This window comes from Astyanax mexicanus, chromosome 16 (genome assembly GCF_023375975.1).
Source record: "Astyanax mexicanus isolate ESR-SI-001 chromosome 16, AstMex3_surface, whole genome shotgun sequence".
In the NCBI taxonomy this organism is placed as follows: domain Eukaryota; kingdom Metazoa; phylum Chordata; class Actinopteri; order Characiformes; family Acestrorhamphidae; genus Astyanax; species Astyanax mexicanus.
In genome coordinates, this window is record NC_064423.1 from 490,001 (window position 1) to 562,089 (window position 72,089).

A 72,089-nucleotide genomic window follows, 5' to 3' on the forward strand; every position below is an offset into this window, starting at 1 on the left:
CAAATAAAGGAAAGGGGAAAAAAAACACAGCATGTCACACTAGTAACAGTGTAAGCTACTCACATTTATACACTTGTGCTCTAGCCCTAATGTGCTTATTAACTTTTTATAACAGCTACTGTATTTTACTATGAACATAAATAAAGAAAAATAACCATTCAATATAAAGATACATTTATTAATGTATTTATTAAACAAATGTTCAACTAATTATTAACTGAGACTAGTTAGGACATTGTTAATCATAGCAACTTTTAAAAACAAATGTCTTAATTCATTATTATTTCCAACATTCATAAGCATTAAAATTAAGTAATGTTTTATAAGTTCTTCACTAGAGTCAAATAATAATTAGTTGAGACATTACCATTTTACATACTACATATTATTTGTGACACTTATTATAAATTGTTACCGGATTCTCTACAGGTCTCAGACAGAAAAATGGAAGTGGAAGAAATGGAAGAAATATTAAGTCTGAAACATAAATAAAAATGATTTTAAAAGAAGTTATTAAATAAAGTGAGCTGAAATAAAAGCTGTTTGTCCTTTTGGGATCCAGTCTGAATACCATTGACATCAATCTGTACTGTTGGAAATAAATGTGTGGATCAGTTTTCCTAAATTTGTGATCTTGTTTATGTGTGATGAAATATTGATGTGGTAACAGCCTTAACATTAATGCTAAACCTAAGGTCTGTTATTTTGTTGTATAGATTCTATATTCTTCAGTTTAGTTAGTTATGATCATGCAGAATATTGAAAAATCTGTATTTGTGGGCGGAGTTTAGTGAAAGCTGCTGTGCAGTGATCATCCATTCTCTGTAAACAGCACATAAACACACATTCTACATGTTTTTTTTATTAAAACGCCACATAGAGAGTTTTCAGAACAATAACATGTGATGTAAAATTCCTGTATTGTATGTTTATAACCCAGTATTCAGTGTGGGTCTGGGCAGAAACTGTTACTTTAACACTCATACATTTACATGTAAAATGTCTGTGCAAACAGTTGTGTGACTGAAATCACACCTGCTTTTTGTGCAGGAGACCCAGAAGAACTGCAAGACCTCGGGTGTGTCAGTGTATAATGAACTGTTTTGTCATTTAGCAGTTAAAAATCAAAGGTATAAAAAATACAGATGAGTTCTGCATCTGCAAAACCGCATCTGGCCAGTTCTGCTCCATCATCCCAAGTGGATGCGGACCACAAGTAAAGGCCAGCTGTAGGCCTGCCACAATAATTACATTATCGGCTTATCAATATTAAAAACACTGTGTTTATCTAGACAGAACAGGCCATTATTTGAATAGGTAGATCTATTGACTGTTTACTTAATATATATATATATATATATAATATAAACTGCACACTACTGCTACATTACTTAATACTGTTCTAATATGCACAATATCCTAATTCACCATGTGTAGCACAATCTTATTTAACACATACTGGGGAACCGTGCTTACTCATACTGGTTTTCTAGACTTTTTAGTATTTTGATGTTTTCATGTATTTTTGTATATATATATTTTATAGATTGTTTTTATCTTTTCTGAGACTTCCTATGTCATCTGTGCTGCACTAATATGGCAGATTTAACTGATGTAGGATTATATGTAGGATTTATATATATATATATATATGAATAATACATAATTAAGCTAAATAAATAATTAATCTATTATTATCTTGTCTTATCTTATGTTTCTTAACAGCCTATTGTTGTTTACAAGAGTGTATTTGTATTTTTATGCTATTATATAAGTTTAAAAGATCTCAAAATGACAAAAATATTGTTTATCTTGTTTTTTCAGTAGAAAATTAATCTTTATTTTTAGTTTTCTATTTTTGCATCTAATAACAAATGCAGTTTGGATTATCCTCTAAATTACACCTTATAAAATGTTTTATACAAAATATTGTACATATTCCTATTTTCATTTTTGTTTAAAATTCTGATTGTGAGGGGCAGAAACAAAAACAGGACAGTGAATAAAAATGCATTGCTTCTATTCTATATTATGAAAGAAATTATGTATTTGGATTTAGTCTCAAAAGGTCAGAAAATTACACTGACCCAGGAGCTTCCAGGTGGGGCAACTGTCTAACTGTTTACTCCGGCCTCCCTTATGCTGTCACAGCCGTGCTCAACCAGCCAGACCAGGACAGGGATCCACAGAGCCGAGACCAGACCATCCTCTTAACTCGCATTACATACCTGTGTGTGTGTGTGTGTGTGTGTGTGTGTGTGTAGCACATTTACACTTACAGAGACTGAGGCACATTTAATATTACTGCCATGTTTCAGTTTACATTCTAAAGCAGCCATATTTCCATTTGACTTTTCTCTTATCTCCTGAAAAATGTGTTTCCATCAACCCGCCAACGGCACAGTCTAAATATCACTCACCCAGAGACCACCACTCACACAGAGAGAGAGAGAGAGAGAGAGAGAGAGAGAGGAAGAGAGAGAGAAGGGGAGAGGAAGAATAAAGAAAAAGGGCATGAGAGAGAGTGTTTAAAAGAAGACTAGAGAGAAAGACTAAAAAGGAAAGCCAGTGAGAGGAAGTAGAAATAGAAAATTAAAAGAGAAAATATAGAAGAAGGGAGGGGGAAGAGAGATACAGTAGAGCGTAAAAGCTGCTGTATATTTAATGAGCTTCTATAAAAAGAGGATGAATGAGTGTATGGAAATGGAACAGATCGAGAGAGAGAGAGAGAAATTAGATTTTACTGCAGTGGGGGCTATTTACTGAACCTAGATCAGGCAGAGCAAACAGCATACACACATGAACTGTAAAATATTTGTATGTGTGTATGTGGTTTTGCATCGTCCCTTCACAATGTCAGTTTGAAGTCAGCATTTGTTGCATTCTCTATGTGCTGTTTAGTATTACTGCTGCCATAACAACAGTTTTTTTTGCTGAGAACTGAGATTCATCTGAACACAATACAATAATGTGTTTCCACTGTAATGGTCCATTATCCCAAATTCCCAGAGTCCAGTAGAGAAGAAAGGGCCAGATCTTCTGTACATAGTGAACCTAAGGATTGTATTGTGCACCAAATAGAGTAACTCTGTATTGTAGAGCTTGTTTGTGATAAAGGTTTATAAAGTAATCTCCTGTTTATGTGTTTAATGACAGTTCTTGATGCAGTTCTGAGGGAGATACAAGGCTTGTGCTATTTCTCTTTACACACTGAAACCTCTCTCCATTTATTAAATGTTTTATGATATTATGAGCAAAACTGGTAAAATTAATAATTTGCGTTTTTAAAAAATAGTTAAAATATCCAGATGAATCACTTGCATTAATGCCTTAACATGAATATTTAATGTATACATATATTTCTGCATTGTGAAATAATATTAAAATCACCAAACAAACTATAAAGTAAAACATCCAGAATTATTTATGAACAAAAAAGTGTTAAACAAACCAGAATATGTTTTATTTTTTTCATTTCTAATGTTAATTACTTGAATTTCTTGTCTCTTAATAAAGTGTTTGAGAGCATCAGTTGTAAAGTTGTGAAGAGGTAGAGTTGGCATACAGTGAATAGTGAATATTTAAAGGCTCTTTTTATGTTCTAATACAGATTATGGCAAGAACTATTTAACTAAGTAAAGAAAAAAAAACTTAAAAAATGAAAGACAGGCAATCCAAAGCATTTCTATAACCTGTAAGTATCCTCAATAGCAGTCACTAAGACCATAACAATGTTGATGAAACTGGCTCTCATCAGGACCGCCCCAGAAAAGGAGGAGCGAGAGTTTCCTCTGTTGTACAGGATTAGTTCATCAGAGTTACCAGCCTCAGAAACCACAGGTTAACAGCTCCACAGATAAGAGCACCTCAATGCTTTTTGGTTTGGTTGGTATTTTGGGTTGTTTAACACTTTTAAGTTACTACATGATTACTTATGTGTTCCTTCAGTACTTCAGTGGGTGACTTCAGTACTCATTTACAACGTAGGGTAAAAAAGAAAAACATTTAATGAGAATTTTTAGCCTTCTGGCCTCTTTCAGGCCCTGCCAAGTGTTTTACTTCAACCATAATATTTTTTTGTCATTTATTGCTTATGTACCTCATTATTTGTAAGTTGCTTTGGAAAAAAAGTGTACTATACATTTCATCCTCTTAGATTAATTTGCCTAAACTTATACATATATTAAAGGGTTTCCAATTATTTGTTTCTGTATATTTAGATCCAATATTTTTCTGTTTTATTTGGTATATTTGTTTCTTAATGACTGTATATTAAGTATATATTTAGTTTTGTTTATTATCAGTTCTGTATGTTTATGTAACTATGCTGTAGAGTTATTACCTTAGCCTCACCATACTCATTTTAATGCACATTTGCAATCCAAATGCAGAATAAACATGAAACTTGAAGTTTTCTGTTGGGAGAGTGTCCACTTCATGAGTTTTTTTCATGAACGAGACTGAAACCTGTAGAGAACGTCAGATTTATTATAGGTAACGGCATCTACAGAACACCACATCACACTTCCCACAAGGAGATTCTATTAGAAAACTCCACTCATGCTCACATGTAGGTAACCTTACTGCATCACATGTAATCCAATGAAGGAGAGCCTAACTAGGAACCATACTAATTTCTTAAATGTAGGAGAATCCTATACAAGCTAATTCATTAATCAGGCTGGTGAATCTTCCCAAACTCTAACAAATATCCTGACAACTGTACTAATGCCTCTCAATGTAGTTTCTAAAAGTAGGTCAGACTATCGTCAGCATAAACCTGACCAATTACATGACTCTGCCCTTTTTTCTAGTCTGAGCATCCTGGCATCCAGGGCGTTTTCACACCAGCACTATTTGGTCCAGTTAAAATGACCTCTGGTCCGTTTTTAGAGCTGTTCAATTGTTCAGGTGTGAAAACAGTAATCGCACTCAGGTGCAGATCAAAAGAGCCGGACTGAGACCAGCCAGAGGAGCTAGTCTCAGCCACAAACGACTCTGGAGCGGTTCTCTTGTGGTAAGAACGTAATCCAGTCTCGATCCGACCCAGCTTTACCAAATATACTACTTTTATTTGAGCTACATTGCTGATAAATTGCTGATAAAACTGACTCTAAAAGCAAGCAAGTCTAGCAGGGGAAGCTAACACCTTACACAGACTTAGATCACTATTTACATCAGAAAAATCTTCTTATTGTCATTATGTTGACTAAATTATTACGAGAAATAACAAATTGCATCCTAAAATAGATAAAACCATCATCTACACTAACGAATTCTGGTCATGCACAAGTCTTTTTTAAGATTATTAATATTTTCCATTTTTATTAAGTTTGTATTGGTCTCTAGTATGAATGTATGTGTGAACTGGGTTTTGTGCTCCTGTTTCAGGCATTTTTTATTCATGCATTGCAAAGTCTCACCTCTGATTGGGTAGCATTACTGTGACGCTCCCTCCATGGCTCTGCAACAGGCAGCCGCAAACCAAGGTGAGCAAGGCCATGAATTTACTGGTTGGCGTCAGTCCTGGGAATTTTCCTGATTCACTCGATTCTGACTGTTTTCTTTTATTGGCTAATGCAGGCCATGGGTACAGAAGAACAGTTTTATGTGCAGCATGCGTATACAATTTAGAGTGATCTACTGTATTTCAAACAGAGCACTACATGCTTTCCAGCCAAATGACACCTTTAAATCACATATTTTGCCTTTAAGACCACGTCTAGACCCTTTTCAGAGAGTCCTGATCATTACGTTTTGAGTTTTTTTTTGTCTGCTTTGTTATATAGTAATATAAGTAAAAATATATATCAAAATATGTTTTCAGGGGTTTTAACATTAATTTTAAATGAACATTTAATATAACTTTAAGTGGAGCTGAATCCATCCAGCTAACACTGCGTTCATCCAGAGAAACCAGAGAGAGTGTTTAAATGCAATTTTGCTGAATTTCATGAACGTCTGTGAATTTATGGAGACAGTTCCCTCTCGTCACTCTCAGTCTCTCTATGCTCATCAGTTAGCGCAATGAGGCTAATTGGAAAATGGAAATGCTGTGCTGAACAGCAGCTCACAATCATCCCTCTAATACAGCAGCAATTACTGCGAGTGGAGGAACACAGAGTGAGGTACATTATACACAGAGCAGAGCCGTGTGCTGATGGAGAATCTGGATCTAAATGAATTGAATTAAAATTTCATCGTCTTCAGAGGAACTGATGTCAGCAGCTGGTCTGATGGGTGCTGAAGTACTGAGAGTGTACACTCGCTCACTCTTCACACTAATGCACTCTTACTCTCTTCATTAATTCAAACCAAACACAGCGACAAGCTTTTTACCTGCACACTTCTTACAGTTAGAATGATGAGTATGTTCTTTATTGCTCTGTACTCTCTTTCTCTCTCTCTCTTTCTCTCTCTCTGAACTGTACTGATTCAGTGCATTATCATGGGAAGAAGCTGCAGCACCCCCTGATGGCATGAGTATGACTCGAAAACACATGTAACCTGTAAAAAAAATACAAAAACCAAAACCAAAATTATAAAAAAAGAAAATAATGATTTAAATAATTCTTGTTATTGATAATAATCTGTTTTGAAATTGTCTGGCTCATCTGCAGTGTGAAACCTCTTTTATTAATATTTTAGACTTTCAGTCCTGTTACAGGATTTGAAACAGGCTGTCCTCAAACCAGTGGTAAAAAGAGCTGGTGTTGAGCTGAAACCTGTCTCCCCATGGCAAACAGTCTCGCCAGTATGGGTACAAAAAATGTAAAACCCCTTAAGGACAAAATCTTAGGCAGCACACAGGGTCCTATAGTGCACTACCACCTTCCACCCCCCACAAAAAATACATTTATTGTCTCATTCCATATTTTTTCCTTCATTTTAAATAGTTTAGTTGTGGTCTCTAGTATGAATAAATACCATGTGAGCCGTTTTTTTGAGTTTCTGTATAGCCCTGCTCGATTTCGCTGAATTAGTGGTCTCTGAAGAAAGACAGAATTTTGCTTCTTGCTCATGAATATTCGTACATGCAAACAGATCACCTCTGATTGGCTAACAGCACTGCAGCAGAGAACGCCTACCTGCCTTCTCCCCACAGTCAATTTTACAGCTCTAAAATTCTAAGGACGAAAGGGGTGGACAGTGTTGCTCGCCTGCAGGGTAAGCAGCAGCTGCTCGCTGCGCTGCTCTCTCCACAGACAAGTGACGCTGCTCTCCCTGCGGCATTGATAACATTTCTTTCAGATAAACTAACGCTATTAGATTCTTACCTCAGACATGGTGATTCGGTGCTTGGGCAGTTTCACCACATCAAAGCCCCAGAGTCCGCTTTTTTGGAGATCCGATTTAAACCTATAGTTACTTACACAAGATAGCTAACGTTAACTAGCTGGTGTATACCAAGCTGTACGTTTTTTAGCTGACGGGACAGTGTCGGCTCTGCCGCAGCCCGGCTTCAGCTCTGCCTGTGGGCAGTCACAAGCCAAGGTGGCCGAGGCCCATGAATACTATTTAGGGTTTGTCTAAGTATTTTCTTTCCGTAGCTACTGTAGACAATGGAGGCTGAGGAAGAGTTTCATATGCAGCATGCATATACAACTCAGAGAGACCTACTGTATTTCACAAAGAACAAGAAAAGTAGATTTTAGCGGCGGGACGTGTGCAGGTGTGATGGATCATATAAATCAGTAGAGTGTCGGGAGGGTATATGTTTATACTTCTGTTCCAAGATATTTATTTGGAAAGGGTTTTATTGTACTTTGTTACTTAACACTTCTGTTCCAGACAGTCCCATTCTATTGGCTGTACTCTTTTATAGATGTTAGACAGGATGTGAGATGTGTGTGTGTGCATTTTCACATTTGTGTTAAAAATGTGTCCAATTTAAAGTACCTAAATGAAGAAAGTATAAGAAAGGGTGTACAAACATTTGGACATTTAGTGTATGTCTGAAATATGTCTCCAAAAAAGTGGTGTGTGTGTGTGTGTGTGTGTGTGTGTGTGTGTGTGTGAAAGAGAGCTAAGAAGCCATGACTCTCTCACTCAGTCTGTTTAACCCCACTGCCTCCCTCTAGTGTGTGTAAATTACAGGCTGCTGCTGAAGATAAAGCTGCATAATTTTCTTTTGTGACTTTCTTTCTGTGCTCAGACCTGAGTGTCCTCCGACCCGAGCCATGAAAGAACTGGGAGGATCTGCACAAACTCGAAAGGCTACCGTTCTTTAAGTCTTTTTTTTATTTTTAATAAAGGGGACTCTGTGTTCAGCACTGTGGAAGTCTTAGTCTCCCTGTTTTAAGGAAAGTCTGAGTGGCCTGGTGGACAGGAAGGTCCAGACTGTGGGAAAACAGTAAAACACAGAACACAGACTGTGCTGCGAAAGGTTATCGATAAGCAGCAAACTGTGTTAAAAACAACCCAGTCCAGCTCACACAACAAACCCTGGAGTAAACTCATTCAGCTTCCCCAAGATTTAGACGTGTTGGACCTGTTTTAGGGGGCAAAAGTCCCCCAAATGCTCTTTAAGTTCCCCCCAAAAACAGTGCATTGGCAATTTGTTGAAAAGAAGTCATATTAAAATGAGGAAATCATTTTTTTTTTCTAAAAATTCTGTCCTCCAGGTTATATAACAGGAATGCAGATACAGGGAGTTTTTCAGAGCTGCTACAGCTGGTATCACCGCACACGTACCAAACACAAACATCATGCTGACATCATTTTTTAATTTTTAAAAATGTTCATAATGTGGACCTTTTTATTATTCGCTCAGGTTTACTTCTAAACCCCCTATTCTCCCTTTAGCCACTACATTTATAAACCTCTCATGAAATCTGAGTGGTTTATAATCAGGCACTATATTCTTAATGGACCACCAGCCTAACATCTGGACAGATGCACACAGTGAGTATCAGGGTGGTAGTGAGTGTATATATGTTATAATATCACATATATTTAGGATGTTTTGACTGAATTTTAGCTCCTGTGTTTTGTCTCTTCATCTTGTTTTCTCACTGTTATAATGTTTGACTCTCCTGTGGCCTGTTTGTGTAATTAACTCAATTATAATTCCCAAATAAACTCAACATAAACCCTCCCTTCATACCTCTACGTTAGTTAAGAGCAGAAGAAGGAGAGAGAGAAGAAAGAAGTCCTCAGGGAGAACATGCTTTCTTTCTGCTGGTGATAATTTGCTTTTTAGCTGTTTATTTTTCACTTAAAGACAGAGAGAAGTCCTGACTGCAGAGAGAGAGAGAGAGAGAGAGGGAGGGAGATGTAATTCTCCTGACATTTTTCATTGTGTGTAATTGCCATTCATTCACTAATGGGCTGCAGTGTGTGAGTGTGTGTGTGTGTGTATGTGTTTGACAGAAAATGTCAAACCCTCGCCTGCAGTTTGGGGTCTGCTACAACTGTTGGCCCTCTGAGGTGTAAATACACGTTTGCCCAGAGGAGGTACTGAGGGACGTGGCCGTGTTAGTGCCGAGCGCTCCGGTGCCATTTCCAGCCGAGCGTTAGCAACCCAGTGCACACCAGCTAATTATACTATAGCCGTCTAAATCACAGCACAACAGCTAATTTACCCCCACTGTCTCACTGAAAGGTGAACAACTCCATTCAACCGCCAACACGACCCACCCCTTAACACTTACAGCCATTTACAGACTCACACTGAACACCAGCAGCTTCTCACCATCATCAGTCTTTACTACTGTATATATAACACATACTGAATATATAACATACTGAATATATAACATACTGAATATATAGCATACTGAATATATATCATACTTTTTTTTGGATACAGTTGGCACCTCAGGGTTAAAAACTCTATATAAATATGAGAAATAGAATCGTTCCTCTCCACAAAGATAAACTAAGCTGTAAGAAGATTCCCCCCTGAAACTGAGATACAGCACAATTGTCATGGTTATATAGGGGTTTTCCAAGATGGGTTTTACTCAGATAGTAAGGCTTTCCCGGGATCAACCAAAGAAGTTGAGTCCATGTTCAGCGTAATATTCAGAGGTTAACTTAAAAATAAATGCATGAGAAATGCTGCGGAGGTTGAGGAAGTAGGAGGTCAGCCTGCAGTGCTCAGGCCATACGCCACACACTACATCAGCTCTGTCTGCATTGAACCGTCCTAGATTGAAGCCTCTTCTGCAGCTGATGCACAAGAAAGCCTGCAAACAGTTTACTGCATGGGTTACTGAAACCATGTCTCATGATCTAACGAGATCAAGATAAACTTGTTTGACTCAGATGGTGCCCAGCACCATGGTGGTACTAAGACAACTAACTCTTGCCTACAGTCAAGCATGGTGGAGATAGCATCATGGTCTGAGGCTGTGTAAGTGCTGCCATCATTTGGGAGCTGAATTACAACATTGAATGTGACATTCTGAAGCAGAGCATGATCCTCTACCTTCTGCTCAGTTTTACAACATGATATCAACCCCTAACACACCTCCAAGAAGACAACTTTCCTTGCTGAGGAAGCTAAAGGTAAAGGTGCAGGACTGGCCTAGTATGTCCCCAGACCTAAACCCAGTTGAGCACCTGTGGGGCATCCTCACACAGAGGGCACAGAAGCCCAAGGTATCAAACATCCAGCATCTCTAGATGTCCCCAAGGAAAAGTGGATGAGGGGCACAATTTAGACATGTTCACTGTAAGGTGCACTCACTTGTGATGCAGCTATTTAAACAATAATGGCTGTGTGTGGAGTTATTTTCAGAAGCTGTACTCTGACTACATTAAATTATATCCAAGTTTCATCACTATAGTGTTGTCATATTAAATGATATTATAAAATTGTTGCAGAAATATGAGGCGTGTACTCAGTTTGGGGAGATACTATAGTACTTATTACACATCATTAACTACTGATCAAATATGAAATAAAAGTGTTACACTTTCATTTCCTTAATTTAATACTGCATCCTAAACACTGTCAAGATAATTCTCATTAAAATAGAATAATTAACAGAAATCGGAGGAAGTGTTATTTTGGTTTCCAGGGCAACAACACACAACGGTACAGCTCAAATCAAACCAGTCTAACACTGACAAGTGATCACTCTCATCATCCACGTCTGAATAAGAACATTTATGTTGTAAAATCATTTATGCTCTAATATAACTAACATAAAATCATCTGAAGCTGTGACAGTATCCAGAGGCAGTTTCAATACTGTATATTTATTTATTGTTTACTTTTTATTTACTTACAAATTTTATCCCTTTTTCTCACCAATTCGGCTAATTTGGCTCTGATACATGTGAAGTCAGACTGCGCCTCTTTTCTCCTCACTGTGTGCACTTAGAGAAAAGCACAGCTACCCGGCTCTGATACATCAGCTAACAGACGCCTGTGCTGACCAACATTAAACTAGCAGTGATGAGGAGAGAGAGCGCCCCCTAGAGAGAGAAAGAGAGATGCTAAAGAGCATATGAGACAAAACAGGCTGAGAAGACTCAGAAACAGACAAATAAGAACACAAGACTGGAACAGAAAGGACCAGGAAAAGAGGAGACAAGACCAACATGGGCTACGGTGCAGCATGAATGACTAACTACTGTCAATTAATAATCATTTGAGACATTACTTACCCATTTAACAGTGTTTATCACTGTTGTAAATACCTGTTAATTCATGTACCCTTGTTGTAAATTAATTTCACTAATGACAAGCTGATATGACAGCGGTGAAAACAAATTATATATTATTATATCTTACACTTCAACACACTAGCAATATGTTAACTTTCAATAAAGGATTTATATTAATCACGTACAAAATGCTGTAGAATCAGTCCGGTTTTAAACTACTGCAGTAAAAAAAGAGCTGCACACTGACACACACACACACGCACACACACACACATGCATGCACACACACACACACACACACACACACACACACACGCACACACACACACACACACACACACACACAAACACAAACACACATACACACACACACACACACACAAACACACAAACACACACACACAGAGCCCTAAGCTCTTTACACACTTTCTTTATTTTATTACTGAAGACTTTTGTCCTTATTCTTGTTGACCGTAGAGGTGATGGGGTGGAGGAACAGGCGATGGGGGGGTGGAGGATTGCGGGACGGGGGGTGGCGGGGGGGTCCGTCCTGTGTCCCTGATTACATTCAGACCAAAACTGAAGCCACGTCCACTCCGAACCCAGGGACACAAAAATCAATACAGTGCAATTAAGCACAGAACTCAGAGTGGAGAGCAGGATCTGTTATTTATTCAATTTAACCCACACACACAATCACACACAATCACACACACACACACACACACACACACACACACACACTGATCCAGCTCAGAGTGTGTGTGTGTGTGTGTGTGTTGTTCAGACGGGAATGCAGTTTGAGGTCACTGAGCTAAAATCCTGAGAAGCTGAAACAAATACAGAACCGAGTTTCTGCCTGTAATGATCAAACACAACACAACCTTCATAACCTGAAACATTTTATAATAGATATTTAAATATAAATAAAAGAATGTTGGATTTTACACTGCCTGTCCATAAAAAAGTCACCACCTACATTTAACTACCGTGTAATTTGCACTACAAGGCGCACTATCAATAAATGTCTATTTTCTGGACTGTTTTTATTCATAAAGTGCACCTGATTATAAGGTGCCTTATGCGACACCAGTAAGGAACAGGGGTGTCGCCATGTTTTCCTTCTAATTCAGCAGGTCTGGCCACAGACTACATGCCAATAATGCTTAATTCTGAATGGCAAAAGAACTAGTGCGGTTAGCGGTTAATGCCAATGCTGCTCCACAGTGCTAGTTGGGGTTAGCAGGAGGCTACAGTCCCATATACTCACCTCTGAACAGTGAAAAAGCTAGCATGGTTAACAGTTAATGCTAATGCTGCTCCAGCATTGCTGGCTGCAGTTAGCAGCAGGGTACAAGCTAATAATACTCACCTCTGAGCGTCGAAAAAGCTAGCATGGTTAGTGGGTAATGCTAATGCTGCTCCAGCAGGCTAGCCGTGGTTAGCAGCAAGCTACAGGTCGCTAATACCTCTGAACTGCGAAAGAGCTAGCGTGGTTAGCAGCTTATGCTAATACTGCTCCAGCAGTGCTAGCTGGGGTTAGCAGCAGGCTACATGCCAATAATATTCACCTCTGAACGGCAAAAGAGCTAGCGTAGTTAAATGGTAGTGCTAATGCTGCTCCAGCACTGCTAGCCTGGTTTAGCAGCAGGCTACATACCAATAATACTCAACTCTGAACGGCAAAAAAGCTAGTGCGGTTAACAGGTAATGCTAATGCTGCTCCAGCAGTGCTAGTCAGTGCTGCTAGCTGGGTTTAGCAGCAGGCTACATGCTGATAATACTCAACTCTAAACAGCAAAAGAGCTAGTGCGGTTAGTGGGTAATGCTAATACTGCTCCAGCAGTGCTGCTTGCGGTTAGCAGCAGGCTACAGGCTAATTTACTCACCTCTAATGGCAAAAGAGCTAAGCGCTTAGTGCGGCAAGAAGAGAGAGAGAGGAAGGGGATGTGGAGAGTATCCATAATAATGCATATAAAGTAAAAGCAGGAAATATTCAGGATATTCAGAGCTTCTCACAGATCTTAGCAGGTTTTTAAGCCTGTATTTGCTAAACAGTGCAGTGTTTAGTATTTCTGACTTACATTACCATTCATTCCATTCATTCATTCCACATGATAACCCCAGAACCCCAGACTACTGATTTTGAGAAGACCTAGAGATCAGTACTCTGTACCTTCAAATAAGCTCCAAAGCCGCTTTCACACTTGACCAAACGTACCGAAAAAAACACTAAATTACTCACAGTGTTTATTCTGCTCAGGCCACCACACGCACCCCCAGCCATCCTAGAACCTCCACAAGGACTAAAGAGCCGATTCTCACACTGGACACTTTTGTCCAAAGCACAATAGTCAAGTACAAAAGTAATAGAAGATTAAAGGTAAAAATATCTTTAGATAGGGCTTAAAGGAGGTCGAAGGGAAATAATGGAATAGAGAAGTGAAGGAGGGGAAGAAGGAAATGAGGTTTAAAGTAGTTAGTGTGTTAGAGGTGTTAGGAGAGTAAGTGTTCTTTGAAGAGCTCTGTCTTCAGGAGTTTATTAAAGATAGTGAGAGATTCTCCTGATCTGGTAGTAGAAGGTAGTTTGTTCCACCATTGGGGAACTCTGTATGAGAACAGTCTGGATTGCTTTGTGTGAATGTTTGTTTGGTAAAGCGAGGCGACGTTCATTGAAGGAGTGCAGCGGCTGATCAGTGGGGTGTCGTGCCCGTTTTGGTTGGTTGAAGACCAGACGTGCTGCTGCATTCTGGATCATTTGGAGTGGTTTTACTACGCAGGCCGGGAGGCCAGTTAGCAGGGCATTGCAGTAGTCGAGGCGTGAGATGACAACTGCTTGTACCAGGAGTTGGGTGGCCTGTTGCATCAGAAACGGTGGAATTTTTCTGATGTTATAAAGCACGAAGCGGCAGGATCGAGCAACTGAGGCCACATGGTGTGTGAAGGAGAGCTGGTCATCAACCAGAACACCCAGGTTCCTAGCAACCTTTGTCGAGGAGAGAGAGAGAGAGTCGATGGTTATGGTGAAGTTGTGTTGTGTACATCAGAATGTGAGGAATGGGTTTCAGATGTGTTGGTGTTTAATCTGACAGTCTTCAGTTCTACCTATGAATCCTAACTGATTGGAGCACTCATTTATCTGCACCTGCTCAGATACCCCTGAGTAAACATTTAAAGTAATGTTTCACAAATTAAACCCTTTTGTTTCCACCAGAAGCAAATATTGTAATTCGATTACTGCAGTTAGAGAGATGGATTTTTAATTTCCAGAAATCATTAGACCCTCGCCCGAGGGTTCTGCACAGCTTGTTACAGCACTGAGATCAGCCTTTCAGCACCCATCCAAACCCCCCACCCCCACCTGGCAGAGCTGGGGGTGTAAAGATGCTGAAGGTGTGGAGGGTGAGTGAGTGATGTGTGTTTGCCTGTGAGGGTCTAATGGGTCCTACTTTTTTCTCTTTGACTGTGGGGTGTAATGAATGACCATGGACACACACACACACACACACAAATCCTCCTGCCCCTACCTTCACCCAAAACCCCAAGGAAATTAGAGGCCTTGTGTCGTTGTTTTCATGGACCTTGTTTTGTTCACTCTTTTTTTCCTCTCTTGCTTTCTCTCTCTCTCTCTCTCTCTCCTCATGGCGGACTCTGAAGAATTTGATACAGGTCTGGGTGTGGAGCAGAGCGGGGCGAGTAAATTAAATATTGATCTGCTGCTCCGTGGCCTTGCCTTCACCTTGTCCCGCCGCCGTGAGTTACCGACTTCTCCTCCTCACTTCTAATAGGAATTATTACAGAGGGGCCGTAATTACTGCACACCATTCGTGCGACCTGGGCACGGCATGGGAAGTTATTTACCCCAACTGTCTTTCCTCCCACCTATCTTTATTTCTCTCTCTGTTATTTTTTTCTTTTCTCTCTTTCTTTAAAGTCACTATTTTTGTTATAATATATTTTATACTATGCATCAAAGAGGGTGATTGAAGGTGGGGGGGTGGCTGAGGGTGGAGATTAGGGGTGGGTGCTGAAGGAGGACAATAGCGATGGTGCTGATGGTAAAGGCTCAGGGAGGAGACTGAGGGTGGACACTAAAGGTGTGGGCTTGAGTAGTTGCTGAGAGTGGAGATTGGGGATGATGACTGAGGGTGGTGGTTGAGGGTGGAGACTAAAGGTATGGACTGGTAGTGGTTGAGGGTGGAGGCTAATGGTGTGGGCTGGGGTAGTTGCTGAGGGTGGAGATTGTGGGTGATGACTAAGTGTAGTGCAGACTTTAGTACACAATTATAGACTGTTAGGCAACGTATTACACTGCAAAAAACAATAGATAACATCTGCAAGTCCATATACCATATAGTTAACCTACTAGCCCAAGTACTACATATACGTTTATGACACAAATAAATGTATTTATTTACCTTGTTGTCATGATTTGACTTTGTGTCCCGGTGCTTTATATGCAGCACCAACCATGAAAGGAACAAATACAGCACCGGCATGGTTTTTTCTGCCGGGGTCCCACTCTTTGTGCTAAAGTGAACAAATGTATCCCTCATGTTTTTTCCACCTCTTCATGCAGTCTGTAACTTCCAGGCTGATGTTTTGGAGGGTGGAGATTGCAGTGGTGACTGAGGAGGAAGACAAAAGGTATGGGCTGGTGGTGGTTGATGAGGGTGGAGATTAAATGTCTAAGCTGGGGTAGTTGTTGAGTTTGGAGATTGGGGTTGGTGATTGAGGGTGGTGGATGAAGGTGGAGACTAAAGTGGTGGGGGTTGAGGGTGGAGAATAAAGGTGTGGGCTCAGGTAGTTGTTGAGTTTGGAGATTACGGGTGGTGACTGAGGGGGTAATTGAGGGCGGGGACTAAAGGTGTGGGCTGGCAGGGGTGGATGAGGGTGGAGATTAGGGGTGATAAATGAGGGGGGTGATTGAGGGTGGAGACTAAAGGTGTGGGCTGGCACTGGTGGAAGAGGGTGGAGATTAGGGGTGGTGACTGAGGGGGTAATTGAGGGTGGAGACTAAAGGTGTGGGCTGGCACTGGTGGATGAGGGTGGAGATTAGGGGTGGTGACTGAGGGGGGTGATTGAGGGTGGAGACTAAGGTGTGGGCTGGCAGGGGTGGATGATGGTGGAGATTAGGGGTGGTGACTGAGGGAGGTGATTGAGGGTGGAGACTAAAGGTGTGGGCTGGCACTGGTGGATGAGGGTGGAGATTAGTGGTGGTGACTGAGGGGGGTGATTGAGGGTGGAGACTAAGGTGTGGGCTGGCAGGGGTGGATGATGGTGCAGATTAGGGGTGATGAATGAGGGTGGTGATTGAGGGTGGAGACTAAAGGTGTGGGCTGGCACTGGTGGATGAGGGTGGAGATTAGGGGTGACGAATGAGGGGGGTAATTAAGGGTGGAGACTAAAGGTGTGGGCTGGCGGTGGTTATTCTCCTGACACCAGTTTTCCAGGATGTTAACCTCCTCTCTGTAGGCTGATTCGTTGTTGTTGGAGATCAGGACTACTATCGTTATACCGTCAGCACAGATGATGACACTGAAGCTGTGTTTAGCTGTGCAGTCATGGGTGTACAGGGAGTACAGGAGTGGGCTGAGCACACAGCCGTGAGGGGCTCCTGTGTTGAGGGTCAGTGAGGAGGATGTGATGCTGCTCATTCTAAGTTCAGGATGCACAGTGCGCTGTTCAGTTCAGCACAGCACTGGTGCTGATCAGAGTGTGAGAGTGTCTCTTGTAATCTGTGATGGTATTAAGCTCCTGCACAAGCTCCAGGTGTCGGCTGTGTTGAACTGTGCTTCTGCTTTCTCTCTGTACCCAAAATTGGCCATTTTTATGGTCCTACAGAGCATTCTACAAACCAACCAATGTGAAGTACAGGGAGAATCTGCACAGGTAGGTGATGACGACAGGATAGTAAAGATTTTGAGTGTGATCAACTGCAGTGTGAAACTAACTGGACTTAATGTACAGAAAACAATGTAACACACATCAGCCTTGGTGTAAAAAAAAAAAACCCTCAGCTTGGCGTACTGGAGTGTGTGTGTGTGTGTGAGTGTGTGTGTGTGTGTGTGGTGTATTTGAGCGTCACTCCTGGAGGAAGTGGCCGTTAGTTTGTATGATGGATCAGTGTAGCAGCGTCCTTCTGTGTGTATATGAGAGAGGAATAGGCCGTGCTCCTGAAGGTCACAGAGGGAAATCTATAGCAAGCAGTCTGAATACATTTTTTGGATACGTGTGTGTGTGTTTGTCTGTAGAATTTATTCAACAATTCAGCCTCCCTGTTGTAAACTGAAGAAGCAGATACCAAACATCAGAGAATCTGTAGAGAGGAGAATACACACTTAAATATTGGGTGATCAGAGAGCGCTCCTTAGTGCGTCCAAAATGAGTTTAAATGGAGCAATTGAACAAAATTACAGTTTCTAAATGTAATTTTACACTGAACAACGTATTTGTTTACTCAAACAAAACAGTATGTATTTTTCAGTACAGCAGACATTTAAAACTCCAGTTATAAACTTATTAAACATGCTCTGGCTGTATTTCCAGCATCAGCTCACCAACCAGTCAACACCAAATGTTTTGCACATTTTAATTCATTTTCAAAATGACTACATCAAATCTGCTATAAGTAACTTTCATTGCCATTCCAAAAAAAATTTTATAATTTAAAAAAGTGGCTATATAATGTGAGCCTATAGCTAAGCTAGATAGCTGGCTTGCAAGTTGCTTAGTGGCTATCAGACACCCACAAAACTTCTGTGACTTTAATTTAAACTTTAGCCTTTAGTCTGTGCTGGAGGAACATCCACAGCACAGATGGTATTTAAGTATAAACAGTATAACCTTTAATGTAAATGCAAACAGGAAATCAGGCAGAGTATTAAAATATCTCTGAATAAAATAATGTGTATTTTAAAGTTTTTATTAAATGAATTTTTATATAAGGTTACCTATTATTTTATCTAAAGTTAAATGTTACAGAGCGTTAGTTGCTTTAGAAGCTAAAGTTTAGACTATTATGAATAATAGTTGATAATTGATATAGTGATATATTCTTGTAAGAAATCAATACGTGTTCAGGTTATTTAAGTTTGGGATGGGATGTATAGTCAATTAGCCTATTGTCAACTCTAGTCATTATTTTTGATAGTAACTGACTGTTTTCTAATTAATTATGGAAATATTTAGTTTTATTTAAAATATTAGCAATATATTTAATAAAACAAGGTTTATGATTCTTCTTGGTTTCTTCTTAACTTAAGACAAGGAGTGTCTCAATTAGAATATATCATGCGCTGGTTAAACCTGTGCAAATGTTTTGATGTGTTTAGATTTAATGTAGCTAGTATTACAGTTTAGCTTAATTTATATTATAATTAAAGCACCTGATCAAATAGCTGGCAAAACAAGCCTGCGTGGTGCATGTGATTTAAATTAAAAAATCCTTACAAGCAAGATGAGATATTTACAAAAAAGTAAAAAAAGTTCCCTCTATCCAATTCATTATGAATTCTTTTTTCCATTCCCCCCACCGTGGCTTTACCTCCCCTCAAACATACAAGTGTCACGTCTTAGCCCTGTCTCATGTCTCTGTGTGTGTCCCACGTGACCTGTGCCCCTGTGTTCTGTCTCAGTACTTTTCCATGTGTTTCTCATTTGTAGCTCCGCCCCTGCCCCAGGTGTTTCCAATTCTAGTGTGTTTCCTGTTTGTTAAATAGGTCCCCTGTGCCACTTGTCCTCCGTCGGTCTTTGCACTAACCTCTGTTGTTTTGTCTCTCCGTGTTTCTCCGTGTCTGATAGCCCTAGTCATTGCTCCGTGTATATTTCTAGTTTCCTGTTTATTTCCATTGTTTTCTCCCTTGCCCTGCTTAGTTTAGTTCTCCTTATCTAGTTTAGCTTCTTGTTTATTTCCTTGTGTATATATTCCGTTTGTTTATCATTAGTACTTCTTGTTTGTTTAGGTTTATGTTATTTTGTTTCACTGTTTATTTTGGTTATTGGTTTTTGGTTTATCTTTGTTACGTGTTTACTTGTTCCTTGTTTCTTTGTTATTTATTTAATAAATCATTTATTTATTTCGCCCTGACCTGCATTTGCGTCCGTCTCCTCGTCTCCCTGCCTGGGTCATCCCCTTTTCTGACAGAAAGACCGACCAAACATGGACACAGCAGGTTCTGCGTGGACTGGCTCCAGAATGGCTCCTTGCGGGACCCCGGCGCAGGACACCTCGAGGCCTCAAGGACGCCGCAGGCCTCGGGGTAGGCGTTTTAAGGGGTTCCGCCAGCCGGATGAGGAGCCCTTTTCCGAGGAGGATTTTCTTGGGGGGGCGCTACAGGTTGGTGCGGTTAGCCTCGGGTCTCGTCCCAAGTTAGGCAGTGCCTACGAGTACCCGAGGCTCGTAAAGCGGGACCCGTGGGACTTTCACTTCCAGCAGCTCCGAAGAGGAGGAGGAGCTCTACCCCGTACCGGCCCATGCTCCTTTACCGTTCCCCCCAGGGGCGGTGCTCTACCCGGCTCTCGGCCGCACAGCTCCAGAGGCCGTCCTGACTCGCGTCCATCAGCCTCCCATGACACGCTCCGTTACTCTCGCGGCTGCAAAGCCGCACCCCGTGACTCTCCAGTCACTCCAGTCCGGGTTTTTGCGGCAACCGAAGCCTTGAGCCCCACAGCTGCAGCGCCAGCCCCTCAGGCTGAGGAGCTGGCTTTCATGGCGGCTGCAGAGCTGGATTCCGCCGCGGCAACCCAGCCGTGCTTTGGGACTATCTCCGCGGCCACTCAGCCGCGCTCTGGAACTGTCTCCGCGCCGGTCCCGCGCTTTCTGCCTCTACAGACTTTGCCGGCGAAGCTGCAGATCCAGTCCGGGTTTTTGATCTTCCCGCGGTCTCAAGCCCCGCTGCTGCTACGCTGGATCTCTACGTGCCCAGCTCCAAAATTCTCTCGGCTGCTGAGCCACGCCCCCGGACTCCTGCCATCCTGGAGCCTGCATGCGCTGCGGTGCGTGCTTTTCAAGCCTCCGTGTCTGCTGAAGCTGCTCAAGCCTCCGTGTCTGCTCCAGCTGTTCAAGCCTCCGTGTCTGCTCCAGCTGTTCAAGCCTCCGTGTCTGCTCCAGCTGTTCAAGCCTCCGTGTCAGCACCAGCTCCCGCCGCCAGAGTCACCGCGCCGCCGGCACCAGCTCCCGCCGCCAGAGTCGCCGCGCCGCCAGCACCAGCTCCCGCCACCAGAGTCGCCGCGCCGCCAGCACCAGCTCCCGCCGCCAGAGTCGCCGCGCCGCCAGCACCAGCTCCCGCTGCCAGAGTCGCCGCGCCGCCAGCACCAGCTCCCGCTGCCAGAGTCGCCGCGCCGCCAGCACCAGCTTCCGCTGCCCAAGTCGCCACCCCACCGGTTCCTGCTCCCAGAACTTTGTTTGGCTCCAGGGCCCCAGGACCCAGGCAGGCACCGAGGCCCCCAAACTTTGTCCCCAGAACTGTGCCCAGGCTGGCTCCTCAGACTTTTCCTCAGACATTTGCCAGTCCTGGGCACCCACCTGTGTTTCTGGTCCCCATGTCTCTACCTGTTTTGGTCCCTGTCTCTGTTTATGTCCCTGTACCCGTTTCTGTCTCTGTCTCCGTTCCTGTCCCAGTCACTGTGTTAGTTTCTGTCCCTGTTAATGTCCTCGTCCCTGTTCCCATGTCTAGTCCCGTCCAGTCTCACGTCCAGTCTCCGTCTCCTGTCCAGTTCCCCGTCCAGTCTCCGTCTCCTGTCCAGTTCCCCGTCCAGTCTCCGTCCCCTGTCCAGTTCACTGTTCAGTCTCCTTACCCTGCTCAGTTTCCTAGCCCTGTCCAGTCTCTGCCCTCTGTCCTGTCTCCGTTTCAGTCCCCGGTCTTGACTCCTGTTTTCCCCAGCCTTTCCCTGCCGCCAGCCCCCGGGGTTTGTTTTTACGCGCCTCGGGAGCTGAGCGTTTAGGGGGAGGCTTCTGTCACGTCTTAGCCCTGTCTCATGTCTCTGTGTGTGTCCCACGTGACCTGTGCCCCTGTGTTCTGTCTCAGTACTTTTCCATGTGTTTCTCATTTGTAGCTCCGCCCCTGCCCCAGGTGTTTCCAATTCTAGTGTGTTTCCTGTTTGTTAAATAGGTCCCCTGTGCCACTTGTCCTCCGTCGGTCTTTGCACTAACCTCTGTTGTTTTGTCTCCCCGTGTTTCTCCGTGTCTGATAGCCCTAGTCATTGCTCCTGTTTACCTCTGTTTATCTCTTGTATATATTTCTAGTTTCCTGTTTATTTCCATTGTTTTCTCCCTTGCCCTGCTTAGTTTAGTTCTCCTTGTCTAGTTTAGCTTCTTGTTTATTTCCTTGTGTATATATTCCATTTGTTTATCATTAGTACTTCTTGTTTGTTTAGGTTTATGTTATTTTGTTTCACTGTTTATTTTGGTTATTGGTTTTTGGTTTATCTTTGTTACGTGTTTACTTGTTCCTTGTTTCTTTGTTATTTATTTAATAAATTATTTATTTATTTCGCCCTTGCCTGCACTTGCGTCCGTCTCCTCGTCTCCCTGCCTGGGTCATCCCCTTTCCTGACAACAAGTATAAACTAGTATTTTAATTGATACCAATTATATAAATATAATTGTATTTTACATTTCTGACAATTATTCTTTTCTATTTCTATTTCTATTTAATAATCCACTATAAAAACTTACATCTTAAGAAGAAGTGCGATTAATCAGTTAATCACAAAATATATATTTTTTAACATACATACAAAAGTGGGGCTAATTTGATGCTCAGCACCTCTAAACCTCTGCTCCTACAGTAGTCCTTGGTGCTGTATAAATACATTTGATTTCGTAAATAACACGACTACACTGTTATAGCGTTTCTGTGTGGAGCTCGATATTCAGACGGTATAGAAGAGCTTTATTCTACAGTGCAGGAGAGACGTCAGAGAGCAGCTCTGTGGTTTGAGGCCTTTTGCCTCTCGGGTGATGAGAGGAGAGTGAATGAGGGAAGAGAAGAGATGATAGAGAGCAGGAGAAGAACCCCCCCACCCCAAACAACCCCTTTGATTTGTCCATCCCTTGTTGGCGGTGGTCCAGACTCTGCCCCGCTTAACAAGATCACGTCCGACGCTCACAGATTCCATTACCCTCCTCTCAATCAGATTACATCTACATCCGAGCGGGTTAAGCAGCAACGGAGTCTTCGACCTTGTCCAGGAGAGAGAGCCCCTCACCTGCCCCCACCCGCCCCACTGATAACACAGAGAGGAAAACAGGCTGGGAGTGAAGGGTGGGCGGGAGGGGAAATCAATAGAGCTGGAGGAGATGAAGATCGACGGGTTTGGGGGCGGAGCTTATCGTGATGTTGCTGCAGTGTGTGAAAGACAGGTGATGTGAGATTGGTGGGAGTGTATCGATGAAAGAGTGTGGGTGTTTTTGTGGAGGAGTGCAGGTGACTCAGCGGCAGTGTGTGTGTGTGTGTGTGTGTGTTGAGGAAGGCAGCAGTAGCAGACCTGTCTGAATCCACATGTGGAGGATTTTGATTCCTGTCTACTTTTAGTGATCCCCAAAGTGCTCTCAAGGCTCTGGACCCTATTTTATATTGAAGAACAGATGATATAACATGATATAACACTGTGCAGCTAGATTAAGAGTGTTACAGCATGAAACAATCAAAAGGCATGTAATTCTCTTAATTATTCAATTAATTAATTGGTCTTCAACCAGCCAAAACGGGCACATGTCACCCCACTGCTCATTGAGCTCCATTGGCTACCAGTTGCTGCTCGTATCAAATTCAAAGCTCTTACAATCGCCTACAAGGTGATACAGAACAGCTCCTTCCTACCTGCACTCACTCCTGAAGGCTTACGCTACCTCCCGGCCGATGCGCTCCTCCAATGAACGTCGCCTCGCTTTACCAAACAAACATTCACACAAAGCAATCCAGACTGTTCTCATACAGAGTTCCCAAATGCTGGAACAAACTACCTTCCACTACCAGATCAGGAGAATCTCTCACTATCTTTAATAAACTCCTGAAGACAGAGCTCTTCAAAGAGCACTTACTCTCATAACACCTCTAACTAACTACCTTCTACTACCAGATCAGGAGAATCTCTCACTATCTTTAATAAACTCCTGAAGACAGAGCTCTTCAAAGAGCTCTTACTCTCCTAACACCTCTAACTAACTACCTTCTACTACCAGATCAGGAGAATCTCTCACTATCTTTAGTAAACTCCTGAAGAATAAACTCCTGAATAATAGTACCTTGCACAGAGTGTAAGTGTAAGGGCTGGTGGCCGACCAAGGCACCCTCCGGGGCAACAGAGGGCACGCCAGGCCAGCGCCGAGGGTTAATCGGCTAATTGCCAACACCTGCTTTGAACACCTTATAAGCAACGCCAACCAGCCACTCGGCGCTGGATCTTTGAAGCTCGTGAGAGCGAATCTATGCCGGTTTTCTGAGCGAGCCCCGGCTCTCTATCTCTTCCCTTTGTTGTTTCCTTTCGAGTTTGGTGGAGCTGTGTAGAGCAGTGAGCTCCACAGCCGCCATCTACCTGTCTCTAGTCTGGTGGAGAAGAGCGGTGTGCTCTTTTCTGCCGGCCCCTCTCGAGTCTCTGTGTCTGTGTGTGTGTGTGTGTGTGTGTGTGTGTGTGTGTGTGTGTGTCTGTGTGTGTTTCTCACCGCGAGGCACGAGGTTTGTTTACCTTTTCTCTCCGGCGCTGTTCCTCCCCTCTCTGGTGGAGCAGCTTAAATCCACAAGCACCTCAGTTCCGTTTTGTTTTCTTTGGAAGCTCTTTTGTTCAGTTACTCCTTCACCTCGTTTTATAAGATGTAGCTGCACTTCCTCAGCGATCCTAGTTTATGTTCTCTTTCAAGCATTCATTCGGTATCTCACTATGGGATACGCCCCTCTCGCGTATTCCTCAGAAGCACTCTAACATTACGCCAGCCCTTACTGGCTGGCCAGGTCTGACGTCCGCGGGGGGAGGCACCCCCTATAAAAGCAGGTGCCCGAGCGGCAGAACGTCATTCAAACATCTCTTCTCGCTCAGAAGCGACTCAAGTCGACGCTGCCAAGGAATTACGCTACTGTCCACAGAGCAGAGCTAACCACTCGCTCGCCGGGCGCTAATTCCTAACTACGGCGACATTCGACACAATTAAGATAGGCTTGTCTCCAAACAACTATCTAACCAGTCTGTCTCCAAACAGTGGTCAACACTCAGTGCAACTCGCTAGTCACCAAACTAGAGTACGCTGAACCCTATATCCTGTGCTATCGGCTAGCTTGTCACCAAACATTAGCCTTAGCCAACTACACTTAGCCGGAAAGCTAAGAGTTACTTCAGCTGCAAAGCTAACTAGCAATGGCTTCTCTTTCTCCCTCAGAGAGAGATGAGAAGCTGGGGCGGTTATGCTCATGTGGGAACAATATTTCTGCAAGAGATACTCACCCCTGCTGCAATGAGTGCCTCGGGCTGCAACACGCCCAAGACGCACTAGCCCCCACGGGTTCTTGCATCCACTGCGCCCGCCTGCCCATGAAAAGTCTCCGTCGTCGACTAGCACGCCATGCTAGTTTGACCGATCGAGACCCCATGATGGCGGCGCCTCCAGCTCCCGAGGGTCAACCTCAGGTGTCTGCAGCCAGTACCAGTGCAAACTGGGCCGAGCACATGGATGAAGTATCTCCGTTGCTCGACGAGCTCGGCTGCATGCGCGAGGAGCGGGATGAACTCCTCGACGCGGAGCTGGATTCACTGGACGGTTCGGACAACATCCTCCCCTACGAGGACGATGACGATCCGTTCCTTCCACCGACGGAGGCAGCAATGCCTCAAGCCCCTCGCGAGTGTAGCTCAGGCGCGGAAGGCGAGGTCGGTGGTTCCCCAGCTGCTGGTGCGAGCCTGCACGACGTATGCAAGCGCGCCGCAGGAAAACTGGGCATTCCATGGCCCAGCGCTCTGCCCGAGAAGGCCGGTTCTCGGTATGAAGGCAAGCGCTTACCCAGGGTGAAAAGTATGGAGAGACAGGTTCTTCCGCTATTCCCCGAGTGCCTGGAAGAAATGACCCGCACCTGGCCGAAACCTTTCTCATCGAAAAACCCAGTCCTGGGCGGTGCTACGCTGGACTGCGCAGAAATGGAGGCGAATGGACTGTCCAATCTGCCGCAGGTGGAGCCGCTGGTCGCTCACCACCTCCATCCTGGCCAGAAAGCCTTCATGACCACATCCGCGCCTAGCTTCCCGTCAAAGGCGGACGGATTCCAGTCCTCCATGACCGACAAGGCATACAGATCCGTTGCCCTCGGTGTGCGAGCTCTGAACGCATCGTCTATGCTGATGGCGTATCAGGCTGAGCTTCAGGAGGAGATGGCCGGAACCACGGAGCACAAGCTCTGGGACGAGATGTGCGTGGTGACCGACTTATGCCTTCGCCTACATCGCTGTGCTGTCCAGGCTTCAGGAAGGGCGATGAGTATCATGGTCACGCAGGAGAGAGCGCGCTGGCTCAACTTGTCTAGCCTCTCACACCGCGAAAAAGTCCAGCTTCTGGATGTTGCTGTGGATCCAAAGGGCTTGTTCGGCCCCGCTATGGCTGCTATGCAACGCCGCTGTGAGGAAAAGAAGCGGGAGGGTGAGGCTCTGCAAACCTGTCTGCCCAGGAAAGTGCACCCACCTCCTGCCTCAGCGCCCCGCCCATCCTTTGCACAAGCGGTAGCGCGTGCTCCGCTTGGCTACAGGATTCCAAAGCGACCCACCCCACCACAGCCCAGACCACCAGCAAAACCCAAAGCTGAGAGTGGAGGAGCATGGGGTAACAAGCCAGCTGCACCAGTGGACCAGCACGGAAGCCGACAAGCGCCGCCTCGCGCCCGCCTGGGCAAGAGGGCCTCGCAGGCAACCTAACTCGCTGCCGGGGGAGGGAAAGCGTGTTTGCCAGACACACGCCCCTCTCCCACTGGGGGACCAGTCCCTAGAGCCTGCAGTTGCGGCTCACAGTTCAGAAGTGTGGGACTTTGTTCAGTTCAGAAAACCCCTGTCCACTGTCAAAAACACACTGTGTTCAACAAAAATAAAATTGTACCCCATTGTGCAACCAGGCCACGGGCCGAGGGCACTTCAAAACAAAAATGCCCTATTGTTGAAAAACATAAGGAACACTGTGCACTTAGCGGCGCAGGGCCACATAAGCTCTGTACCAGAGCCGGCCACGCGCGCATGCGCAGCTGCCAGAGCGAGGCAGTGCTGCCCTCCACTAGAGGGCAGCAGTGCTCCACTGGTGGCGCTGCAGCCAGCTGTAACACAGCGAATAGCGCGCTGGCGCGCGTGTATCGCGTCGCAATGGGTGCTCAGAACTGTGGAGAAAGGGTACAGGCTCCAATTTTCACACACCCCCCCTCGATTCTCAGACATAATATGGTCACAGGCGAGGGGAAATGCTGCCAGTTTTCTAGAAGCAGAGATAGCCTCTCTTTTAGAGAAAGGAGCGATTCAAGTAGTACCTCCAACGCAGAGCCGGAGCGGCTTCTACTCGAGGTATTTTATAGTTCCCAAAAAGGGAGGGGGCATGAGACCTATACTGGACCTGAGAGCGTTAAACAAACACCTCAGACAGTACAAATTCCGGATGCTGACTCACTCAGCACTGCTAAAGTTTGTACGCCCAGACGATTGGTTCACCACCATCGATCTAAAAGATGCATACTTTCACATTCCCGTTTACCCTCCCCACAGAAAGTTTCTCAGATTCGCCTTTCAGGGGAGGACATACGAGTATATGGTACTCCCGTTCGGCCTCTCTCTGAGCCCGCGCGTTTTTGTCAAATGCACAGAAGCAGCGATAGGGCCGCTCAGGGCGAATGGAATTCGTCTGGCAACGTATTTGGACGACTGGCTTTTGGCTGCAAAGTCAAAGGAAGAAGCCGTGACACACACCGAATACTTAATGAGACACCTCTCATGGCTGGGGTTTCAAATCAACTTGGCCAAAAGTGTGCTGAACCCCAGCCAGTCAGTAACTTTCATCGGACTGTCCCTAGACTCAGTGGCGATGAGAGCTCGGCTTTCCCCAGACAGAGTAGAGGCATTTCAGGCATGCCTCGCCCAGTTTCGAAGGGGAAATTATGTGGAGCTGAGGATGTGCTACAGACTTTTGGGTCTGATGGCGTCAGCATTGGCTGCTATTCCCCTAGGGAGGCTACATATGAGGGGGTTTCAGCGCTGGGTGGCGAAACTCGGTCTGGACCCGCGAATGTACGCACGCAGGAAAATTATTGTGTCAGCTCAGGGTGCGCGGACACTGCGACTGTGGAAGCATCCGCGCTTCCTGTCACAGGGCGCACCGTTAGGCACGATCAGTGCCAGAAAAGTAATCACTACCGATGCGTCTCTATGGGGATGGGGTGCCACCCACGAAGGGAGGTCGGTAAATGGACAGTGGAGTCCGAGCTTACGCTTGGCTCATGTAAATGTTCTGGAGCTCAGGGCAGTATGCCTGGCTCTACGTCATTTTCTTCCGTATGTGGAAAACTCTCATGTGTTGGTCCGTACGGACAACACGACTGTGGTGGCTTACATCAACAAGCAGGGGGGCTTACGCTCCCTACAACTTCACAGGCTAGCACACAGACTGATTATCTGGAGCAATGCCAACCTCCTCTCACTCAGAGCAACGCATGTGCCGGGAGTGTCAAATCGAGGGGCGGACCTACTCTCCAGGGGCCACCCTCGCTATGGGGAGTGGAAACTTCACCCAGACGTGGTGAATATGGTCTGGAAGCGGTACGGTCTCCCAGCAGTGGATCTGTTCGCATCCAGGGAGCTCTGATATCCCCTACTCTAATCAGAGTGAGAGAGGCGGGTCTATCAGTTATTCTGATAGCACCGAATTGGCCACAAAAGACTTGGTTAGCAGAGATAACGCAGATGCTTTACGCTCAACCATGGCCCCTCCCACTGCGCAGGGATCTGCTCTCGCAGGCGCGGGGAGAAATCTTTCACCCTCACCCAGAGCGCCTAGCTCTCTGGGCTTGGCCCGTGAAGGGTTAAATTTGACGTCATGTGGGCTGCCTCAGAATGTAGTAGCTACCATCCAAAGTGCTAGGGCACCGTCCACACGCACTTTGTATCATGCTAAGTGGCGTGTGTTTGAGGATTGGTGTACTGACACAGATGAAGTGCCATACCAATGCTCTGTAAGGAGTGTTTTGTTATTTTTACAAACACTTCTTGAAAATGGTAGAGCTTTTTCCACTATCAAAGTGTATCTAGCTGCTATTTCTGCGTGTCACGTAGGACTTAATGGCAAAACGTTGGGGCAACACCCCCTCATTTGTCGATTTATGCGCGGGGTGCGTCGCTTGCGCCCTGTATCAAAACCTTTATCTCCTAAGTGGGATTTGCCTCTGGTACTAGAGGCTTTATCCGGACCTCCATTCGAACCTTTACTGGAGGTGGATTCGAAGATGCTTTCACTTAAAACAGCACTGCTTATGGCGCTCGTGTCTGCCAAACGAGTTGGCGACTTACACGCCTTTTCAGTGCATTCTTCGTGTATGCAATTTGGTCCAGGTGACTCTAACGTTTCTCTGCGACCTAACCCAGCGTACATTCCTAAGGTTATGGACACGTCTTATTCGTGTCTTCCGTTGGAGCTCACTGCTTTTCACCCACCGCCGTTTTCGTCTCCGGAACAGCAGCGGTTACATATGCTATGTCCTGTGCGCGCTTTGAGAGCGTATCTGACCAGGACCATGTCATTCAGGAAATCAGATCAACTATTTATTTCCTGGTCCGGGTCTCATAAGGGCAAGCCCATTACAAAACAGCGTCTCTCACACTGGATTGTAAAAGCTATAGGCTTGGCCTATTCAGCAAAAGGGTTGAACCCCCCCGATGGTCTGTGTGCGCATTCTACGAGGGGTATTGCCACATCATGGGCTCTTTTTAAAGGGGTGTCCTTACAAGAGCTATGTGCGGCCGCTTGTTGGTCATCACCTACAACCTTTATGAGGTTCTACAGGCTTGACGTTACTTCATCACGTTTGGCTCATGCTGTTTTGAGCACTAGCTCAGCGCTGGCTCAAGACGCGCCAGTCTGATGTCAGGTCAAGCAGCGTCTAGGTTGGCTTGTCCGGCAATACGGGAGTAAGCATATCCCATAGTGAGATACCGAATGAATGCTTGAAAGAGAACTTTAGGTTACGACCGTAACCCCGGTTCTCTGATAGCATGAGTGAGGTATCTCACCGGACCACCCTTCTTGCAATGAGCGAGAAGAGATAGCTAACTTTGAATGACGTTCTGCCGCTCGGGCACCTGCTTTTATAGGGGGTGCCTCCCCCCGCGGACGTCAGACCTGGCCAGCCAGTAAGGGCTGGCGTAATGTTAGAGTGCTTCTGAGGAATACGCGAGAGGGGCGTATCCCATAGTGAGATACCTCACTCATGCTATCAGAGAACCGGGGTTACGGTCGTAACCTAAAGTTTTCTCCCTCTCTCTTTCACTCACGCTCGGCGCGAGGTTTGTTTTCCACCCGTTTTCACTCTCCACCCGTTTTCGTTGCTCCGCCCCTTTCGGGGGAGGCTCTTTAAAGGGTGATTAAAGCAACTGCATCCCAATCCGCTCGCTGGTGCAGCGGTTAGAGCACTGGGCTGCGACCGTGACAGCCTGGGTTCGATCCCCGCAGGGAGCGGGGTTTAATAAGGACTTATATACATATAATATTATATATCCTATTAATATATGTATTAAAGATTATATTTTTATTATCATTATTATTATTCTTTCTCTTGGGTTTACCTGCTTTGAGATCTACTGCTCTGCACCTGGGTTCTAAAATCCTTCTGGGCTGGAGAGCTACTGCTCCCAACCCATTACAGTAAGATCCCATGTGTATATAGAGCAACCAGTCATGTCCTGAGAGCGATTTGTAGGAGCAGTTTGGCCACAAACATTGTGACAATAAGTGTCAATTTGAGTTTTACTTAACTTCTTGTAAGTAAAACTGATCGACCAAACATTCTTCACAGGCAGAAGTCCCTAACTTCAGCTCAGTGAATATCTGAATTCGACCCAGGGATGGACTGGCCATAGGGAGCATCAGGACAATTCCCAGTGGGACATTCTGTGTGTGGGCCACTGAAAGAGCTTAAAGGTGATCTAATTATTCTAATATTAAGTAGGCATTGACTCATTGTTTTCTCTTTGATATGATGCATCTTTGCATAATTACAGGGGCAATTTGGAGAAACATTAAGCATGGATAAAAGTAGCAGATGGCTCAAAAACTACAGAAGCTTGCTAGATTAGCCACTGTACTCACCGCTTACACAGAAAAATTCCACCATGTGACTGCACGAACAGCCGTGTGAACTCAGGGTTAGTCCAAAACAGGAGAACACACATGGCTGTATAGAGCACTTTTAAAGGGGATTAAATAGCAGGGGGGAGTTTGTGCATATTACATTCACAGGACTGTGGACAGGAAAACTTTGCTACTGCCTGATGGCCTATGGGAAGAAGCTGTCCCAGAATCAGCTGGTCCTGGTAAAGAATGCTTTAAATGTTTCATTGAGTGAAGAATCAGTCCAGAAGATCAACTAAATTCAATTCACTACAGAAAACGTGATCTCTTTTTCAATGAGTTTTCTTTATTTTCATGATTATTTACATTGTAGATTCTCACTGAAGCATCAAAACTATGAATGAGCACATGTGGAGTTTTATGTACTTTTATGTACTGAAAACATGTTTTATATTCTAGTTTCTTCAAAATAGCCCCCTTTGCTCTGATTACTGTTTTACACCCTCTTGGCATCATTCTCTCAATGAGCTTCAAGAGGTGGTCACCTGAAAAGTTTTCCAACAGTCTTGAAGGAAGGAGTTCCCAGAGGTGTTTATTAGCACTTGTTGGCTCTTTGCTTTCTTCACTCTGTGCTCCAGCTCACCCTAAACCATCTGGATTGGGTTCAGGTCCGGTGACTGTGGAGGTTCAGCTCATTTTTTGTTAAGTACATAAAACTCCACGTGTTCATTCATAGTTTTGATGCTTCAGTGAGAATCTACAATGTAAATAGTCATATAAATAAAGAAAACGCATTGAATGAGAAGGTGTGTCCAAACTTTCGGCCTGTACTGTATTACTGTAACACACACCAGCTGTACTAAAGCACAACAGTAAGAAAGAAGAGGTGTGAAACAGAATAATGTAGTAAAGTCAACATTCACACATCCCCACACACTGCTGATATAAATAACCTGCAGCAAAAGCAGCTCAGTCACAATCACTATCATCTCCCTGCTGCAGCATTCAGAGCTTCAGCTGTCACACACACACACACACACACAAACGCACACACACACACACACACACACACACTCCATCACCTCCTGCTGTCTTCTCCCACTCCCCCTGCAACCTCACACAATTTGGAGGGAATCGATGGCGGGCTCCTCGTCTCCCTTTGCCGGAATTTTCCATTTCAGTGGAACGTCGTTCGGCTGAGCGCAGCTCCGGATGCAGCTGTCACTAATCTGACACGCTGAGGCTGCTGGGAATGAGACGCATGCGGAGAACACTGTTCTGCTGTAGGAGAGTGGAACCCCTATACCCCTTACTCCCCCCTCAAACTGTAACCTGTCTACGGTACCTCCTCAACCCCTCTCTCTCCTGACAGCACTGCTAATTATACTGAGACGTCACATGTCATGGGACAGGGACTAGTATAGTGTGCCATGACTTTTGCCCTGTCTAATGGAAGCTAAAGAACGCTGCACGGGTCTCCTGCGCTGAATGTGGGTGTAGACTGTTTGCACAAACAATCGCGGAGCCAAGTCACGATAATTACCACCCCTTGCTCTCACTGTGCACTGTATACAGTAATAACTTATATTTTCATTCCTATCACAGTGTACTTTATTATTACAGTACCCTCACTCCAGTCCTATCACAGTGCTCTTTATTATTACAGTACCCTCACTCCAGTCCTATCACAGTGTACTTTATTATTACAGTACCCTCACTCCAGTCCTATCACAGTACTCTTTATTATTACAGTACCCTCACTCCAGTCCTATCACAGTACTCTTTATTATTACAGTACCCTCACTCCAGTCCTATCACAGTGTACTTTATTATTACAGTACCCTCACTCCAGTCCTATCACAGTGCTCTTTATTATTACAGTACCCTCACTCCAGTCCTATCACAGTACTCTTTATTATTACAGTACCCTCACTCCAGTCCTATCACAGTGTACTTTATTATTACAGTACCCTCACTCCAGTTCTATCACAGTGCTCTTTATTATTACAGTACCCTCACTCCAGTCCTATCACAGTACTCTTTATTATTACAGTACCCTCACTCCAGTCCTATCACAGTGTACTTTATTATTACAGTACCCTCACTCCAGTCCTATCACAGTGTACTTTATTATTACAGTACCCTCACTCCAGTCCTATCACAGTACTCTTTATTATTACAGTACCCTCACTCCAGTCCTATCACAGTACTCTTTATTATTACAGTACCCTCACTCCAGTCCTATCACAGTGTACTTTATTATTACAGTACCCTCACTCCAGTCCTATCACAGTGTACTTTATTATTACAGTACCCTCACTCCAGTCCTATCACAGTACTCTTTATTATTACAGTACCCTCACTCCAGTTCTATCACAGTGCTCTTTATTATTACAGTACCCTCACTCCAGTTCTATCACAGTGCTCTTTATTATTACAGTACCCTCACTCCAGTCCTATCACAGTACTCTTTATTATTACAGTACCCTCGCTCCAGTCCTATCACAGTACTCTTTATTATTACAGTACCCTCACTCCAGTTCTATCACAGTGCTCTTTATTATTACAGTACCCTCACTCCAGTCCTATCACAGTGCTCTTTATTATTACAGTACCCTCACTCCAGTTCTATCACAGTGCTCTTTATTATTACAGTACCCTCACTCCAGTCCTATCACAGTGCTCTTTATTATTACAGTACCCTCACTCCAGTCCTTTCACAGTGCTCTTTATTATTACAGTACCCTCACTCCAGTCCTATCACAGTACTCTTTATTATTACAGTACCCTCACTCCAGTCCTATCACAGTGTACTTTATTATTACAGTACCCTCACTCCAGTCCTATCACAGTGCTCTTTATTATTACAGTACCCTCACTCCAGTCCTATCACAGTGTACTTTATTATTACAGTACCCTCACTCCAGTCCTATCACAGTGTACTTTATTATTACAGTACCCTCACTCCAGTTCTATCACAGTGCTCTTTATTATTACAGTACCCTCACTCCAGTCCTATCACAGTACTCTTTATTATTACAGTACCCTCACTCCAGTCCTATCACAGTGTACTTTATTATTACAGTACCCTCACTCCAGTTCTATCACAGTGCTCTTTATTATTACAGTACCCTCACTCCAGTCCTATCACAGTACTCTTTATTATTACAGTACCCTCACTCCAGTCCTATCACAGTGTACTTTATTATTACAGTACCCTCACTCCAGTTCTATCACAGTGCTCTTTATTATTACAGTACCCTCACTCCAGTCCTATCACAGTACTCTTTATTATTACAGTACCCTCGCTCCAGTCCTATCACAGTACTCTTTATTATTACAGTACCCTCACTCCAGTCCTATCACAGTACTCTTTATTATTACAGTACCCTCACTCCAGTCCTATCACAGTGTACTTTATTATTACAGTACCCTCACTCCAGTTCTATCACAGTACTCTTTATTATTACAGTACCCTCACTCCAGTCCTATCACAGTGCTCTTTATTATTACAGTACCCTCACTCCAGTCCTATCACAGTGCTCTTTATTATTACAGTACCCTCACTCCAGTCCTATCACAGTGCTCTTTATTATTACAGTACCCTCAATCCAGTCCTATCACAGTGTACTTTATTATTACAGTACCCTCACTCCAGTCCTATCACAGTGCTCTTTATTATTACAGTACCCTCACTCCAGTCCTATCACAGTACTCTTTATTATTACAGTACCCTCACTCCAGTCCTTTCACAGTGCTCTTTATTATTACAGTACCCTCACTCCAGTCCTATCACAGTGTACTTTATTATTACAGTACCCTCACTCCAGTCCTATCACAGTACTCTTTATTATTACAGTACCCTCACTCCAGTCCTTTCACAGTGCTCTTTATTATTACAGTACCCTCACTCCAGTCCTATCACAGTGTACTTTATTATTACAGTACCCTCGCTCCAGTCCTATCACAGTGCTCTTTATTATTACAGTACCCTCACTCCAGTCCTATCACAGTACTCTTTATTATTACAGTACCCTCACTCCAGTCCTATCACAGTACTCTTTATTATTACAGTACCCTCAATCCAGTCCTATCACAGTGTACTTTATTATTACAGTACCCTCACTCCAGTCCTATCACAGTGCTCTTTATTATTACAGTACCCTCACTCCAGTCCTATCACAGTACTCTTTATTATTACAGTACCCTCACTCCAGTCCTATCACAGTGTACTTTATTATTACAGTACCCTCACTCCAGTCCTATCACAGTGTACTTTATTATTACAGTACCCTCACTCCAGTTCTATCACAGTGCTCTTTATTATTACAGTACCCTCACTCCAGTCCTATCACAGTACTCTTTATTATTACAGTACCCTCACTCCAGTCCTATCACAGTGTACTTTATTATTACAGTACCCTCACTCCAGTTCTATCACAGTGCTCTTTATTATTACAGTACCCTCACTCCAGTCCTATCACAGTACTCTTTATTATTACAGTACCCTCACTCCAGTCCTATCACAGTGTACTTTATTATTACAGTACCCTCACTCCAGTTCTATCACAGTGCTCTTTATTATTACAGTACCCTCACTCCAGTCCTATCACAGTGCTCTTTATTATTACAGTACCCTCACTCCAGTCCTTTCACAGTGCTCTTTATTATTACAGTACCCTCACTCCAGTTCTATCACAGTGCTCTTTATTATTACAGTACCCTCAATCCAGTTCTATCACAGTGTACTTTATTATTACAGTACCCTCGCTCCAGTCCAGTTAGTTATCTGTGCTTAACTGTAGCTGTCATCACATATCCAACGCTATAAAAACATTTGAATGGAGCACTAGAATTGTAGAGTCTTCACTATACAGGTATGTGTTAAAATTTTTACATTTTGTTAAGGCTTCAGAGATCCACGCCCTGCAGTCAAACCAGTAGGAGACAGACACCCGTGTTGTCCTGTACCTCCACCAAGCTGTAAAGTCCAGTGTGATGAGGACCCCGAACACCGACATATTACTGAACCACCTTTACCATGTCAGCAGTGTCAACCTTACCATGTTTCTTGACCATGGAACTGGCTTGCATAGTGAGCTAGTGAATGTCTCTGAGCAAGCTGAACCTCTGGGATCTAAATACTGCAGCACTCCTCTGGGATACTACAGTATGCTGCACCAGTGCTCTCAAGAGCAAAGGCAAGGTAGCTTCCTTGAAGAAGCTGCAGCTTTGTACATTGTGGCAGGTCAGCAATGAGCTCCAACAGGAGATAATGTTCTGTATGTCCATTGGCCAACTGACCTACATTGATGCTGTGAGAACCAAGATGCTGCAAAAGATGGTGGGTGTTAACAGAGCCCTGGATGCAAGTTTTAAAGAAGACAGTGTAAACTACAGGGTTTACTGCTAAAAAAGGACAGATCAGCCAAAATCTGAAAGGCCAAACCCTTACGATCAGGGTATGGGTTGGGAGAAGACAATGGGAGAGGGGGTGTTGGAGCCGGTTTGGTCAGTTTGCCCCATCTTCCCTCCTTCTCTCATTGACATTTTTGCTTAAAGTAAATCTTTAAATCTTAAAGTAAACACTTCAAGGATTAAGAAAAATCTCAAGATGTTTTTATCCAGTGCACAGAATTTTAGTATATTGTGAAAACATACATGCGACCTTAATATTTTATGTTTACTGAAGGAGCTATGCCAATTTCTTCATTATTTTTCAGGTTCGGCATTGGGATAGATGTAGTAAAAAGTTAAAAATAAGCCCCACAGGACATTTTTTTGTCCTGTTACCTGTCAGAATCTTAAAGAAGACACTTTTTATTTAGTGTGCAGGAATTTGCAATTTTCTTCATAATTTTTTTGCAGTTTGGATTTAGCATAGATGCATTAAAGGGTTAAAAATAAATGGCATGGGACATTACATTTACATTTACATTTATGGTATTTAGCAGACGCCCTTATCCAGAGCGACTTACAACAGTGCTTCAAAGTTACTTAAGATATCCAAAGCTAGTTTGTAGACTAGGATCAAGAGATACATAGAGCTTAATCATGTTAAGAACCCTAGGAACCTTTTTTTTTTTTATTATTAGTTTAGGAACTCTTTGAAAAGATGTGTCTTCAGTCGACGTTTGAAGACCGTGAGTGACTCTGCTGTTCTGACATCCAGTGGAAGTTCATTCCACCACCTTGGTGCCAGCACAGAGAAGAGTCTGGATGTCTGTTTTCTGTGTGTTTGGAGGGATGGAGGTTCGAGCCGAGCCGTACTGGAAGCTCTAAGAGCTCTTGGTGCAGATCTGGCTTTGACCATTGCCATCAGGTATGAAGGTGCTGGTCCGTTTTTTGCCTTGTAGGCCAGCGTCAGGGTTTTGAATCGGATGCGGGCGGCAACAGGAAGCCAGTGGAGGGAACGCAGCAAAGGAGTCACATGACTGAACTTCGGAAGATTGAAGACGAGTCGTGCTGCAGCGTTCTGAATTAACTGTAGTGGTTTGGTGGCTCTCAGTGGAAGACCAGCCAGTAGAGAGTTGCAGTAGTCAAGTCTTGAGATGACAAGAGACTGCACAAGCACCTGAGTGGCATCCTGAGACAGAAACGGTCGAATTCTTCGGATGTTGTACAGGAGAAATCTGCATGACCGAGTCAGATTTGCAATATGGCTCGAGAACGATAACTGGTCATCCATTACTACACCGAGGCTTCTTGCTTCTGCCGATGGAGTGACCAGTGAGTTCTCGAAAGAGATGGAGAGATTGTTGTGAGGGCTTGTAGTTCCTGGGATGAACAGAAGGTCAGTCTTGCTGGGGTTGAGTTTTAGGTGATGAGAACTCATCCACATCGAGACATCATTGAGACATGCTGAGATGCGGGATGAAACCTGAGTGTCGGAAGGAGGAAATGAGAGGATTAGTTATTAGGACATTATTTCATCCTGTTACCTGTCAGAATCTTAAAATAGACACTTCAAAGATTAAGAAAAAACAGGTGGCGAAAAAAATACACTATGTGCTCGTGGACCCCTGTTTTCATCTAGACTAATAACAGGAGATGAGGTCTCGTAAATACTCAGGAGCGAGCCCGTGTAGGGCTTTATACGTTAACAGGAGAATTTTATAGTCTATGCGGAATTTGACTGGAAGCCAGTGCAGTGCTGATAGTACTGGACTTATATGGTCAAATTTTCTAGTTTTAGTAAGGACCCTGGCTGCAGCATTTTGAACTAGCTGAAGTTTATTAAAGTTACTGCAGGAACATCCTGACAGTAGCGCATTACAATAATCTAGCCTTGAGGTAATGAAGGAATGGAGTAATTTTTCTGCGTCATGCAGGGATAAGGCATTTTTTAGCTTGGCAATAGCTTCCCTAGTGTGCATATTCATAAGGCACATGCAGAACAGATGGTTCTGATTGGACTGTTCTCTGCAAAGAGTCTGTGAGTCAGCCAATCAGTTTTTAGTGTGGGCGGGCAGTGTTTTTTTCCTCTCCTGGATGGTATGCGTTCAGGGACATCATGGCTCCCATTAAAACTTATTTCACCACTAACCACTCTATAGTATATCCATGTCTGGTAAAAGTAAAAAAACAATGAAAGTCTTGCTCACTGTTTGTTATAGTGATTATAGCATGTAATCACTATTGCTCTATGTGTGTGCAAGTTTTTTTTTGATCTATAGTGCACTGGTCAGTTGCACTTTGCTCAGATTGATTTAGTTGTGTGTCCTGTGTCTTTGGTATCGTGAGGGCGCAAAAAATACACTTTGTGCAGCTTAACAAAAACATGCGAAAGGCATGTACTAATTTTCTTAATTATTCATGGGTGTGTTTTGGCCGTAATGTGAAATAATCCAATCAGTGTGCCAGTTTTTCTTTAAGAGCCAGATGCGCTCTGACTGACACGTTCTTATCTTAGTGTTGTCAGAGTTGTAATCAGCCAGAGGCGCAGCTCTATTTTCCGCCAGCAAGATAGAAACATAATTTTTCACAAGGAGAAACCTGTGACGAGTCTGTCTGCTCTCCAAAAATATAGAAAAATTGAGATGTTGTATAACCCATATCTTGTGTTTTATTGGATGCAACTAGTCAATGCATTTACATCCAGTCACAACACTTATCACACCTCTGGATTTAGAGTTGCTCTCAAGTCATATCTTTCAGCAGTTCACCCAAATCTCCAAAAAATATTCTGTGACTAGAAAATCAGGGCTAAAATCGTGCAGTGTGAGCCTGGCCAAACGGAAATATTATTTTATGTTATAGGACCCGTATTCTACTTTTTATCAAGTCTCTCTCATAACAATACCTGCTTTCTTCTCTTTCTGTTTGGTCTATCTGGTTTTGAACAGAGGAGGATGAGTTGGTTCCTCTCAAGGTTTTTCCTCTTCCTCTGGGGGAGTTTTTTTCTGGTGGTTTGTTCAAAGAAGGTTTAAACTCGGTACTTTTTGATGATGCCATTGTGAAAGGCCCTGTACAAATTAATTAGAACTGAAATGAATTGTGAAGCATTGTGAGCGCGGTGTTGAGTTTCTGCTCGCACTGAATGAGGAGCTGAACGCTGTTATTCTTCTACACAGACAAGCTGCATCTGAATGTAAGAGTGGCTGCTTTTCATACTGAATGCCATTAAAGCCGCTCAAATCAAGGCTGTCTCCGCACGGCTAAAGGTGCTCTTTCATTACTGATGAATGTGTTCCTGAGTGACCTTCAGCTCCACACGGCGGAGAGAGTGCTCAGGATTACTCTGTACGTTAAAGCACTCACTCCAAGCATTTCTGATTTAATACTTTTTAAGGACATTGTCAAAAAGGACTAATTCATGCATTTACAAAGGAATGTGCCCTCTAGCCTTTCCCTCTTTATTTCACAACTGAAATTCCTCAGGTTTTTCCGGAGGTCACCTTTGGTCTGCTTCTATTCTAAGGCCAATGAAAGAATTTATATATACTTACTAAAGTCTTTAAATGTGTTAAATCTAACATTTTAAACATCAGTATAGCAGCAAACAACGAATTTCTGTATGATGTAATGCCACGCCCCCTCTGTGTGCGTTCTCTGTGTGTTCAGCTTATAGCTGTGTGTAGATGTTAATCCCACCATGTGGAAACTTCCAGAGAGAAAAAGCAGTGTGTGTAAGAATGAGTGCAGTACAACATGTTCAGGTAGAATGACTGTCCAAATATCGCTCTAACAAAAAGCTCTAATATATAATATATTTATTAAGTAATCTAACAATATGTTAAAACAATATACTGTGACGCTACCAGGGCCAGCAGTCAGGGTTTACAGGGATGGTAACAGACGGTCTTGACAGGGTTGGAGCAGCGATGCTAACAGACAGAGCAGCCAGGTTAGGCAAAGTTTGGAGCGCACAAAGAATATAGCCGAATATGAAGCCTTTAAATCAACATATTAAAAACAATTAAAAATCTCCTCTCTATACCTAATCAGCAGAGGTGAGGAGAGCACAAAATATTCCACTAAGGTAAAAGTATTAGTAAATACCATAGACTTTGTATAGCTGGACAGAGCATCATCTCTCAAAAGTGAAGCCACCACAGGTCGGGCGCCCCCTGCTGTTCGGTTTCAGAAAGCTGTGTAACTCCACCCATCCCCATAGGTTTCAATGGCAAAACAGACAACTTTCAATCACGTTTTTTTCCAATATACTGTAATTCTACCTCCATTATTTAAACGCAGCAGCTAGTGTAGCCTCTGCTTATATTGTTAAATTTTTATATCCCCACAGAACTCGTTTTTAAAACGTTATTCAGCTCTATTCAAAAAGGTGTGGTTATTGTAAAAGGGCTGGGTTACACCCAGAGACTGTAAAAATGACGTTCCCATTCACTTAATGAAAATGAAGCCAAAATCTTCCTCCATGTTGGCGATCTCTGGTAAATACCCAGTAAAAATGACCAGTTTAAAAATCTAAAAGTAAAAAGTAGATAATTTACATGAGTTACTTAAAGTTAAAGTTAATTACTTTTTTAACAGCGGGTGCTGAGGTGCTCTCCTGTGTAGTTCATAAAGGACAGCAGAAATCTCAGTCATATTAAATTATACTGATATCATATTAAATGGAAGTGTTTTTTTAAGTGGAGTTGTATGACGTACTTGTGCATAGTCTGTGAATGACCTGTTTCCTCTATATAAACAGTGCCCAGCTCTTTGCCAGTTTGGAGGAGCGCAGTTAGTCTACATTGCTGAGCACAGGGCACAGCAACACAGCAACAGTGTTTTCTTGGCTCTGTGCTCAGCAGTGTATCTCTGGTTCTGTATGACACTGACTGATTTGGCATAAGTATTTCATACAGCTACTATATAAAGCCATTTTCTTATTAACATATAAACAGATGGCCATTTAAATAAATTGTCCTTCACAGTTTAGTAACACTTTGTATCCTAGGTCCTCCCCGCTTATCTGTTAGCATAATAACCTCATTAGCTAGTTACCAGCAGGTTGCTTGTGCCAACCAACATCAGCAATGTTATCCACTGATGTCTTTTGGGGTTAAAGAAAGCCTCTTACCTGCGAATCCAGGGTCAGTAATTGGAAAACCAGAATTTGGACATTTGGGATCATTCAGGGACCGAAGTGCAGAGCTTTTTCACCGGGCCATGTCTCTGTGTAAGACTTCATTTTAACCGCCTGCACGGTTGCAACTTTTGCAATACATCCAGTATAAACCAGTCAATATACTCTGCACATATTGCAGAGAAAATGGTCCTCAGGACTTCGGGACTGCCATGCAGGTTGCGACTCCCATGTCAAAAACCCCTGTCCTAATAAAGCCAGTGCAGCTCTGATTTACCTCCTCAACTTTACCTCTATTTCCTCTCACACTCCTAAAACTTACCTTTAATTTGGGTATTGGTGGGGTTTAGTTGGGGTGTGGGTGGGGTTTAGTTGGGTTGTGGGTTAAGTTTAGTTGGGGTGTTGGTGGGGTATATTTTGGAGTTTAATTTGGTGTGTAGGTTGAATTTAGTTGAAGTGTGGGGACGGTTTACATAAGGTTTTATTTAGAAGTTTGGGTGGGGTTTAGTTGTGGGGTGGGTTGGGTATAATTGGGGTTTGGGTGGGGTATATTTGGGTGTTTAATTGGGTGTGTGGGTTAGATTTAGTTTAGGTGTGGGGATGGGTTACATAAGGGTTTATTAAGGAGTTAGGATGGTGTAGTTGGGGTGTGGGTGGGGTTTAGTTGGGAGTTTAATTGGGTGTGTGGGTTAGGTTTAGTTTAGGTGTGCGGACGATTTACGTAAGGGTTTATTTAGGAATTTGGGTGGGGTTTAGTTGTGGGGTGGGTGGGGTTTAGTTTAGGTGTGTAAGGTTGTGTTAAAGACTTATTTAGCTGTTTTTTTATAACAATTTTTACAACAAAAGGAGTAAAGCAGCAAAAGATCAACAAAAAAATGTAAAGAGCCGGCTCTGTGTCCCTGTTTTTCCGATGTGCTGCTGAATTCAGTATTCTCTGCTGAAGAGAGAGAGAGAGAGAAAGAGAGAGAGAGAGAGAAAGAGAGAGAGAGAGAGAGAGAGAGAGAGAGAGTAATGTTCTCTCTGTTGGCAGATTCAGAGAGTGAATAATGTTCTCTTGCTCGCCCGTCGCTCGCCCGTCCCTCCCCTGTCCCTCCCCCTCCCTGCTGCAGTGAGGATGTATGGGTTCTGGGTGGTGGGATGACAGGGGTACAAACGGAGGAGAGATAAGGCTGCGACCCGGACCGGCCCCGGATCACTCCAATACATTACTCACACTGTGATCAGAACCGGGTCAGAGCGGAGCGGTCACAGCACAGGTCCAATCTACAACACCTGTAACTGAGAGAGAGAGAGAGAGAGAGAGAGAGAGAGAGAGAGAGAAGGAGAGAGAGAGAGAGACAGAGAGAGAGAGAGAGATTGCTTGCCTTTATGGTTTCTCTTTGCAGTCCTTCAAAGTCTGAAAATTGGCCATCGTCCACAAAAGCCAGACCACAGTAGCTCACTCCATCACTGTGTGTGTGTGCGTGTGTGCACGTATCAGTAGCATCATTCATCCTGTATTTCAGACTAAAACCAGCTGCTCTGAGAGAGAGAGAGAGAGAGAGAGAGAAGGGGAGATAGAGTGAAAGAAAGAGAGAGAGAGAAAGAGAAAGAGGGAGAGACAGAGAGAGAGCTGGGATTGGGGTCAGCAGGTCAGCAGGTTGCAGCAATCTGAAGGTAAATGGAAACTGGGGGCAGTTAGATGAATGATCAGTCACTTCAGAACAAAGTCAAGGTGTGTGTGTGTGTGTGTGTGTGTGTGTTTAACCCCAGCTTCTGAAGGTCCAGTGTGTGACCTCACTTATCACTGTAACTTAATTTGAAATGTGTTTGCTGAATCAGCCCCCTCACATCTGACGCTACAGCCTCTCACCTGCACACTCACACTTCACACCTGCTCCTGGGGTTGCCAACCGCCCCACAAAATACTGCACTGTCCCGTAATTAGAAGCTGAAACGGGTGTTCCATATTGAACTCTTACAGGGTGTGATTTGTTCCATGTTTTTGAGGTTGGATAATAAGGGTGTTTTGTTTAAGATAAATCTGCTGCTGCTCAAGCTGCCAAGTGGGTCAGAAAGCTAAGCACTGCCACTGTGTTCAGGAGATTTCTTGCTTTGAATCCCGGTCATGCAGCTTGCCCTCAGCTGACAGAGCCCTGAGAGAGCACAACTGGCCTTGCTCTCACTATGTAGGAATATGGCGCTCTTTCTCCTCATGACTTCACAGGGTGATGTCGTTCAGCACAAAAGCGTCTGTGAGCTGATGTATTAGAACAGAGTCCTCCGAAGTGCCATCACTAGTGATAAAGGGATATACAGCTGACCAACAGCTGAATTGGTAAGAAAAAGTAGAAAAAAACTGCTGCTTCACTGACATGTCAAGTTCCAAAAACCAAACAGAGCAGCACTACTCGTTGGTTGTGAAACAACTTTTACGTTTAGTGAGAAGTGCTGTCAGAACTGCTGTGATACACCTGACGGGGGCTCTGGAGCAGTGGAAGCAGTTAGAAAATTCTTAGTCAGTGTTCATATATACTTGGATGTATTCGGTAGTGGAGAGTGAGCAACTAGTCCAAGGCAGGTTGCAAAAACTGGATGCTTGGCAGCTGATCTGTGATGGGTGATGGGGAAGGCTAATTTGGAAGAAGGCAGAGATGAAATTAGTTTTTACTGGATTTATGTAAAAAAGAGAATATAAAACATTATCAGAGTGTAGCTAATGACTCCGGCAGAACTGAATAAAACAGCCTAACTCAAAAGGTAACATAGACACGGAGGCTCCCTGAAACACCGGCATCCTCCCACTCCACCGTCCACAAACCTGAGTGACCGTGTGCAGTGGGAGAACAACAGCACCAGCATCTCAGTTTACCCACAATTCCCTCTGTCCATGAACCCCTGGATCTGCAGCCTTATCTAAAGAGAAAAACAATAATTACAAAAGCTAAACTAAACAATTAAGTTTTTAGACTGGAAATAAAGATTGAGACTGTGTCTGAGTCCTGAACATATTCGGGGAGATTATTCCAGAGTTGAGGAGCTTTATAAGAGAAAGCTCTTCCTCCTGCAGAGCTCCTCTGAATTTTAGGAACTACTAAGAAACCAGCACCCTGAGATCTAAGTAATCGCGGGGGTTCATAATCTTCAAAGCGGCATAGGACAGGGCTGATATGGTAAAATTTTCTAGTTTTAGTGGCAATAGGTCTCTAATTCTTATGTTGGAGATGATAATCTCACTATACCAAGTGTTGTGTGTTTGTAGCATTGTGTATATTTTGCCCATTTAGTTTTGGTTTCACACCGCAGTTAAGAGACTAAGCACACTAAAGAACTACCACATCCTGTCATCATCACCTACATCGGCTGCATCTCTCTATACTTCTACCACTAATTGTGTTTACAAAGGTGAGTGTTCTTTTTATTTTTGTTTAGAATTAATCTACAGCTAAATTACAGTAAATAAAGAAATCACAAGATTACTCTCATAATGTACATAAATGGAGGATATTCAATTATTATGGTGATTGATTGTCTCTAATTCTTCTTTACTGTAAAATCCAACTGCACCTGTTATTGGACTATTAAAGTTACCAAAACTTAAATACTGCAGACATTTAGTCAAACTAACTCAAATTGTTGAGATGAATGCAGTGATCTGAGTCATTTCAAAGCAATATGATGACCTTTAATGTGTGCCATATATTAGAGTAGTGCAACCTTGAGGAGTAAAACACTTTTCCCATTGGCTCCTGGGACCTTCTATTTACAGTGGTGTAAAAAAGTGTTTGACCCCTTCCTGATTTCCTGATTTCTTAATTTTTTGCATGTTTGTCACGCTTAAATGTTTAGGAACATCAAACCAATTTAAATATTAATCAAAGACAACACAGGTAAACACAAAATGCTATTTTTAAATGAAGGTGTTTATTATTAGGGGAGAAAAAAAATCCAAACCTACATGGCCCTGTGTGAAAAAGTGTTTGCCCCTGAAACTAATAGCTGGTCGGGTCACCCTTACAGCAACAACTGCAATCAAGCGTTTGAGATAACTTGCAATGAGTCTTTAACAGCATTGTGGAGGAATTTTGGCTCCACTCATCTTTACAGAATTGTTGTAATTCAGACACACTGGAGGGTTTTCCAGCATGAAAGGACTTTTTAAGGTCACGCCACAGCATCTCATTCGGATTCAGGTCAGGACTTTGATTAGGCAACTCCAAAGTCTTCAGTTTGTTTTTCTTCAGTCATTCAGAGGTGAAGGACTTGGTGTGTTTTGGATCATTGTCCTGCTGCAGATCCCAAGTTGGTTTCAGCTTGAGGTCACGAACAGATGGTCGGACATTGTCCTTCAGTATTGTTTGGTAGACAGCAGAATTTATAGTTTCATTTATCACAGCAAGTCTTTCAGGCCCTGACGCAGCAAAACAGCCCCAGACCATCACACTACCACCACCATGTTTTACTGTTGGTATTATGTTCTTTTTCTTTAATGCAGTGTTTTATCTTTTGCGCCAGATGTACTGGAACACACACCTTCCAAAGAGTTCAACTTTTGTCTAATCGGTTTACAGAATGTTTTCACAAAAGTCTTGGGGATCATCGAGATGTGTTCTGGAAAAACTGAGAAGAGCTTTAATATTCTTTTTGCTCAGCAGTGGATTTCGTCTAGGAACTGTGCCATGTCGGCCATTTTGCCCAGTCTCTTTCTGATGGTGGAGGCACTGACCTTAACTGAGGCAAGTGAGGCCTGCAGTTCTTTGGATGTTGTTTTGGGGTCTTTTGTGACCTCTTGGATGAGTCGTCGCTGCGCTCTTGCTGTAATTTTGGGCGGCCGGCCACTCCTGGGAAGGTTCACCACTGTTCCATGTCTTCACCATTAGTGGACAATGGCTCTCACTGTGGTTCTCTGGATTTCCAAAGCTTTGGAAATAGCTTTATAACACTTTCCAGACTGATAGATCTCAATCAACTTCTTTCTCAATTGTTCCTGAATTTCTTTGGATCTCTGCAGGATGTGCAGCTTTTAAGGATCTTTTGGTGGAGATCTTTCACTTTGTCAGGCAGGTTCTATTTAAGTGATTCTTGATTGAGAACAGGTGTGGCAGTAATCAGACCTGGTTGTGGCTGGAGACAGTGTACTCAGGTGTCAGAAACCACAGTGACGGTATGTTTTAACAAGGGGGCAATCACTTTTTCACACAGGGTCATGTAGGTTTGGATTTTTTCTCCCTTAATAATAAACACCTTTAAAAAAATAGCATTTTGTGTTTACCTGTGTTGTCTTTGACTAATATTTAAATTGGTTTGATGTTCCGAAACGTTTAAGTGTGACAAAACATGCAAAAAATCCGGAAATCAGGAAATCAGGAGGGGGCAAACACTTTTTTTACACCACTGTGTATACTGGGTGTGCCCCCAGGCTACCTTCCCCTATGCGTTCACTTGTAATAAACAAGTCAAAAGATGCAGGAAAAAGGGTAATATATGGCAGAAATATATTAATTACGGTGGCCACCGATATTTATAAAGACTGGATTCAAGGTCTATATTTAAAGATCCCTTTTTGACTTATGTCACTTTACTTACTTAACAAGTGCATTGTTTATACTCACTTCAGTGTTATTAACATTTAATGGTTTAGAGGATTAGATTTTGCTTAAACCACCAGTTTATATTTTTTGTGTAAAACTTTACTCAAAATATTAACTCTATAAAATATCTATGTACAGTAACGTAACATTGCTATGAGATCAAAATATAAATTGCAGATTATATACATAAAAGCAAATGAATAAATAAATAAATGAATGAACAAAAAAGAAAACAAAGACTGGCAAATTCTATATCTAAATTATTTTTATATATATTTGATATATTTGTTCTGTTTTACATTTGCAACATAAACGTTTTCCTGTTGATTCTTACATTTTGATTGCAAATTTTTGGCACAAAATTGACTCCATAGATTTCACTGCTTAAGATTGTTTTATTACATTAACATGTTTGAACATGGTGTGACTGGTGAAATAATACTTGGCCCCTTTATAAATATTGTGGCCCTTTAGGTCCGTCACTGACTCAAACTGTTGGAATTTAACTGAACTGATCAGGTTTTACAGTGTTTTTGTTCCTGAAGCTGAAAGACTGATCTGTCTGATCTTCTGGCTGATCTCTGCTGCTCTGCTGCTCTGTCGCTCGGTTCTGCAGAACCGTGATAAAGCTGTTCTAGACTCTCGACAGTCATTAACACATAAAAACAGGAGCTGAGCTCTGGAGAAGTGTGGAGAGGTTTTATGGGGAGGTGAAGAGGCTGATGAGAGGAGGAGAGGTTACACCAGTCCCTTCACTGCTATCATCACACACTCGTTTCTGCTTCACCTGCTCACACACTCATCCCATCCTTCAGCAGCATTTACATAATGCACTGTCTGAACTAGCGTAACTTTATAGAGCATGCACACACAGACACGACAGCGGGGGACACTAGTGGGCTACATCCCCCACCCCACCCAAATTACCCCACCCAAATTACCCCACCCAAATCCTCTTACATCTCACACACAATCATACATGTACGTCCTCTACCGTGCATTTAACTGCAAGAAAAAATATATGTTATAAAATTTACAGTATAGAAACTTCACTTCACTCCACTTCCTGTCATTACTGCTGCAGTGCTGTAGCTCCCCCTAGTGCTCAACACTGTAACTCACACCCACAGACAGGAACGCTCACTGCTCTAAAACCAGAGACCGGTTTAATTTTAAAAGATTGTTTAGATCAGATCAGATATTGTTTATATACAATTTATAGATATATATTTGAGTAAAATAAACATTGTTGTTTTATTCTATAAACAACAGACAATTTCTCCCAAATTCCAAATACAAATTCTGTCATTCAGAGCATTTATTTGCAGAAAATAATAAATGGCTGAAATAGCAAAAAGATGCAAAGCTTTCAGGCCTCAAGTAATGAAAAGAAAACAAGTTCATATTCATAAAGTTTTTTGTTCAAAAATCAATATTTGGTTTTTAATCACAGTTTTTTTTAATGCATCTTGGCATCATGTTCTCCTCCACCAGTCTTACACACTGCTTTTGGATAACTTTATGCTGCTTTACTCCTGGTGCAAAATTCAAGCAGTTCAGTTTGGTGGTTTGATTGTGATCGTCCATCTTCCTCTTGATTATATTCCAGACGTTTTTTTTTTATTTGGTAAAATCAAAGTAGCTCGTTTTTAAGTGGTCTCTTATATATAGTTTGCTTAACTCAACATAAATACACATTTCAGCAGAGGCGGGTTCTATTAAGAGCACTAAGTGATTATAAGCAAAGTTTCATCTTCCAACCCACAGAGAGTTGGTGGAATACTCAATATCACAGTACTGTGAAAGCAGCACTCTAAAGCTGAAGACTACACGGCTAACAGCAGTTTAAATAAAGAAAACACTCTGTGATTCAAAACAACACTTACAGTAAAATTATCAACTGGTTTTCATTTACATTCTGCTTCAAATTTAACCTTTAACCTACTTTACACAGCAGAGTCTGCTGCTCTCTAAATTTCTGCTCTGTTTCTACATCCTGTAGGTGGAGACAAAGAGCTTTCATTACTTCAGTATTATCTGGAGACACAACGATCCTTGTAACCAGTGCTGGATTAAAGGTGATCGGGGACCCTAGGTTATACTTTGAACTTCACACACACACACACACACACACACACACACACACACACACACACACACACACACACACACACACACACATGCTATTTATATGAGTGATATATAATAATATTTACTTGTAATTGTAATAATCACAACAATATTCTATGATTAATCAGAATTAAATTCATGATTTATTTTTAGGTAGAACTAAGGGTAGTTTAGATTTTTTTTTTAAATCAAAATATTTTAATGTACTGAGTTTAAATGAAAGCTTTAATAGAGGAAAGAAATGCTGGTGTAGCTGCATATTCTACCTTCAACAACCTGGAAATATCAGCTGTGTGTGTTTGTGCGCGCGAGAGAGCGCATAGCGGGGGGAGGCCGGCGGGTGCAGGGTGATTGGGTGAAATTTAATTAATTAAAAAACATAGCCAATCAGCATGCCCTGATCATTGCATGAGCCCCAAAAGTGTAGCCTAGGGAAGCCTGTGCATTAATCCACCGCTGCTTATAATATTTTTACACTTATCCCAACTCTCAAATCTAAAACTTATCCTAATACTTATCCCAACTCTCAAATCTAAAACTTATCCTAATACTCATCCCAACTCTCAAATCTAAAACTTATCCTAATACTCATCCCAACTCTCAAATCTAAAACTTATCCTAATACTCATCCCAACTCAAATCTAAAACTTATCCTAATACTCATCCCAACTCTCAAATCTAAAACTTATCCTAATACTCATCATAACTCTCAAATCTAAATTTATCCTAATACTCATCCCAACTCAAATCTAAAACTTATCCTAATACTCATCCCAACTCTCAAATCTAAAACTTATCCTAATACTTATCCCAGCTCTCAAATCAAAAATGTATCGTAATACTCATCTAAATACTCAAATCCTTTCTTACACTTTCTTACTCTTATCCCAACACTCACCCCAACGCTTATCTCAACTCCCATCCCAACACTCATCCCAGCTCTCATCCTAACACTCAAATCTAAAACTTATCCTGAATTTCATCCAACCTTCATCCCAAATCTCATCCCAACATTCATCCAAACACTCTCACCTTAACACAGATCTCAACACTCATCCCAACTCTCACCCAAACACAGATCTCAACACTCATCCCAACTCTCACCCAAACACAGATCTCAACACTCATCCCAACTCTCACCCAAACACAGATCTCAACACTCATCCCAACTCTCACTTTAACACTCATTTCAGCACTCATTCCAACTTGATATGCATCTTACGGAGCCACTCCTTGGTTATCCTGGCTGTGTGGTTTGGGTCATTGTCATGTTGAAAGACCCAGCCACGACCCATCTTCAATGCTCTAAATGACGGAAGGAGGTTGTTCTCCAAAGTGTATTAGTGTATTACCCACAGCAGCCTTGGAAACAGTGGTGCCAGCTCTCTTCAGGTCATTGAGCAGCTCCTCCTGCGTAGTTCATGGACATGGAAGCCCCAGTGTGAGGGAGACTGACAGTCATGTTAAGCTTATTTCATTTTCTAATAATTGCTCCAACTGTCTTCTCAACACAACATGTTAACATTCACAGTGAGGAGGAAAAAGTATGTGAACCTTTGTATTTAATAACTGGTTGATTCTCCTTTAGCAGCAAAAACCTCAACCAATCGTTTCCTGTAGCTGCAGATCAGACCTGCAGAACGGTCAGGAGGAATTCTGGATCATTCCTCTTCACTAAAGTGTTTCAGTTCAGCTATAATATTATGGGATATCTGGTGTGAATCTCTCTCTTGAGGTCTTGATACCACAGCATCTCAAATGGGTTCAGGAGGTCAGGACTCTCCAAAAGGGGTATTTTTATTTTTATTCTGTTGAAGTAGTAGCAATAGTAGTAGTTTTACTGTATCTGCTGATTTTCTTATGTTCAGCTGGTAGGAAGCTCAATTGAGTGTGTGGTGTTTTACTCAGGGCAGGTGTTTTTTTGTTTGGGGGGGGGGGGGGTGATAACTGAAAACTATAAAAAAATAATCAGAGAAACATTTAGAGAAATGCAGCCCACCTAGGATACAGCCATGGTATTGGACTGCAGCTAATGTGTGGTGACTGGTGGGCGTGGCTTTTGGATTTGATTGACGCTGTGGTGCCACGGGTCGGCCTGTCAGACCAGGTTACACACACAACCACCCTACATTAAATCTGATCAGAGAGCAACAACCGGGTCACTGCTCTCCCCCGGCTTACCTGAGGTCAACACACACACACACACACACACACACACACACACACACACACACACACACACAAACACTTAAACACAGACACCCACACATACACATACAAACACACACTAAAACACACACTTAGAATACTACTAACATAGAAAGTCTTTAAAATAGTTCCTTAGTAGAACAGTTTGGTTGTTTATGGTTCTTTGCACAGAACCTCATATACAGGTTACTACGTTCACATTACCAGGCTGAAGTGTCTCAAATCAGATTTTTTTGCTCAATGTGGTTCAGATCTAATTTTTTCCACTTCCATATGTGGTCCTAAATCGCACATGTATCAGATCCATGGACATGCGACATGAATGTGAACAGTCAAATCAGAATTCATGCGTCTTTTTGCTTCTATGCGTTTTCACACACACCTCTCTCTCTAATGAAGACTGACGGGTTTCTGACATGATGGGTGTGTCCTTAGTGATTATCTGAGTGTCTATTGGTCAGTTTCACACAAATTGAGTCAGATGAGTGTGCGTGTGTGTGTGTGTGTTGTGTGTGTTGTGTGAAAGAAAGAGAGAGAGAGAAAGAGAGAGAGAGAGAATGAGAGAACCCAGCAGTATGTAGACATCACAAGCAAAAAGTGCGAGAGGTAGTTGGGGTAAAACTTAAAGTAATAAAATTGCATTAAAAAAGTTGATAACATTAACAACCCTAATTCAAGCACACACTCAGATAAACACAAAGCACTAAGTGCACAAGTTTCCTGGAAGGTAGACGGTACACACTTAGATCCATCTTAGGCGCAACATTCTGCCAAACAGCACCATGTCAGCATCTGTGTGTGTGTGTTTGTGTTCCTATGGTCAAACAAACAATATAAACACTAAATATCTAAAAAACAATCAAAGGGTTACATCATCAGAGATCACAGTGTAACTCTGTATCTCTCTTGTCTAACAGCACATCATGACAAAACAATGGAGTTCTGAGCTTCTTCAGTTCTAGCTCTAGTTTAGTGTGGAGAGGTTTCTTCCCCCATTCACTCTGCGGGTTCTGGATTTGGTCCGCTGGTGGACGATTCCAGGTTATAGCTGGAGCAGGGCATCCTCCATCTGTGTGCTGTCACTGTGTGCTGTTTAGAACTCTGAGGGGGCTCCATATAGTGCTTTATAACACACTGTGTTACAGACAGTCTGCTGACCATCAGGAGGACTGACCAGCTGATGGGTCAGACTCAGTACTTCTTTCATCACCTCTCTCCCTTTATCTCTCTCTCTCTCTCCATCTCTCTCTCATCATCTACCACCCTCTCTCTCCCACTCTCTCTCACGTCATAATCCTCCCTCCCTCTGTCTCTCTCTCTTTCTCTCCATCTCTCTCTCATCATCTACCACCCTCTCTCTCCCACTCTCTCTCACATCATAATCCTCCCTCCCTCTCTCTCTTTCTCTCTCTCTCTCTCATATCATCTATTTCACTCTCACTGTCTCCACCATACTGTCTCTCCATCTCTTTTACATCACTCTCCTCCTTCTCTCACTTTCTCTCTTTCTCACCATCTACCTCCCTCTCACTCTCTCCATCTCTCTCACACAATGTCTAACTCCCTTTTTCATTCTCTCCATTATACTCTCTCTCATTTTCTCTGTTTCTCTTTATCTCCCTCACACACTCTGTCTTTCACCTTCTCACACCATCACTCTCACCTCTGTTTGCTGGGGTCCTGCTACTCAGCAAAGTTTTAACCATTCTAATCCCTTTTTCTTTCCTTTCTTTCTGATCTGTTCCGCGTGATATGGAGATGCCCTGTTTCTCCGGTTGTGTCCTGATGTTGCCGGGCTGTCTCTCCACTGCCCTGCTGCTGTTCTCTCAGTGTGAGGGAGTTTATTCTTGCCACTGTGGTTCTTACTGATAAGGAGACTTGGAAGCGCCACATAAACACATTTTAATTTAACTGAATTACTTTCCTCCAAGTGCACTGGTTACACAGTGATGCTGCATCTGCAGCACTTCAAAAAGAGGCGGAGTCGTGTATCGAAGGAGGCATGTCCTAACCTTAACTTTCTTAGTGTTGGGAGCATTGCTACAGATGGCGGCAGTCCTAATGAATGGGTGAAGTAACTGGGTAGAAAATAATAGAATAGAATAGAAATAAAGCATAAAATTATTTTTTTGAAAAATAACACTAGGAAGTAAAAACACAGAGTTAAGAAAAGCACCTTGGCTGAACAAACACTTATTTTATTTCACTTGTTATAATTTAACTGAAATTCACTTTTATATTTTTCATTTTTTGAAAAACATCAAAGCACATTGCCAGCACACTCTGCCAGTCAGTTATTAAAAAAAAATAAAAAATGTAAAATACACAGATCTATAAAGCTATATGTTAGCATTCATTTATTATCACCAGGTCACATTTTTTTTTATATAAAATATATTAATTCATTAATTAAAGTCTCGTTCAGCGCTCTAACATGCAGCTTGCTGCTGGAGCGCTCACTCCTCATCTATTTTGCGCTGCTTCTTGTCTATTTTGCAGAATCCGAAACTGAGTTCAGAACAAGGCTACAGATATAAAACTTAGTTTAGTTACACAAACTTAAGGTGAGTTAAGGACCTGTAAAGTTAATCAAATATTGTCAAATATAAAAGATAGTTTGAGTTTTTGATGAGCTGTTTCCACGATAAAATAAATAAATAAAGAAATAATAACATTGCTGTTCCCTTAAATGAGCGAGAACAAGCAGGTAAGTATTCTCTGCTGAGACGCACAAAGCACTGCGCTGTTAAGATACGAACGTGCCAGAGCGTCAGAGCGTACCTGCCTCTTAAAGGGAATAACAACTGGCACACTGATGGGTTTGTTTCAAGTTACGTCCAAAACACACCCATAAATAATTAAGAGAATTAGAACATGCCTTTTGTGCACTTTGAGCTGCACAAGGCGTATTTTTTGCACCCTCACAACACCAAAGACACAGGACATGCCCCTAAATCAATCTGCGCAAAAAGCAATTGACTATATATTTGAGCAATAGAACACGAGAGGGAGTGTGTTATCATGAATAACATCATGGCTGTGATTCGGTCGCAGGCACGAGCCGAAGGCGAGTACAGTAGATCATCACAGCCGTGATGTTATTCGTGATAACACACGACCTCGAGCGTTCTATTGCTTTTATACAACAGTTTCTTTTTACAAAATTAATAAACAAAATAAATCAAAGAACTTTAAGAAATTCAGTTTGAATATGCTTTAATATGGACTGTGCCTTCCGCCAAAAAGTAGTTCCACCACAACTGTAACAGAACTGTAACAGAACTACAAAACGGTGTATGGTTCATGCAGACTAACACCACGAAAGTGTGGCCGAGCGGTTTCTCTTGCCCTTTTTCCACAAGTCAGCTCTGCGGGCAAGTGTGCCGCGGCTGAGTGCTAGCCTGTGCTAAGCTAATGCTGCTGTTGGTGCCGGTGGAGGCGATGATTCAAAACTGTACTGTGTGTATATATGCCGTTACTCGGCAAAACGTCAGCGGAGTGATACAAGTTTAGTGTGAGAAGGCCATGATGTTATCACGAAATATCATCACGGCTAGAACACTTCTCAACCAATCAGATTGTGAGGTTGGAACTAACTGTTGTATAAATATATATATAATAATAATATATATATTATTCCAAATAATAATTTGGACCTTACAGGCAGTATTTGTTCAGACCACCCCATAAAACATTGTAAAAAAACAAGTGGCATAAGTTTCTAAGATACATTTTTTTTTACTGTTAAAAAGTTATGGTCATATAGGTGACTATAAACTGTATTTTTGTAGTTTTACAGTTTGTTATTATTTTTTACCCTTGCCATTCCTATGCTTTAACTGCTATTTACATGTTTTTTATTTAGATTGTTTATGTCACGTCTGGTGCTGTTAGCTCCTCTGTCCCTTCCACACCAAGCTCTAACGGAGGTTCTCAGGTTAACAACTACACTACCCAGAATGCACCACCCGCTGACATCACGCACTCACCTGATCACGTGACACCTCACCTGCTTCCACCAGGAAGTCCCGAATACTGATTACTGGCACTATAAAGGGGCACGCCAAACAGTCTACCATTCCGCGTATTGTAGGTTCTCCTCGTACAAAGCGTTACTTATCTCTTGTCTCAGTTTACTTTGTGTATGACCTTGCTTTTGTTTCCTCGACGCCGATTTTTGCCTCTGCCTTTGATATTGGATTGTTTGTGTATGACCTGGACTGTGCTTTCACCACCGCCTCTTGGATTATCTCTGATACTGGATTGCTTGTGTATGAACTCTGGACTGTCTCTCGTTTATGGTATGGTTTTGTCTGCATTGCTCTGTCTACTGGTTATTACCCCTGTTTCTGTATCGACCCTGATTACATCTGTTTATTCTTATAATAAACGTTTATTGTTCTTATCAGTATCTGCGCTTGTCTGCTATTCTGTTCTGACCATGACAGAATACGCAGCCGAACTAAATCAGATAGCAGATACTGAGGCTATTAAATCTGGTCTAGCCAACCAAGGGAGGCTACTTGGTCAGCACCAGCAAACGCTCGCTGGTGTGACCCAAGCTGTTTCTGAGCTAGCCCGCCAGCAAACCACGCAGCAGCAACAGCTAGCTGAGTTGCTAGCTCACCTCAGAGGCGTAACTGAGCCTAGCCCTAGCCCGTTAGCTGCCCCCAGTATGCCCAACGCTAACTCTTCTATGCCTGGATTTTCTGTCTCTAAACCGGAGTTGTTTGATGGGGATCCGGAAAAATGCAGCGGTTTTCTTTTACAATGCTCCGTGTTTTTCAGTAATTCACCGCCTACAACCGATAAAGCTAAGATCGGTTTCATTATCTCACGGCTTTCTGGTAAGGCACTCGAGTGGGCTACAGCTATTTGGGAAGACCTTTCTGGGGCTAGTTACACTGACTTTTTGGCTACTTTCCGCTCAGTTTTTGATCATTCGCGGTATGGACAGTCTAATGGAGAACTTTTGCTGGCTCTTAAGCAAGGTCAGAAGCCGGTGGCTTCCTACGCTCTGGAGTTTCGCACTCTCGCGGCTGGTAGTGGATGGAATAACGCTGCTTTGATCAACGTGTTTAGATGCGGACTTAATCCAGATGTACAGAGGGAATTAGCCTGCAGAGATGATTCCCTGACCCTGGATCAGCTCATTTCACTGTCGATCCGGTTGGATCAACTTCTCTCGCGCCGAACCAATACCAGTCCTCGCACTCAAAACACTCCTGTATCTCTGCCCCGCGCTCTGTCTCGCGCTCCCACACCAGAGAAAGCTGTGCCGCCTGCCCCAGAGCCCATGGACATCCAGAAAACCCGGCTAACTCCAGAGGAGCGACAGCGTCGAATCCGGCTTCGCCTATGCCTTTATTGTGGGGAGGCCGGGCATTTCAAGGCTGAGTGTGGTCTCCTGACCCGACCCGTGAATGCTCCAGCCCTGGGACAGTGCTACGTAAGCATGACACAATCCTTCGTTCAAAATGTTTTACTCTACCAGTGAATATAGTTTTGCCTGATGGTTTGCTCTCTGTCTCAGCGCTTGTAGATTCCGGGTCGGAAGGGAACTTCATCAGTCTGGACCTGGTTAAGGAGCATAAAGTGCCCACCCGTGAACTTCTACGCCCCCTGTCCATCCATGCTGTTAACGGGAAGACGGTTCGCTCCAAACCGGTCACGCTACAGACATTACCCATCACCCTGCAAGCCAGCGCTCTTCATTTCGAGGAACTGCCACTTTTCGTGCTTCCCTGCACGGAGCATCCAGTTATCCTGGGAATGCCATGGCTGAAGACTCACGATCCCACTGTCTCCTGGCGCGATGGGGATATCACGGTTTGGTCTGCTCACTGTCATGAACATTGTTTAGCTCTGGATAGTTTAGTTATTCAGTCTACTTCTGTAGAGAGTCCTGAAGTTTCTGATCCCATTGTTGTACCCCCTGAATATTCAGAGTTTTTAGAAGTGTTTAGCAAAGAAAACGCTACTAAATTACCTCCGCATCGCTCTTATGATTGTGCCATCGACCTAGTGGAGGGTGCCACCCTACCCAAAGCTAGAGTCTATCCTCTTACGTTAGATGAGGAAAAGGCTATGAATGATTACGTTACCGAAGCATTGGCTCAAGGTTTCATTCGGCCGTCGAAGTCCCCCGTCGGTTCAGGGTTCTTCTTTGTAAAGAAAAAAGACGGGGGACTGAGACCCTGCATTGATTATAGAGGCTTGAACGCCATAACTAAAAAGTTCGCTTACCCGTTGCCCCTCATTCCTTGTGCTCTCGAACAGTTACGTAAAGCTTCTTACTTTACCAAGCTCGATCTGCGTAGTGCGTACAATTTGATCCGCATTAGGGAGGGGGACGAGTGGAAAACCGCGTTTACCACCACCAATGGCCACTACGAATACCTTGTTATGAGCTATGGTCTCGCTAACGCCCCCGCAGTATTTCAGTCATTTATGAATGACGTATTTAGGGATATGATTGGGAAATACGTAACCCTTTTTATTGACGACATTTTGATCTATTCCCCCGATCTCGAATCACATGTTAAGCACGTTCGTCTAGTTCTTCAGAGGTTGTTGGAAAACAATCTTTATGCTAAAGCCGAGAAATGCGAGTTCCACCTTCAGAGAGTCGCATTTCTCGGCTATGTTATCAGCTCCCAGGGAGTTCTTATGGATGACTCGAAGGTAGACGCCGTTACTAGCTGGCCTGTTCCCCAATCTATCAAAGATCTCCAACGTTTCTTAGGATTCGCCAATTTTTACAGGCGTTTCATACGCAACTTCAGTACCATAGCTGCCCCCCTTACAGCGTTAACTAAGAATGCTACCAAAATTCTTAAGTGGTCCCCTGAAGCTGACCAAGCTTTCCAAGCATTAAAAGCCGCCTTTGTCTCTGCCCCCATTCTCACACATCCTAATCCTGATCTGCCCTTTGTTGTTGAAGTTGATGCTTCTAATACTGGTATCGGAGCAGTTCTCTCCCAACGCAGTGGTTCACCGCCTAAACTACATCCCGTAGCCTTTTTCTCAAAGAAAATGTCACCAGCGGAGCGTAACTATGGGATAGGGGATAGGGAGCTGCTGGCTGTTAAACTAGCTCTAGAGGAGTGGCGTCACTGGCTGGAAGGTGCTGCACATCCATTCACCGTTCTTACTGATCACAAGAACCTAGAGTATCTCCGTACTGCTAAACGTCTTAACCCCCGTCAAGCTCGTTGGTCATTGTTTTTCTCCCGTTTCAATTTTTCGATCTCGTTTCGTCCAGGTAACCGTAATACTAAAGCTGATGCCTTATCTCGTGTTTTCAGTTCCCCAGACGACACATGCCACGCTTCCGAACCCGAACACATTCTGCCACCCACTGTTAAAGTAGAAGCTATTAGATGGGAACTCGATGACCTTATTCAGCAGAGTCAAGTTAACACACAACCTCCGGAGGGTTGCCCTCCTCACAAGATTTATGTACCTGAGCAATTTCGTGATCAACTCATTGGCTGGGCACATGCTGCCCTTACTTCTGGTCACCCAGGTGTCACACGTACACTACAACTAATCTCAGCTCGGTATTGGTGGGAAACCATGCGAGCTGACGTTCAGACCTTTGTAGTTTCATGTTCAGTCTGCGCACAATGCAAAACACCCAAAACCCTTCCAGCCGGTAAACTATGTCCTCTACCTGTTCCTGAACGACCTTGGTCACATATTGCTGTAGACTTTGTTACAGACTTACCAGAATCTGATGGTTACACTACTATCCTTACAGTGGTTGACAGATTTTCTAGGGGAGTTAAGTTTATCCCTTTTCCTGCACTTCCTACTGCTCTTCAGACCGCCCAAGCTATATACACACACATTTTCAGACATTATGGGGTTCCGGAGGACATTTTGTCAGATAGAAGTCCTCAATTTACTTCTCGGGTATGGAAATCGTTTTTTGAACATTTGGGTGTACACGTGAGTCTCACTTCTGGGTTTCACCCCACTAGTAATGGTCAATGTGAGAGAGTTAACCAAGAGTTGGGAAAATTTTTAAGATTATACTGTTTCAAGCATGCTTCAGAATGGTCACAGTATTTAATTTGGGCTGAAATAGCTCAGAATTCTCTGATTAATTCCACGTCTGGTCTCACTCCTTTTCAGTGCATTCTGGGTTACCAGCCTCCGTTAGCTCCGTGGACAGTGTCGTCCACTGAGATCCCCGCTGTTGACGACTGGATGAAGCGGAGTGAGCAGGTGTGGGAGGAGACGCATCAGCAAATCTCGGAGGTCTTACGGAAATATAAGGAGCAGTCCGACAGACACCGTGGTACCACCCCCCAATACCAACCCGGAGACAGGGTGTGGTTGTCGACCTGGGACTTGAGGTTTGAGGGGGCCTGTAGGAAACTGCTGCCTAAGTATATTGGCCCATTTAAGGTTTTGTCTCAGGTTAACGAGGTGACTTATAAGATTGAGTTGCCAGCTCAGTACAGAGTGCATAACTCGTTCCATGTATCTCTGCTCAAGCCTCTTGTCCCAGGTCCGCTTGCTGAGGGTGTTCCTGATGACGTGCCGCCCGCGGCAGTGGAGGGGGAGGATTCGTCTACCTATGCGGTTCGAGAGGTGTTGGATTCACGCAGGCGTGGCGGTGTGCTCCAGTACCTCATAGACTGGGAGGGCTACGGCCCTGAGGAGCGTTGCTGGGTTGCCGCCGGTGACGTACTGGATCCTGCTCTACTGGCCGAATTTCATGCCCGTCACCCTAGTAAGCCTGCTCCTAGACTCCGTGGGCGTCCCAAGCGCTCACTCTCTTCTTCGGCTCCGGTGCGTAGGGGTTCCCAGTCTCGCAACCCCCGCCTGCCCGTCACCTCTGAGGCTACGCCTGGTCCTCCCGCCGGTACTCCCTGCCCGTCGGGTGGACGTCGTCGTGGTCGTCCCCGTTCCGGCTCCGTTCCGACTCCCTTGGGGGGAGGTACTGTCACGTCTGGTGCTGTTAGCTCCTCTGTCCCTTCCACACCAAGCTCTAACGGAGGTTCTCAGGTTAACAACTACACTACCCAGAATGCACCACCCGCTGACATCAGGCACTCACCTGATCACGTGACACCTCACCTGCTTCCACCAGGAAGTCCCGAATACTGATTACTGGCACTATAAAGGGGCACGCCAAACAGACTACCATTCCGCGTATTGTAGGTTCTCCTCGTACAAAGCGTTACTTATCTCTTGTCTCAGTTTACTTTGTGTATGACCTTGCTTTTGTTTCCTCGACGCCGATTTTTGCCTCTGCCTTTGATATTGGATTGTTTGTGTATGACCTGGACTGTACTTTCACCACCGCCTCTTGGATTATCTCTGATACTGGATTGCTTGTGTATGAACTCTGGACTGTCTCTCGTTTATGGTATGGTTTTGTCTGCATTGCTCTGTCTACTGGTTATTACCCCTGTTTCTGTATCGACCCTGATTACATCTGTTTATTCTTATAATAAACGTTTATTGTTCTTATCAGTATCTGCGCTTGTCTGCTATTCTGTTCTGACCATGACAGTTTAATGTTTCCAATAAAAACTTAAGGAATTATCATTAAAAACACGAAGTCATACAAAAAAAACGCAGTGCCGTAAAGAAGCACATATTGATGGGTAGCATAACTTGACAGAAAACCGGTTCCCCCGAGCACAGCTGATTCACACAGCATCTTTCCCGCTAACCATAAGGAACACTGCTGGGCAAAGTTCAGCTGCGCTGCCAAGGAGAACAAAACTCTTTTTTTTTATTCAGACATTACTTATTTACTCAGTAACGGGGAGTTTTCCAATGTAGTGAAGTAAATTACTTGTGTCAAAATGTACTTGAGTAAAAGTGAAATTTTAAAAACTACTTAAAAAATTACAAATTACTCATAAAATCTACTCAATTACAGTAATTTGAGTAAATGTTATTCATTACTTTTCACCTCTGGTAAAGACCAATATTGTACCATTGAATGTACAATTATGAAGAGTGTACCTTAGAGTACAAAAAGGTACTCATATCGTACCTCTGTTTTTTAGAGTGTAGAAAGCAACAAAAGTAGCAACAAAAAAAATCTCAACAAAACACACAAACACGATGAATTTGGCTCCAGTTTCAGGGTAAGCTTTTGTAAACAGCATTTTCATTCCAAACAAATGACAAACAGCCGCAGGTGGGCTGCACTGGCTGCACTGTCTGCTGCTGGAGGCTCAGCCTGACTCTGTTTCTGTGGGAGATTGACGGCTCAGACTCAGGATGGTGGAGTGTGTTTGGCACTAGACTGAATTAATCTGTCACAGCCAGACCAGACTAACAATAATCTGTTTCTCTTTATTAAAAATAATAACTTTCGAAGAAGAGTCTGACATCTTTCAGTTCTCTGACAGCAGATATGCACTGTTGGGGGGGCTAAACCTTTTAGGTGTTCATGGATTAAAAATATACTTTAATGAATGACTGCAATCAGCTCTGTTACACACTCTACTATCTGTCAACAGGTGTTCATTAGTTTGCCTAGATTAGGGGTTTCCCTGACAAGCCCCAAATGTAGTTGGTTAGATTATGCTTCTAAAATAGTTATCAACTATATATGACTAAGAAATAGTCCAATCTCACATAAATCCATGTTTATATCTTCAACAGGTCTGGGAGGACACAGCGCAGAAGCTTTGAATTTTACCTTTCTGAATGGTGAAAGCAAACTTTGCATAGCTGAGATCTGTCTAGATCAGACCATATTTAATGCCCTTCATTTCCAGTCTCTGTCTGCAATTACGAGAAGAATACAATGCTACTGCACGAAGAAACCTTAAGTGAACTATAGGTCATGATTTTGTTTTTTGTATCTGCCGTATTTGGGAATGAATTTCTGGCTTTGTAAATAATCACTAGTAAAAAATGGCTTATTGACAAGAAGTCGCCAAAATGATTTGCTTGTCTGCCTTTATGCACATATAAACATAATGAGTGACATTATTTTCTTAATCCATATGGTTTAATGGGATTTTGGCCCATCTTTTACAGCTATAACTGATTTAACTGTTTTTTTTTTGTTGGGAAGGCTTTCCACAAGGTTTAGGAGTGTGTTTATGGGAGTTTTTCACCGTTAGTCTTCCTGAAGCACATTTGTGAGGTCAAACACTGATACTGGACAGAGGCCTGGCTCACCACATCGGCTACTCAAGTTTTTACACACCAAATTCCTCATCTATGTCTTTATGGAGTTGCTTTGCGCATTGGTTCGCATCTATGTTGAAACAGGAAGGGGCAATTTGGGAGCATGAAACTGTCCAAAATCTCTTGATATGCTAAAGCATTAAGAGTTTCTTTAACTGGAACTAAGGGGTCAAACTTAACTCCTGAAAAAAAATCCCACACCATAATCCCCCCTCCACCAAACATAAAAGTACCATTCTTCTGGGAACTGCCCAACCCCAAGCTCACCCATCAGATTACCAGATGGAGAAATGATACAGAATAGATGGAGTCCAGCGGTGCTTTGCATTGTGTTTGGTGATGTAAAGGATTCAATGAAGCTCTATACGCTCTACTGTTTTTGAGCTGATCTGATTTTAACATGAAGTTTGACGGCTGTAGTGACACGTGTGTGGTGTACGGTGTAGTATGGGATAATAAGAGGTTTAGGGTTGTGGGGGAATATTTGGTGTAACAGTTTATATAAGCGGTTTGTCAAGATGTAAGAGTGAAACAAATTAAACAGCACATGGTATTACTTCATACACAGAATGTGAATGTGGTCATTAAATATAAAAAAATATTTATTTTTATCAATTTAACATAGAAACAGTTGTACAAAATGTGTGTTTTTTTCATCTGTGGCCTTTCCATACAGATTTTAATGTAAACCAAGACATCTGACTTGCTAGAAAACGTTTCACACCACTTAAGAATGTATGGAATGTCTTTTTTTTGAGGTCTTCTTTTTGATGAGCAGAGGGACAGCATGTTTTAGAATATATTCACTTCATTATTTTGCAATAAAATGATCAGAATCATACATTTATGCACATAATGTATAATACAACAATCCACTTGAGCAAGATGTACCCTAGCTCATCCTCCAGATGTCATTGTTTCAAAACTTGTGGTGGGTCATATTCATATTCATAAAAATGGAAAGCAGTACACAACCTAGCTTGGGAAAGTCAAATAGATTTGCACCTGTATGGTTCTTATTTGGTGTTGATCTGAATATGACAATGATCCTGTGTCTGTCAATAGGACTGATATGTGGAAAAAATAATTTCATCCTGCTTAAACTAAGATCTACAGCGTTTCATTTGTTTACAAAAATAAATGGATGAATGAAACATTTCCAGTGGAACAGGGACAATGTAGAGACAGCACAGAGACAGCAGACACAGTTCAGAGACAACACACTTATGATACAAATATGATCAACTGCCTGCTAGTGTGGCCCTTCTTCTAATAAATCAGATAAATTAGATAAACAGTGTCCATCAGTGTCCACTTTGCCCCTTCCAGTAAAAAAGGTGTTATATATGCTATATGTGCCCTCTTAAGGAGAATAATTGTATTTGATGGTAAAAAACAAAGTAAATTGTCAATAATGTCACAGTTAAAAAAAAATTCCATTATCTTGTCAGTTTTAGCCACACCCCCTCTAGAGTACCATGCCTTATCTGAACTTCAGCTGTTCTATCTGAATTTTTACATATATTTTTACAACTGAATTACATTACATATATCTTACAAAAAATAAACATATATTATATATATATATATATACGTATATATATATATATATATATATATATAGTGCTCTTTATAGTGTTCTTTATTTGTGTGTGTGTGTGTGTGTGTGTGTGTGTGTGTGTGAAACTGAGAGGTCACACCGGGCACAGACTCCACCCCCCACAGAGCAGAAACAGAGTGAACTTCCAGAATCATCAACAACAACCAGGAAGATTCCTAAAGAGCTGTCAGTCAAATCTGCATTATGCATATCAATGACTGCCAACCCCGCCCCCAGAAACCCGGGCTGAATGCCAGAGGTACCAGCTCAGACAAAGAGACGGCCAAAGCAGGAAACTGAGCTGAAAGTCAGAACTGTGAGGTTTAATAACACTGACGATCTGTTCAAACTGGAAATCAGAGATAATAATCACGAGCTTCAGAAATAGCTGCATCAAAAACAATGTCCTGTCTCCATACTGTCCTCACACTTTCCTCACACTGTGTCTGCGCTGTCTGCAGTGTTTTACAATGTCCCTGCACAGTCTGCAGAGTTCCACACTGTTCCTGCACAGTCTGCAGAGTTCCACACTGTCTTCACACTGTCCCTGCACAGTCTGTAGAGTTCCACACTGTCCTCACACTGTGCCTGCGCTGTCTGCAGTGTTTTACAATGTCCCTGCACAGTCTGCAGAGTTCCACACTGTTCCTGCACAGTCTGCAGAGTTCCACACTGTCTTCACACTGTTCCTGCACAGTCTGCAGAGTTCCACACTGTCTTCACACTGTCCCTGCACAGTCCGTAGAGTTCCACACTGTTCCTGCACAGTCTGTAGAGTTCCACACTGTCCTCACACTGTCCCTGCACAGTCTGTAGAGTTCCACACTGTCTTCACACTGTCCTTGCACAGTCCGTAGAGTTCCACACTGTCTTCACACTGTCCCTGCACAGTCTGTAGAGTTCCACACTGTCCTCACACTGTCCCTGCACAGTCCGTAGAGTTCCACACTGTTCCTGCACAGTCTGTAGAGTTCCACACTGTCTTCACACTGTCCTTGCACAGTCCGTAGAGTTCCACACTGTCCTCACACTGTCCCTGCACAATCGGTAGAGTTCCACACTAGACACTGGTGGGAACTTTTTATGCCTAACCGGCCACTTAATTATTAGAATTATTACCTGTAGAACACCACCGCATCTCATTTCATCTACTGAAAAAGGCACCCTTTGGAATACTGTCTTGTTGTGGTGGCATATCAGGTGCTTAAAGGGCAGAAGGGCACTCATCAACCACTGATTAGGACACATTTTCAAAATATCTTTATCTGGAGGGACAGCATCATACTTTATTGCATGAACCCTAGCTGGCACTCTTTTCCCTCAACAAGGGTAACCAATGGTGAACTTTGTCTTTCTGCTAGAGGGCACTTTGGTGATGCCCCTGTCCCCCCCCCCCCCCCCCCCCTCCTGATTCTGCCAGTGAACTGTAATTGTGCTGGACTCGGCTCTGCTCCTCCGGATCTGGTGGTAATTGTAGTTTGTTGTGTTCACACTGCATCATTAAGCAGTTTTGGATGCCATTCAGCTTTTGAACTACAAGTGAACTCTCTCTCTCTCTCTCTCTCTCTCTATCTCTCTCTCTCACACACACACACACACATAGTCATACAATGACTTTCTCTTAATGTGCGTCAGTATAATGAATCACATAATAATAATGACCATTATTTTTCCATCACTCTCTCTCTCTCTCTCTCTCTGTCTTTCTCTCTCTCTCTCTCTCTCTCTCTCTGTCTTTCTCTCTCTCTCTCTCTCTCTCTCACTGTCTGAGATGGTGGGTGAATATAAAGCCCACCTTGGTCAGAATTCACTGAGCCAAACAGTGACTGGATCTCAGCTGACAGCTGTGATGGAGATGAGGCTGTATTCTCTCCAAAATTACACCCCACACTCCAAACATCCGACATTTCTCCTCATTCCAGCTTTCAGACACAGAAGCAGACAGTCAGGTGTGTGTTCGCCGGCTCTTTGAGCGGAGATCTTTAGGCGCAGTAAGATGAAGGACTCGCAGTGTTTAGTGAGTCTCTTGTTTTGTTCAGATGTTTTGTACTCCCAAATTCCAGCGGAGAAAAATCCTAAAATCCGAAAACCAGAAACTTGGGACCAGGAACTGAAAGCAGGGTATCTGCAGTAAAGGAACATTTACTTTTTATGTCTCTATAATGTCCCCCACATTTTCTGCGTACTGTTTTAATCATGTGTGACAGTGTTCTGCAGTCAGAGAGATCTCACTCCTCCTGCAAGGTCTGTGATTCTCACGCTCATTGCTAGCAGCTCCCTGATGTCTGCAAATGATCTACAATATCCTTAGATCCTTAGACCAATCAGTGGGCCCTCTGGGTGTACTTGTTTTGTTTAGATACTAGGAACTGAAAGCAGGGTTTCTGGAGGTGAGGAAAAATATAATGTAAGTCTTTGTAATACAAATAGAAAAAAATAAGACCAATTTTGCAATTATAAAATGGCAAAAAAAAACACCATTATTTAGTTTACAGACTTTTCTGACAACATAAACAATTAATTCTGCATTTCTACAGTAGTATCAACGTTTGCTTAAAGCAAGCAAAAACATAACTTAATTGCACCCTTAGAGTTGATTATAATACAACTCTATCATTTAAATTCTGTCTTCCATTAAATCACTTTAATTACCTGGTAACTTGCATATTAAATTTGAAAAATTTGGATAAATTCTAGAACTGCAGAGACCTTGTAACAGAGGAAAACAGGAAAGAGTGATCTTGCAAGCGGTGCTGTGATTATGTGTTTATCTGTCACAGAGCCCTCAAGAAATAAAATACATTTTTTTTTTATTAAAAAATGGTATTGGCTTTAGATTGGCTTATATCTTTTCATTTATGGTAGATCTACTGTAAAAGAAAATTACTGATTTCTCCCAAAAGAGCCTGAGTTTGATTGTTCATTAGACTGAAGACACGCAAATATGTGTGTGTGTGTGGATGTAGGTCAGGCATGTCAGATCCAGCCTTCCCTCATGCCAACTGATGAGTTCCGGTACGTCCCTCTGCTCTTCAGCCTCAGGGGTAGAGCCCCTTCCCCCATCAGGACCCTCAGTGTGCTCCTCCTGCTCTCAGCGCTCTGATACTGACAGCAGCAGTGTGTGATCACTAACAGAACTGGGTCTGAAGGACAACTGACCCAAATGATCAAACTATTATCTACATATAAAGTAAAACCTGAGTATTCACAGGGTCAGACTGTGTCCTGCTCTGTCTCCTGCTTTGTTTGGCCTCATTATCAGCCTGACGGGAAAAACACTCTCCAGATTTATGCCAGCATACATCACTTCTCTGATGAACAGAAGTTTCAGTTTTTCCACATTGTATAAACACAAAATATGTAACTATGCACACAAATTCAAAAACATGAAGCTCCATGAAGTGACTCCAAACTGCTAAACTCTAAACACAATTCCACATGTTCTCACTCAAATATCATTCTAAATCACAGCTTTACAAATCACTAAATACAAATTTCATCATTTAGTACAGCTCCTCTTGCCTGACCGAGATCAGAGGTCTGATGAACGGTGATCTGTTTCTTTACATTTTGCAACAAATAAATTTGTGTTACCTCTTTGTATGTGAACTGTTTTTTCTCGTCATGTTTCCCATTGTATTACATAAGTGAAAATTACAGTTTTGAAACATACTACATTTGTGTCGCATATACACGTAGTACTGTAATGCTATATGGGGGGTCCTACACCACACAAAATAAATATAAAGAACAGAAAGCCAATATATTTCCATGGACTTGTATGCATTTGAATTTGTACAGTGGCCTCATAAAGTCAAAAACATGACAAAATACTTCTGATAATAGTGTTCTGAATTGATCTGGTCAGTGTTTATTTGATGCTCTGTAAGAGATAAGCATAAAATAGCTGTGTTTGTTGTTTTGGTGGAAGGAATCAGTTTTGCTAGAGATTTGTAGAGTTTCAACAAAGCAGTTAATCATTCTCAGTTTGTGTTTAGAGTTTTGAGAAACTGAGCCAAGTTTCTAGAAATGTGTTTAAACACACTCTAGTGGTTGGATCAGCAACCAGGTACCGAGAACAACCTGTTTTTAGCTGCAGTGCACCAGTTTGAGTTATTTGTATTATATTGTTTTATTTTTATGATTATTTCAAACCATTTATTTTAATAGTACTATTATTACTATTCAGATTTTAAGTTTTAAGTTTAAGTTTTACTTGCATTGTAGTTTTTTTTAACCTTTTTTGTTTTAAATGTTTTTTTGTTGTCTTGAACTATTTTAATTTTCATGTTACCTGATTGTTACTTTGCTTTTCTTTTTATTTTAATCTCTTTTTCCTTAAATATTAATTTAGTAATTTTATATAGTTTAGACATTATTTTCCTTTGTATTTATTAGCTGCTTATTTTACTCTGTTTTTTATGATTAAATATTGTTTTTGATTTTTTTGTATCCATCAAAACCATGAGGTTAGAATGTTAGAAGCCTCAGTGACTCATCCAAACACAAGGTTTTGAGTTTTTTTATTTCCCTTTGATGCAAATGGATGTGGCCAGTTTATTCGAAACACCAAGTGTTAGTGACAAAAGCCTTCTAACATTATTGGAACAGAGACGTCAGTCCAATTATTTTAGAGCTCAGTTACATCGTTATTCCCCCACTAAAACCCTCACTGCTGCAGTCCATTTTCTCTTCTTCCATTTTCCCATCTACTGACTATTTATCTTTCCCTTGATATAAAAGTGGCATGAATTCTGAACCAGACACACATTTGATTTCAATTCCATATTTTAAAGGGCTCAATCTGAAACTGCCACACAAACATGACACCTGGGTCATATATGACATAAAAGAGAGGATTTATGTCACATTTATCTGCTGAGTCTACCCTAAGTCTGTTTAGCTCTTTAGTCCTCCTTGGAGTTGAGAGGTTTGTGCTAACTATAAGAAGGAAGGCAGTCTGATCAGACAGGAAGTGTGTCAGTGTGGACAGATACACTTCCTGGTTAAAAATAAAGTCGCCACCAAAAAAAAAACGGTCACATACACTAATATTTGTTTGAACCGCCTGTAGCTTTGATTGCAGCACTCATTCACTGTAGCATTGTTTCAATAAGCGTCTGCAGTGTCACAAGATTTATTTTAATCCAGTGTTGGATTCATTTTTCACCAAGATCTTGCAGCAGCATTGATGATGGTAGAGTCTGACCAACCACTGCACAAAGCAGCTCTTCTCCATCCAGCACATCCCAAAGATTCTCAATGAGGTTAAGATCTGGACTCTGTGGTGAACTCTCTCTCAATCCATGTGTGAAAATGACGATCTCATACTTTGTGAATCCTGAACTCTTTCACAATTCCAGCCCCATGAATCCTGACATTGTCATCTTGGAATATGGCCGTGTTCATCAGGGAAGAAAAAATCCATTGATGGAAGAATAACCTGGTCTATATTCAGTTTATTCAAGTAGAGTCAGCTGACCTCATTCTTTCAGCACATACTGTTGCTGAACCTAAACCTGCAGACCAACTGCAGCATCACCCACACATCATTTACTTACTTAAATCCAGGTGGAGACTTTTTTTTTGGCCAGGCAGAGAATTTATTCTACAGATCAGCTTTCTATTATGGTGTAATGAAGACAGAACATACACTTAATTAATATTAATTTATTATAAAATAATCAGTTTCTGTCAGTGCTGGTTTGGATTCTCCCGCTGTTCGGACTCTCGCGCAGAACCCCGAAACTATCAGGAGGCCACAGCTGCAATCAAACAGAGAACCTGTGAGAACCATTTCAACCCCCCACAGCCTCCTAAACCCAGTTAAAGCAACAGCAAATAAAAAAAGTAACAGAAGGTAACAGAAGCCTACACCCCACCAATAAGCACAGAATCTATAAGGATAATGTAGATTATACATAATGTAGAACTTTCTCACTTTTCTTACCTTTAAACACACTCGCCCTCTGATCAGAGCGTAGGGAACCGGCCCATAGCTCCGCGAATCAGTGGAGTTACTGAGGTTATCTCCCTCCAACCACACGTGACCTCGTGGTACCTGCAGTCACACACACACACACACACACACACACACACATACACCAATAATTGACTAATCATCAGTGATGGGAGTAACGGCGTTGAAATAAACGCTTAATATTTATTGACTTTTTTTCAGTAAGGAGTAATCTAAGTAATTACTCTGACTGTAACTATAACGCCGTTACCATTTCCCACACCCCATTACTGCACCTTACTTTAGCCCATTGACGTAGGAACTGGGTGGATTTGCATAAAGTATTGTACTAAATTCTGGCTATCCTCTACATCAACTTCTAGATAACTAAATTAATGTTCCTTCATTAAAGCTTACAGTAGGTCCTGCAATCCTAAATTAATAATCACAGTTTGAAAATGAAATAGTGATTAGCTGATCAGGTACATTAGGGCAAATTTAACATTACATACATATTTAATTTTTCCTAAACTTTGACTCCTTATCTAGCTAATTAAATAATAAGTTAAGTTAACTGACTAACACAGCTGCAGTTTATTAATCACAGTGTGTTTGATTTGTGCTGATTCAGAGACCCTGGTCACTGCACTAAAATTGTATGTTTTCCAGCAGACCCAACTGACCAGCTAAAAAAACTTTCCTTTATTGAGTTTACCTGTTAAAATCCCTTTGCCCTCTATGGATCATAAATCAATTATTATGTATATCAGCAGTGGATTAGACACATCATACCACCACTTACTTTAATATGCCTTTAAATCAGAGAAATCTCTAGAATATGCAGAACAGTGGGAATATGCAGTAGAATATGCAGAACAGTGGGAATATGCAGTAGAATATGTAAGAACAGGGTTGAGAAACACTGATATAGGCTGAGGATTCATTTGTAGTTCACAGTAAGACCACATGTCCTGACGTCTAACATTTATATTAACTTCTGCCAAAAATCTCTATGAAACATAAAATGACATCCTTTTCATAAAAGGACACCATCGTAAGAAGCTCTCAGTAGAAGAGTAAGTTAGCAACTCAGTTACTGGTTTGCTCGACTGTATATTTGTTTAGCACTAACACAACCTGTGCAGAGTTCTGAATGGAAAGATTAGCTTGCTCAACTAGAATGCCTTCAAGACAATTTGCTTAGCCTAGCTAAGTTACACAGCTAAAAAATTATCGCACCTTTCTCCAGTATAAAACTTACTGTCTCAACTTCCATCTTTCCAAGGTTACATATTGTAATTCTGCAGTCACTCAAGGTTTAGTGTGTTTTGCAGGGTAGTGCCAGTTAAACCAGTATAAACACATAAATCAATATTAAATTCTAGCTTGTGTAGAAGTTTACAACCCATGGCACTATATCTAATCTCCCTGGATGTGGATTGAAGAGAAAAACTGATGAAAAATTGCAACACAGGAAAGTCCTGATGGTGCATAAGCAGCCCATCAATTTCAAAGAAATGCAAGCTGTCCTGCAGGCTCAGGGTGCATCAGTGTTAACTATCAGTGTGGCCTAGTCTCTCTTTCTCACTCAGCTGTCACTAACTCAAGTTTGAGAACAATAAAAACGAAAATGTTTTACCCAGCACAGAAACACTTACAAAAGTGTGTGTTTTAAAGGTGTCTGAGGGCTCGCTGGTACACACTTTATCCCCCTCGATTCCGATCACTCTTTTACAGACATTCATCCTCGGATTAAATGGACTTTTAGCAATTACGATATCCCCTCTGCGAAACACACAAACAAAGGATTAAACATAAACACACACACATAAATAATTTATTGGGTACCACTTTAAAATAAGACTACCTTTATAAAGGGTTTTTTATTGGTTTACAATTAGTTTATAAATGGTTACTAATTAGGTTGTAAATGCTTTAAAAAGGATTAATAATCAGTTATAACAATGTGGCTGTGGGTTCACTATTTGGCAAACAACATGTCA

General features: G+C 42.6%; 1 protein-coding gene and 1 pseudogene across 3 annotated transcripts in view; one reads left to right on the plus strand and one right to left on the minus strand.

The window, feature by feature from the left end:
- Nucleotides 1-24,972: 24,972 nt before the first annotated feature.
- Nucleotides 24,973-30,077, plus strand: LOC125782305 (uncharacterized; annotated as a pseudogene).
- A 39,705-nt stretch (nucleotides 30,078-69,782) lies between these two features.
- The window catches only part of immp1l (inner mitochondrial membrane peptidase subunit 1), an 8,424-nt gene continuing 6,117 nt past the window's right edge, over nucleotides 69,783-72,089 (minus strand). For all 3 annotated transcript variants that reach the window (XM_007239783.4, XM_007239784.3, XM_022669474.2), the window contains exons 4-6: nucleotides 71,745-71,871; nucleotides 70,078-70,188; nucleotides 69,783-69,892 (exon numbers count right to left, since the gene is read on the minus strand). In XM_007239783.4, coding sequence (XP_007239845.1) covers nucleotides 69,812-69,892; nucleotides 70,078-70,188; nucleotides 71,745-71,871 — 319 coding nt within the window. In that variant the 3' untranslated portion in view covers nucleotides 69,783-69,811. The remainder of the gene's footprint in view (nucleotides 69,893-70,077; nucleotides 70,189-71,744; nucleotides 71,872-72,089) is intronic.